Source organism: Cucurbita pepo, chromosome LG09 (genome assembly GCF_002806865.2).
Source record: "Cucurbita pepo subsp. pepo cultivar mu-cu-16 chromosome LG09, ASM280686v2, whole genome shotgun sequence".
Taxonomy (NCBI): Eukaryota; Viridiplantae; Streptophyta; class Magnoliopsida; order Cucurbitales; family Cucurbitaceae; genus Cucurbita; species Cucurbita pepo.
Window position 1 is genome coordinate 7,510,051 of NC_036646.1, and position 60,812 is coordinate 7,570,862.

General features: G+C 37.0%; 10 protein-coding genes across 11 annotated transcripts; 5 read left to right on the forward strand and 5 right to left on the reverse strand.

Annotated features, from left to right (window-relative positions):
* Nucleotides 1-1,374: 1,374 nt before the first annotated feature.
* On the reverse strand, nt 1,375-10,558 carry LOC111801937. Of its 2 annotated transcripts, XM_023686178.1 has the most exons (11): nt 10,196-10,558; nt 9,007-9,154; nt 8,643-8,710; nt 7,035-7,105; nt 6,682-6,918; nt 3,153-3,316; nt 2,983-3,038; nt 2,829-2,881; nt 2,073-2,241; nt 1,874-1,971; nt 1,375-1,789 (listed from the first exon to the last, which is right to left on the reverse strand). In XM_023686178.1, the coding sequence occupies exons 1-11, from the start codon at nt 10,335-10,337 to the stop codon at nt 1,679-1,681; spliced, it is 1,317 nt and encodes a 438-aa protein (XP_023541946.1). In that variant the 5' UTR covers nt 10,338-10,558; the 3' UTR covers nt 1,375-1,678. The 2 variants fall into 2 exon arrangements, with proteins under 2 accessions (XP_023541946.1, XP_023541947.1); XM_023686179.1 differs by lacking the exons at nt 8,643-8,710; nt 9,007-9,154; nt 10,196-10,558 and adding an exon at nt 7,698-8,540.
* Nucleotides 10,559-11,262: 704 nt separating this feature from the next.
* On the reverse strand, nt 11,263-14,093 carry LOC111802674 (plant-specific TFIIB-related protein PTF2). Its single transcript, XM_023687121.1, has 2 exons — nt 12,098-14,093; nt 11,263-12,016 (listed from the first exon to the last, which is right to left on the reverse strand). Exon 1 carries the CDS (start codon nt 13,911-13,913, stop codon nt 12,336-12,338), a length of 1,578 nt encoding a protein of 525 aa, XP_023542889.1. The 5' UTR covers nt 13,914-14,093; the 3' UTR covers nt 11,263-12,016; nt 12,098-12,335.
* A 1,066-nt stretch (nt 14,094-15,159) lies between these two features.
* Nucleotides 15,160-17,891, reverse strand: LOC111802073 (probable inactive dual specificity protein phosphatase-like At4g18593). Its single transcript, XM_023686318.1, has 3 exons — nt 17,638-17,891; nt 15,604-15,865; nt 15,160-15,507 (listed from the first exon to the last, which is right to left on the reverse strand). The coding sequence occupies exons 2-3, from the start codon at nt 15,833-15,835 to the stop codon at nt 15,353-15,355; spliced, it is 387 nt and encodes a 128-aa protein (XP_023542086.1). The 5' UTR covers nt 15,836-15,865; nt 17,638-17,891; the 3' UTR covers nt 15,160-15,352.
* A 4,662-nt stretch (nt 17,892-22,553) lies between these two features.
* Nucleotides 22,554-25,451, forward strand: LOC111802724 (putative transcription factor bHLH107). Its single transcript, XM_023687193.1, has 2 exons — nt 22,554-23,369; nt 24,767-25,451. The coding sequence occupies exons 1-2, from the start codon at nt 23,082-23,084 to the stop codon at nt 25,247-25,249; spliced, it is 771 nt and encodes a 256-aa protein (XP_023542961.1). The 5' UTR covers nt 22,554-23,081; the 3' UTR covers nt 25,250-25,451.
* Nucleotides 25,452-27,522: 2,071 nt separating this feature from the next.
* LOC111802170 (U-box domain-containing protein 7-like) lies at nt 27,523-29,654 on the forward strand. Its single transcript, XM_023686435.1, has 2 exons — nt 27,523-28,027; nt 28,637-29,654. The coding sequence occupies exons 1-2, from the start codon at nt 27,636-27,638 to the stop codon at nt 29,511-29,513; spliced, it is 1,269 nt and encodes a 422-aa protein (XP_023542203.1). The 5' UTR covers nt 27,523-27,635; the 3' UTR covers nt 29,514-29,654.
* Nucleotides 29,655-31,991: 2,337 nt separating this feature from the next.
* LOC111802256 (U-box domain-containing protein 7-like) lies at nt 31,992-33,249 on the forward strand. Its single transcript, XM_023686556.1, has one exon. The coding sequence runs from the start codon at nt 32,200-32,202 to the stop codon at nt 33,106-33,108; it is 909 nt and encodes a 302-aa protein (XP_023542324.1). The 5' UTR covers nt 31,992-32,199; the 3' UTR covers nt 33,109-33,249.
* Nucleotides 33,250-39,274: 6,025 nt separating this feature from the next.
* Nucleotides 39,275-43,322, forward strand: LOC111802682 (protein trichome birefringence-like 37). Its single transcript, XM_023687139.1, has 5 exons — nt 39,275-39,843; nt 40,089-40,260; nt 42,224-42,399; nt 42,485-42,643; nt 42,719-43,322. Exons 1-5 carry the CDS (start codon nt 39,551-39,553, stop codon nt 43,011-43,013), a joined length of 1,095 nt encoding a protein of 364 aa, XP_023542907.1. The 5' UTR covers nt 39,275-39,550; the 3' UTR covers nt 43,014-43,322.
* A 1,330-nt stretch (nt 43,323-44,652) lies between these two features.
* LOC111801456 lies at nt 44,653-45,779 on the reverse strand. Its single transcript, XM_023685459.1, has 3 exons — nt 45,760-45,779; nt 45,520-45,677; nt 44,653-45,384 (listed from the first exon to the last, which is right to left on the reverse strand). The coding sequence occupies exons 2-3, from the start codon at nt 45,636-45,638 to the stop codon at nt 45,261-45,263; spliced, it is 243 nt and encodes an 80-aa protein (XP_023541227.1). The 5' UTR covers nt 45,639-45,677; nt 45,760-45,779; the 3' UTR covers nt 44,653-45,260.
* On the reverse strand, nt 45,690-48,243 carry LOC111801455 (pentatricopeptide repeat-containing protein At1g28690, mitochondrial). Its single transcript, XM_023685457.1, has one exon. It carries the CDS (start codon nt 48,137-48,139, stop codon nt 46,571-46,573), a length of 1,569 nt encoding a protein of 522 aa, XP_023541225.1. The 5' UTR covers nt 48,140-48,243; the 3' UTR covers nt 45,690-46,570.
* Nucleotides 48,244-57,759: 9,516 nt separating this feature from the next.
* LOC111802229 (formin-like protein 6) lies at nt 57,760-59,669 on the forward strand. The gene is made up of 5 exons (XM_023686522.1): nt 57,760-58,379; nt 58,456-58,605; nt 58,682-58,836; nt 58,934-59,024; nt 59,108-59,669. The coding sequence occupies exons 1-5, from the start codon at nt 57,999-58,001 to the stop codon at nt 59,309-59,311; spliced, it is 981 nt and encodes a 326-aa protein (XP_023542290.1). The 5' UTR covers nt 57,760-57,998; the 3' UTR covers nt 59,312-59,669.
* Nucleotides 59,670-60,812: the final 1,143 nt, after the last annotated feature.

Sequence of the window (60,812 nt, forward strand, 5' to 3'; positions counted from 1 at the left end):
AAGTAACGTTAAAAAGGGTTTCAACATGAAATGAAATGTAATTATATGTATGTATAATTGTATAAATATCCGTGAAATGTTTGCTCATCAACACGAACATTTTAAAAAAAAAAAAAAATATATATATATATATATATATACATTTTTTGTTTCTTAGGATTTAATATATCTTTTTACCTGCATGTGATATATATTGGAACAATATTTTCAATGTCTTTTCCCAAGTCCGAGGTTTTATTTACACAAACACTAAGAGTTGAATGTATCAGAATTTATAGGATCTGAGGAACATTTATCATGTTTGGTGCATGTTTGTTTTTGTAAGTTTGCCCTTTCATTGTTGCCTTTGAATTCTCATGCCATAAACTAATTTCAACCTTTTTTTTTTCTTCCTTGATTGAGATTCGTATGGTTTTTTTAGACATGATGTAACGCGTTTTATAGAATAATCATATTTTTCAAACATTTTCGACCATTTGCGCAATAATATAAGGGTGTCCTCTAAAAAAAAATTCTTTACTTTTATCTAAATCGAGAACACATTTATATGAGAGTGATTCTTAAGATATAATGGTTACTACGTATATAAATTCGGTGTAACTTCCTTTTCGGTGACTCAACCGTAAAAACTTCAATATTAAACATGTTTTGCTTCGAGCAATTCTATATTGAGTGATATCGTATATTGGGTGATATCGTAGGATTTTTTCTAAAAAGTCTACGAAAAACATGCAAAAAAGACCTGCTACAAAAGATGCAATCTAAGACAGTAGATAATACAATCATGTCACAAGGAATGTAGTAGAACGTAAAGATCATCAAAAACCAAATCTAAATTCCAAATCCTGTACTTAATGTATTTCAAGCATCCGTGTTATCTTACTTTGCTAAAAAACAACTTAAGTCTTCCGCAAGTAGTTATTGTTGTTTTGGTCCATTATGTATTGTCGTCAACCTCACGGTTTTAAAACGTGTTTGTTAGAGAAAAAACGTGTTTGTTAGAGAAAAAACGTGTTTGTCAAAGAGAAGTTTCCACACCCTAATAAAAAATGTTTCATTCTCTTTCCAACCAATGGTCCATTATATATTGTCGTCAACCTCACGGTTTTGGTTTTAAAATGTGTTTTTTAGAGAAAAAACGTGTTTGTCAAAGAGAAGTTTCCACACCCTTATAAGAAATGTTTCATTCTCTTTTCCAACCAACAGCTTTTCTACGGATGCATGAAGACCCAAACGACTCAAACCAAGTCGACTGACAGTGCAAGAATCGAGATAGCTACCCAACTCCATTAGAACAAATATCAATAATTGGAACAAGTCAAAGCGACATGGAAGAAGAAATGGACTTCACAAGAATAAATAGAGTGATCATCAACAAAGATGGCCATAACAGCTCCTAAGTAAAAGCTTCTAATTATCAAATTGGTTTAAGATACCAGTATATCAATGTTGTTTCTTCTTCAACATCATTACTGTAGAAACAGATGTAGAACTACCCTTAATTTCTCAGTAGTAAGCTTTTACATGGGCAGAGAAACTCATACAAAGCTACTTACATCCAAGCTACACTATACTAAACTGTGACAATGCAAATAATCTGTGGTATTCTCTCATCCTTATAACCTGCTGATTCTTCAGCATGATTGAACACTACTACACAGGCAGATATTACTCACCGCTATGAGCTACCTGTGGGGGCTGCCAACCAAAATGATTCTTGTTGCTTGAGGGTGTCTGCGACATGAGCTACCACACCAGCACCAGCATTGTAAAGCCATTCATTTTTCACCTGAATCCATGATACATAAGTATTAGCAACCGAGAAGAAATGGCTTGAAACGGGGAAAAGAAGAGAGAGCGATCGGAAATGAACATGGATGTTGTTATGCGCGAAGAATGGCCAGAATGAGGAGTGAAAGCTGACATCAACTTTTTTCCATGCCACCTGTTGCAAGCCTCGGATCATCTCCTCTGGAAAGAAAATGAGGGGCCATCATTACACCAATGATATCGAGCGAGGAAACAATCACCTAATAATCACGTTTAACTTCCTGCTGGAGTTGGCTTTGTACCTTCCATGATTTCATAATAATCCACCGTGTCGTGCGCAATGGGTGATTCTTGTGCCGCCTCCTTTCTTTGAGCTGCTTCTGGGGGAAAATTGGCACCCGCAGAGGGAACAGGAGGATAATAGTCTGCGTCTACAACATGCATGTAACCATCCAAACATCGGCGAGGGGGCTTCCAAGAGTTATAGAAGATGTCAGAATGATAATGTATACTACTCACATACTTGCAACATTCGTATACTCCTACACCTTCCGAACAACAATTTTGTTTATGAATATGGCTTCCTTAGGAATAAAGACACTATTGTGAAGAGATTGGGAGAAAACAAGCACAATTTTCAAAAACTAAATCAAATCGCTATGGGTACTCCTAGTGGTCAAGAAGAGTCATATAAGTAATAAAGGGCCTAGAGGGAGTGAGTTCAAGCCATGGAGACCGCTATTTTAATATCCTAGAGTCATTTTGGCAACCAAATATAGTAGGTTAATTGTTCCATGAGAATAGTGGCATGCAAGCTAGCCCATTTACTCATGGATGATCAATAAAGAATCAAATAAAAAGAGGCTAAACCAAACTTTCCTCTTAACTCTATCTCGGTTTCAACATTTAGTCAACTAAAAGGTATAGACCTTGTAATTACCTAGCGTCAACAATATCTATTCCCGACCCAATATCCTTCGAGATTATCATCCCACTATGTTCATATTAGAATTTCTTACCATCATGATAAAATGGAAACATATGAAATAAATCATTACCTGCATAACTTCGTTTTCTCTCCTTATAGATGATGTGCGCCAACCAACCATATCTGTTCGAAGTTCAAAACGAAAATACGATTAATGAGGCAAATAAAAAAGGATCAACAAAATAACAGAAAAAAGAAAAGGGTACAAGGCATTCAGTGGATACGGTCATAAGCTACATTGGCATAAAGGATGCACGATTGAAAAGCACAAAGGGCAGATCTGCAAGGAAAAAAAAAAAAAAAAAAGACATCATAGCGACCATTGTGTGACAGCATCCACAACAAACAGGGGCTGAGGGGCCTTTCCAAAAACTGAACAAAGATTCAAACTTACATGAATTTCCCTTCTTCACAGTCAGATGCCATTCTTAAGAGAAGTGGCGGTTTATCGGGTTTTGCATCTGTAAGGAACAGCTGACTACCCGTTAGACCCACGACAATAGGGGCTATTGGTAGAGCCAGTTTCTCTAGGAATGGAAGTCCCAGAAGAAAAGGAAGCTGAGAAAAGAAAATGTTAACTAGTTTAGGGACCATTCCAAGTATCAGAATATAAATCCAATTACTATTATTAAAATGTCTGCCATGACAATTTATTTCCCCTATTGCGTGCATGAACAAGAGAAAGCATATTGTAAGCCAAAAATTTGATTTTACAGCTAAAACATTACATTTAGAAATAAGTTTATGGTTTGGGTATTACCAACGGAGGTAGAGATGTTACACACAGGGTAGCGTTTCATTCTATGGTGGAATTACATAACCACAGGATCCATCAATGAAAAGAAAATTCCATTACTAACATGAAGCGTGCACATTATAAATCAGACTGTGGTTTTATTACTGGATAGTTAAGTCATTGGAAGTCTAGTAATCCTATCATCAACCCAACATTAGAATAACTCTCTCATTCCCCTTTTCACTAAACTCAACAGGTATTATGCTTTCACTTTGTAATCATGATGGTATAGTTGCCATTGTTCATGTCACATACACCATTCAAATAATTTACATTTGCAATAGAAACATATCCGATTTCATCTAGTGTATGAGGATCCATAAACAAATAACTTGAAATTGGAATTGTAGTGCCAATAGTGATAAAATTTATTTCAAACAGTACCGTTCTAGTGTACATTGTTTTAAAGAAGCATGGACAATATTTTCGACGACATTGGAGTGAACTAAAATAAGAGCCCATCAACCAAAAAAAAAAAAAAATCATATTTGTTGAATATTTGCAGTTTCTTTAGGCTAAGATATTTCTGAGTTTTGTATGTTTAATTGGTTGGTCCACGAACAATTTTCTATTTCATTTTAAGAAAGTGTTACGAAAAGAAATAATTAATTTCACAACTTACTCAAGTTTGTAAGGTGGTCGGATGAAATTAAAATTCTAAGATTTTGACTTGTGTGTTAAGTGTCACAATTGCACTTTTCTTGGCAGCAGTTTTGTGATTGTGCTGCACTCACTTCCAACATCAAATGAGTCAAGCCAATTTGGATTCACGTCGCCTACGCCCGGGCAATGTATGCTCAAACCTCTGACCCTGTTTCGAGAAGAATATTTTAGAAAACGGGGGCAGAGAGATTTTCGAAAGCGAGTTTGAAAGTGAAAGAATGAAAGGAGATTTGAGAGCAACGTTATATAACTATAAGCAAAAGGCAACACAACAGCTTAAATAGCCTATAACTTTCCGGGTAGGGAGAATTTGACAACTAGTCGCATCCCCCTATAGTACATTTTGAGGTGATTCAAGTTTGGCAAGCCTAGACATGATTTCGCCGAACGGTCATACAAAAGTAGGGGGAGGAGTTGACAACTAGTCACACCCCCTATAGTACATTCGAGGCGATTCAGGGCTGGCAAACCTAGACATGATTTCACCGAGTAGTCATACAAACAGAAAATACAATAGCAAGGCAATACAACATGAAATTAAATAAAAGGTTCGACGTGGCATGGGCATGCGGTCACGAACAACACGCCCTGGACGAGCATGACCGTGACATCCTCTCCCACCTAATTGGTTAACATTCCTGTCAACCAACTATTTTTGAACTCAGTGATGTGGATTGCAGCGGAGTCCAGATCTTCGATGCGTTCCCAACTTGTTTCTTCTGTAGGGAGGTTCTTCCATCTGATCAAGAATTCTCCGTACGGGTCTTCCCACTTTCCAACTCTATAGGCTAGGATTGCTTCTATTTCTTTGGTGTCCTTCTGTTTTAGATCGATACCAGATCTGGTGATGACATTTCGTTGACCGTCACTTGAATCGAGGTGGTAAGGTTTTAAGGTTACTCACATGAATTACTGGGTGAATTTTCATCCATGGGTAACACGATACTGTAAGATGTAGCCACAATCTTTTTGAGAACTTCGACTAGTCCTCCGTATTTCCGCACAATTCTTTGGTCTTTCCGACTTAGGCCTGAACAAATTAGATTTCGCAGTCGAAAAAACCAAAGACTTGCGCGGAAATACGAAGGACCAGTCGAAGTTCTCAAAAAGATTGAGCCTACATCTAATTCATATGAGTAACCTAAAACCTTACCACCTCCATCCAAGTGACAATTAGCGAAATATCACACTAGACCAAACATCAATCTAAACTAGAAGAACACCAAAGAAATAGAAGCAATCCTAGCCGACAGAGTTAGGAAAGTGTGAAGACTCGAGGGAGGATTCGAGAGTTCCTGGTCAAATGGAAGAACCTCCCTATGGAAGAAACAAGTTGGGAACGCACACGCCGAAAATCCGGACTCCGCCGCAATCCATATCACCTAGTTCAGAAATAATCGGTTGACAAGAACGTCAACCAATTAGGTGGGGGAGGATGTCACGATTATGCTCGTCCAGGGCGTGTTGCCTGTGGCCGCATGCCCATGCCACATCGAACCCTTTATTTAATTTCATGTTGTATTGCCTTACTACTATATCTTTTGTTTGTAGGACACGCGAGACCTAAATCACCTCAAAATGTACTATATGTACTATAGGGAGGAGTTGACAATGATTTTGTAGGACCGTTCGAAATCACATCTAGGCCTGCGAAATCTGAATCGCCTCAAATGTACTATAAGGGATGCAACTAGTTGTCAAATTCTCCCTACCCGAAAAGTTATATGTTATTTAAGCTGTTGTGTTGCCTTTTGCTTATAATTATACAACATTGCTTTCAAATCTCCTTTCATTCTTATTTCTAAACTTGCTTTCGAAAATCTCTCTGCCTAAGACCTTCTTCTCAAAATGAGGCCAAAGGCTTGAGCATACGTTGCCTGGCAGTAGGTGACATGAATCCAAATTGGCTTGACTCACTCGATGTTCGGAGTGAGTGTCACACAATCGCAAAATCTGCTACCAAGAAAAGTGCAATTGTTACACTTTAGCTCACAAGACAAAATCTTAAAATTGTAATTTCATCCATTCAAGTTCTGAAATTAATTTCTCTTTTTAACAATTTCTTATAATGAAATAGAAAATTGTTCATGGACCAACCAATATAGAGCATACAAAACTCCTAAATATCTTAGCCTAAAGAAACTGTTCCTTTTTTATAAACTTAGGTGTCTGAATTCATTTTTGCATACTTGATCAATCCCGAGAAATAATTGGCCAACTCTATAACATTTTGACATAAGGAAACTCCAAGAATATTTAATATCCTAGATAGAATAGGTGGTCAACATAATTTAAACCCAGGCCAATAGTAAGTTTAACAAAGTCTATATAGTTATCCAACAAGTTTAAAACTCGCAAGCCTAACCATAGCAAGAACATGAAGTCTTCAGGTAGAATTTACATTAAGAATTACCAAATTTTTCATTCAGTGAGATGTAGAGAAGTAAGACTGTCAAAGACAAACCTGCTTGTTACCTCTCACTCCCAAATGAGGCGTTGCCAAGGTAATGAAACTGATTGGCTCTAGTCCTGCAACCACACCTCTTTTTGAAGAATTGCAAGGACCATTTAGTGTGCTACTTAAGGTATTTGAGTTATTGTAAAGAACAGCAATAGCATATCTCGCTATCAAACCACCAAGTGAATGAGCCAAAAATGAAATCCTTTTTAAGCTCTCTGTTTTCTTTACAACTTGCACGACCTGCTTGTCGTACAGATCATGAAATTACATGTACCTTTCAATGAGCTAGAATACATATAATCCAAATCCGAAAAACTGTCTTAAGAAATATAGTATCTTAATGGATCAAGACTTACCTCATCAGCTAATCTCTTTCCCGCTCCATCAATTCCAGTGAAAGATTTAGTAAAAGCATTTGAGGAACTTGCTACAAATATAAGAAGATGACTAAAATATAAGATGAGTATCATACTAAGGAGAAATGTAGAAGATAGATAGAAAATATAGAAGTTCCATCTTGAAAATGGTCATGTCATGAGTCATTAAGAATCTATATCTATCTCTATATATCTTATATATTTATTTTTCTGGTGGGGGGGGTATAGGAGGAGTGATGATGGCTGTGAATGTATTTTTTTTTTTTTTTGGTTCCAAGTGGAGATAACTGTTGTCTAACTGGTTACTTGATGATGGGCATACTTAAAAGCCTAATTCGTTGTACATACGTCAGACTTGGTAATGATAAAATTTTACAGAAAAACAGTAGCATTAGTAAGAGAGGAGCAACCATTGATATGTGGCTTACACTTAGCAAATTGGTAGCTAGGGACCTTCCTACTAGCATTTAAAGAACAAAATGCAGTCAACTCAAGCTCCTCCAAACCATATTTTCAAGCTGTTATTTTGCAACAGAGAACCAAGTTCCTAGAGGACCTCACACTTACAGAGACGGATCATGTTTTTTACTCCTAGGATTACCAAAACAGAGACCTTGGAAACAAAAGGTAATGAAAACTGACTCGCAATGCACGAGGTAGCACCATCCATCATAGCCAACACCTTCACAGTGGAAGGAACGCATGCATGCACTTTCTCAAGCCTACAAACACATTTAACTAAGATATTGATAAGAGACAAGTAATATGTATGAACATTGGGAAGAACCTGCCACAGAATTAATCTCTTTCCCTCAGAATTAAGAGCCTGTTACATTTTAGTGGTTCCCAAATCAATTCGGTAATTTCCAAAATTGAGCAAAGAGGGACCACCATGGGAAATCCAAGGTAGAGAAGCAAAAATCTTTCAGCACACCTATATCTAGTCAAGCACCTCAGATTTAATATTTAAGCCCACCAACAATGCTTTAGACATGTTGACTTTAAGCCCCAGGAGTCTCAAAAACGAAAGGACTCGAGGAAGATTGAAGCAATTATGGAGCTAAGAAAGTGATTCTTATCTACCCTCATAAATCCTTCAAAGAGCTTCAACTCTAGACTTTTATCAATCAAACAAACACCAGACACTACATTGGCTCAAGAAATGCAGCCACATATCCATTTTCTGCACGGCACATCAGCGTGCTTTGAACTCAAAAATTCCAATTGACCATAAGGTGGCCTTTCTCCAAATTACTTATAGAGGTTGTTTGGTTGGAGTTTTTGTTTGAGATGCATGAGAATACAATGTTTAGGAATAGAAGGTAACAAAAGGAGAATAGTTTAAAAAGAACTTAAAGCCAGAGCTCCACATGGAAGTAACAGAACCAATATTATACAAATCTCAAGAACAACCTCAGAGATTCACCTTTTTACTTTCAAACAATAATGCAAAAGTCGTAAATATTACACTCATGTTGATGCTTCCTGCATTTTAGAAATATTGTAACATGAACACGCTTATATTGCAATGTTTGATATTCCATTAAGCATGGATGGTGACATATTCTCACATGAAGAAGAACATACCATATATTACAAAGTTTCTTCCAAGACGCCTTTTTAACTCTGCTTCAAAGTAAGTCCAATCACTTGGGCTACATAATAAATGCAGTAATCAAAAGAGAGAGGGGGGAAGGCGGGCTGGGAGAGAAAGAGAGATTTTCTGATAGCTATCTAAATATGTTTGAATTGGCTAAACAAAAACTTTATGTGAGAATCAGTTTATAGATCTACTACTACATTTGAACTCTAATAATCCCCAAAAACCACAGATATTCAGCCAAATATATGCATGTTTCATAAGAAGTAAGAAATATGATTCCCTTTTAATCTTGTTTTACTTATTATGTAATCTGGTAACAAGCAATCATAATGTATAATCAAAGGATACCTAGCCATGATGCCATGAACAAGGACAAGAAGGTGATCTGGCTCGTTTCGTACATTTCCAAAGCTGCTTGATGATAAGAATGTTCCCTGGGTTGAATTACTCATACCTTGAGGTCCAAGACCAAATACTCTCCAACTGAGATTCAAGTCTGCAATGCATAAATTTTGCTGATGTCCATCAATGGCATGTAAAAGAGAAAACTTGTAACCAGCTTAAATAAAATAAATCAATAAATAAATAACGGAAGAAAAAAAATCTAGAATCCAAAACAAATAATTAAGCACGGATAAATTTCAGGAAAAAAAAAAAAATCAAACTGATGTATGTTACAAACAAAGTTCATTGGAGTCAGGAGAAAGTATTGAAATCGGTTCTAAAAGCAAATACATCCAAAACAAGAAAAAGATATATGAACACGTATTCATGATTAAGCATGGCCTTTCTAAAGAAGTTGTAGTGTGGTGTAGCATTGGATTGAAATGTGCTCCCACAATGATAAAATAGGGAAAAGGAACCATTAGCAAGAGGAAATAAGCCTATATGAGAATGAAAGTCACAGCAGTGCATTCATATTACCTGCTAAAGAGTTTTTTATAGAAATATCACNAAAAAAAAAAAAAAAAAAAAAAAAAAAACCCATGAGTTTAACCATTAGGAAGGTTACATTTGAGCTATAATCCATCGATTGCATGGCTAATTTCATAGCTCATAGTACGAACACTTGCGTTCCCGTGGAAGGATGGAGGCATTTATCCTCATCCACCAACGGTAGGTTTGCATTACATCTCCATGCCATCGAAAACCCCATTTTACACTACCTTAGTACAGTACAGTTTTGTAACAAAAATCCACAATTACATACAGGAGACTGAAAATCTCAAGCGAAGAATTTGCGTATTTAAAACGATACGTGATATTCGGATGATTTGTTCATCCAGCTATAGAAAAACGAGATAACCCACTCCGATCGTCGTCATCTTCACGTTTAGATCAATGCGGTAAGGAAAACAAAAAAAACAAAATAAAACCCAATTCCCTCATTCACTTTCAATTCAACAACAAGAACTCAAATTCTTCATTTAAATTGTAATTGATAAACAACAACAACAACAACAACAACAACAACAACAACAACAACAACATTAGCGCAAATAAGAAACGTAGCCAAGAAGGAGAGGGCGAGAAGTACCAGACGAAGAACAGGAGGGAGAGGAGGAAGAGGAAGAAGAAAACGACGAGGTCCCTAAAGGTTCATGAGAAGAACCGGTTCTTGGACGGCCAAAAATGTGGTTGTAGCAGGAGCGGGCGTGAATAAAAGGCGCCAATGCCATATATTTATAGAGAGGAGTGAAATCGTTGTCCAAGTGGAGTCAAGAAGAAGCCACAACGTTCGTTATCCTCTTCTTCGATGATTCAGGCGAAAGCTGATGCCCTCCAACCCAAAAAGGAGCGGCGGAGAGAAAGAGAGAGAGAGAGAGAAGGCCCTAAAATCGCCGCCGAATCAGTCGCCTGTTCTGGGGAGAACCGCCATTGATTATGGTGTCAATAATGGAAACAAAATGCTGAGTTAATAAAAATGACTAATTTTTTGTAATAAAAATATTTATCAAATTTCAAAACATTTAATAATATTCATAAATTTTAAAAAATTTAAAAATATATTATCTTTAAATTTTGTTTGTGTAAGAGGACACCCTCAAAAAAAAAAAAAAAACTAATAAACTTTTTAAAAAAATCTTTTTAAAGAATATAGTCAATGTTTTATTATATTTAAAAAAAATATTTAAAAATGGCATTAATTACCTTAAACTTAAAAAAAATAAAAAATGACTCCTTATAAATCATATTTATTCTTTCTTTAATTTTTTTTTTAACGACGTCTCATTTATCATAATTTTAAATAATAATGACTTACTTATAATAATTTTTAAATAATGATGACTATGATTCATTCTCAATTCAAGATAACTTAAATAGAAAGTGGATAAAAAGATATTCTTGAAGCAATGGAAAAATATATATATGAGACGAAAAATTGTTAGTCATAGGTTATTTGCAAGAGATCGATTCTTTAATATATAGTTTATTCATATACCTCTCATTTACTCGGATGTCACATAAATGATGAACCATGAGCTTAACTGATCAATTTAGTCTATATGATTTTCTCTTTAATAGTAGGTTCAATTATAGTTCTGTACGTGACGACCAAGTCACCTTATTATATTAAATAAAATAAGGCTAAAAGTTGAACGCTACTGTCAAGAGCATCGTCTAAACATTTTAAATACCGTAAAGTTAGACTAGGGACGTAATCATTGTAATCATGTACTTTCTCATATTTTTCAACCAATCAAATTGAATTTCCAAAATGAAGAATCATCCTCTTATTCAGTAGCCACTGCCTCCCTCATGAACACTTGGCAACCCATCTTTCATGGAGTACTCGATGTTCTATTATTCCATGTTCTTCTCGAAAGCATGTCAATCCCTATGTTGTACTCGATGTTCTATTATTCCATGTTCTTCTCCCGAGCATGTCGAGCATGTCAATCCCTATGTTGTGTCGAGCTCTGAACTCCCTACGGTCTTTATATCTCCCCAAGCACTTTCCTCGCCGAGCATATGATTGCCCCGCCCACTTTGCCACTAGGAATTGATGACGAATCGCAAACATAATAATTTCTGGTTGACCATGTTCTCAGAAAAAAGAGCGTAAAGTAGTGATCTCTTCTCTCAACCGTCTGTCCATCTTCTTAGTTTAGTTTTTCTGTTGCATGTCTAGCTATCTATCACATTATCTTATTGTGTTCCGCGAGCCTACTTGCTTCCTTAAGCCACCATTCAGGAGTTGAGGTTGAGTTGTCGGAGATCCATTGAGGTGGAGACTATTTTCGAGAAAGGACGAGACGGTTCCTTTTCCCTCAAATCAATGAAGAAGGGAGAAGTGTATTCTTCTGAATCCCCGAAAGCGAAGCGCTACTCGTCGTACGTCATTGTAATGTAGTTCCTGCAAATTTTTTAGAAAGAGTGAGCCCCAGGGAGTGGCAAGAGAACAAACATTTAGAAACAAATAGGAGTGGCTTTCTACCCGAAAACATCATCTGTATTGCCAACCAGAATTCCAAGCAATGGCTACATAGTTTGCATTCATAGATATATACCTCAAAACTTTACCAATCAACAAATCAAACGAGAAACAACTCCTCCTCTTGCTGTTAATGGACAAAGTATTAGAATACGACTCGTGCTGGATACTGTACACTTCAATTCCGTCTCCTCTCTATACATTCTTATACATTTTTAACATTGTCTACATGCCGAAAGCTCTAAGACCTCCAAGAACCGAATACGTGCAAGTCCAGCAATGCATTGTAATGACCCTTCTCAATTTCCTCCTCTTTCACATCATGAAGAAGAAGGGTTTCAATTATTATATCTTCCCATTCGATACCGATAGCTCTCTTACGCTTTCTTTCCTTCTCAGCATTTACATCACCGATCGCAGCGTTTGAAGGAAGCATGATCCTCTGGATTCGATTCTTAGCAGCATTTATTTTCTCCTTCCTCCTTTTGTATGCATTGCAACTAGTTACAAATGAAGGCGGCATACCATTCAATCCTACATCAGTCTCCAATAATTGATGCAATAGAAGCTTTTTGCTTAATTGTGATTTTCCCTCCCACCACTCTGTACTTGACTGAAAACCAGCTTTTCTTCCCAGCTTTCTTCCATAGATTTCATTAATCCCGCCCGATGACCTGAGATGAGCCATTTCATCCAAAAACTTAGTATAAATCAAGGATAAACATTCATGGGAAATGTTGAGTTTGTTGCGATCATCACAACTCGATTCATCACGCCAACTATTGCCTATTAACTCAAAATACTGTGAATCATCTTCTAAATTATTAACCTCACTTTCATACTGTAGCTCTTTTCTTAAACACTCACTCACTGCAGCCTGCAAATCGATCCCTACATCCTCGAAATTCTTCCCCCGACCACAGGTATTTGACATTGATTTCAACTCCATATATTGGATCACGAAAGGAGCATTCTTCACAATATTCCTTTTTGTGATATCTTTTCCCCAAGGCAACTTCTTGCCAACTTCCACAAGTGCCCCCAAAAGTTCTCTGTACCTCTTCTTACATGTAGAAACCTTGGCATGAACCTCCATGGCTACATCATCAATACTAACATTAACCTCATTCAATCCTGACACCAGAACCAAGACGGCAGCCACCATGGGTAGAGGTTGCCGCCCAGTCGTCAGAAACCATTTCATAGCACACTGTAACAAAAAGATTCCTTGCTTAACTATTATGTCCAGTGTATCCGCTTCTACCTTTGAGAACGACGGTGAATTCCTTGCCGCCCGCTCCAATGACCCCACAATATCAAAACCCGGAAACGCAGGCCCTTTCAAATCCAAAAAATCGACAACTCTGAGAACCATTCGGCCAAGTTCATGTAGATCACACTCAATTGTCGATGCAACCTCCGACATTGGCAATGGACGATTATCCTTGCGCATAGAAACGTAAGAACAGGCACCAACGAGAATTGAGAACCAATCGCCTTGTCCATACTCACCCTCTGTAATCGTCGATACTAAAATCCTAACATCGTTGGATTTTGAAGCAGAAAACCCTAACCTAAACGTAATATCTTCAATAATTTTTTGAGCCTCATAGATTTTCTTATCCTTATAATTCAAAACACTGCCCGAACCTGAGGTTCCAACGCGGACGAATGTGCCCTGCGGACCATTGAGACCGCCAAGCTGGGCATCATAGTTGTCAAATTCCTGAACAATACCGCAGGAGGAGCAAATCAGATTGCCGGAAACATCGTCGCGGAAGAGCGACCTGCCGCTGCAATTCTTGCAGGAGCCCGACATCGGAGAGACAAGGTTGGAGGCAATAAATTCAATGCATCAGCTTGAGCGTTTCCTGAAGATGAAAATTATAAACCGCTGCGGTGATTTCGCCGAAGAACGATACGGTGGTGAAGAAAATTTCAGCGATTTGAGCGAAGTGCGAACCCTAAGAAACATCCCTCTTCCAGCGGCATTACGGAGTTGGGGAGTGTCGTGTGACTATGCGGAAGATCAGCGGGAAAGAGCTGCATTTCGAAAATGGGCCGCATGTCTCAACTGAACTGCACGTGGGCCCAAACAAAGCCATATTGGGCCTTCTAGTGACTTTATTGGGCTTGTTGAATATAAAAGGCCGCCGATGACTGCCACGTAGGCTAAACTAATAAAAATATTTTTGAAATTTCAACTTTAAATAATATTCTTTAAATTTTTAAAGAAATTTATAAAACACATACTATTTTTGGATGGAAATCTATTATGTTTAAAAAATAATCTTAAAATTTTAAAGTATTTCAAAATAATAATATATTGCAAATTCTTAAAAAATTTAAAAAAGGCATTTACCGTTCAAAATAATATATATATATATACTCACAAAATTTTAAAAGTTCAAAATTTTTTTTACCGTCAATATATGGACGAAAACCGTCTATCTATACCTTATAAATTATTTACAAACTACCTTATAAATTATTTACAAATGTTTTAATGTTATTTTGGAAAGTTTACAAATACTTTTTAATTCTTAATTAAAAAAAAAAGTTTAAAGGGTGTTTTTGGTATTTTAAAAATAAAAGTTTGAAGGGTGTTTTTGGTATTAATGAAACTTTTGAAAATTAAATAGAAAATGTATTTTCCAACCATTTTGGAAGTTCAAAGTATTTTTGAAACCGTTTTGATCGTTTTGAAAGATTCTGTTTCCATCCTGATAATACTTTTAAACTCTTTAGAACGCAAAGTTTAGAGGTATTTTTATTAATTTAGCCAATATATTATACCATTTCTCGACCTTCCCCCCTAATCGAATTGCTCGACCTTCCCCCTAATCGAATTGCTCGACCTTCCCCCTAATCGAATTGCTCGACCTTCCCCCTAATCGAATTGCTCGCCAAATTCATGAATTCAAAAGGGTTGTATCCCCTCAACATTTTCTTCAAAACCAATGATATGAAACTTTAAGTTAAGGTATAGAGATAGTATGACGATCATCAACAAGAGATAGAAAAAAGGAATGTACAGAAAAAGTAGACGACAATGGAGGTAGTAATTGTTCAGAACATAGAACTCTATATTGTATTCAAAATTTCCTTTCCCATAATCAGTATTCAAAGATTGAAGTTTCCAATACTCTGCTAAACCAATAACTCAAGTTTGCTAGATTTCTAGTTCTATGAAAAGAAAACCTATTGCCATGCTTCATAAACTGATAGAAACTGACCTTTAGTTTCTTGCTAATATATTCACATCAGGCATTCGTCTAATCTGCTTTTGTGAAGTTGAAAAGCAGGATTAACCCAAGCTCCGCAGCTGCACTGCATGCCAGCCCAGTTGAAGGAACCCAAGCGAGCTTTGCAGCCAATACACACGAGTTTCTCTTCCACGTGGCCGTCTTGTACTGTTCGATCAAGAACAAAAACGAAAAAGTTAGTCGATTTTGCATACGAGTGAGTCGAAACAGAGGGAGAATGGGGTTTGTTTTGCTTAATCTTACAGGTTTCCATCCATTTCATTGGTTCAACAAATATAGAGGTGCAATCAGCTGGTTTGTTCTCCAGTCCGAGTTGATTACTACTTCTCTTACTCCACTTGAAGCTTAGTTCACCTTTTCCTCTTTCATGGGTCACTATACTCTCTTGTGTAGCAACAATTCTACGACACTTCTTACAACGATATACAACTTGAGAATTGAAGGACTCTGAACTTGAGTTATTTGCTTCAGCCATTTATGTATCTTTACAACGTTGCCTGATACACTGGGAAATAATTGGATTTTGTTAAATGAACAGACAAAAAAAAGGAAAATAAGGCAACATAGGGGAAGAAACTTCAGCAACTTGGCCAGACAACAGATTAAAGAGCACTCCAACAAGAAAGATTGAAACTGGGACAGTATTAAGTTGTCTGTCCCTCTTTCTTCTTTTCTGTTTTTCTATAAGAAGCGGATTGAACGAAAAGAGAGAACAAAGCAGTCTAGAGGCTGGGGAGAGACATCCCCCCAAATGACTGCAAAAGTAATGTCATCCAATCATTTAGAATCGTTAGAATCGTAAGTGTAACAGCTCAAGTCCACCGCTAGCTTATATTGTCCTCTTTGGACTTTTCATTTTGGGTTTCCCTCAAGGTTTTTGAAACGCGTTTGCTAGGGAGAGGTTTCCACACCCTTCTAAAGAATGTTTCGTTCTCCTCCCCAACCGATGTGGCATCTCACAATCCACCCCCCTTCAGGGCCCAAGTCCTTCTGGCACTTGTTCCCATCTCCAATCGATGTGGGATCTCACAATCCACCCCTTTCGAGGGCCAGCGTCTTCGCTGGCACACCGCCCAGTGTCTGGCTCTGATTCAGCAAATATTGTCCTATTTGGGCTTTCCCTTTCGGGCTTCCCTTCAAGGTTTTTAAAACCCGTTTGCTAGGGAGAGGTTTCCGCACCCTTATAAAGAATGTTTCGTTTTCCTCCCCAATCGATATGGGACCTCACAATAACGTCGTAATTGCAAAACATTCTCATAATCATGGACCATATAAAAGATTGTCCTCCACCCTCAAAACATTCATGGAGCACAAGATGTGAAAACATGAATTCAAGCTTGTTGAAACTTTTGACGATGAAATTGAGGTTGGAAAATGAAGTAAATTTTCGAAAGTTGATAGCTAATTTTTATTCATTTTATCATCTACAAGTGCTGCTACCCTTCAAAAATCTAAATACCTATCAGTATTAAGCACCCACAGCAAATACAACTTCAAAGAAAACCAGACATGCCCACGTCCCCTTGTCCCAAAAAACAGGTAAGAATTATCAATATAATAAAATTCAAGTTTTGGCAGAAGGAAGTAATCTTCAAACAAATGCCCCATATCAAGAAATGCTAAGAACAAATTGGCATGATACAAGATTTGGTCTGTACTGCTTCCTTTAGACAGAGTAACGCTCCATTTTGATTCATGAATCTTAATCGTTATGCTCATTCAATTGTGCAATCCGCCAATCCCAATCCATCAAATCCAGGAAAAGAATGATTTTATACAGTTAGATTCCTTTCTCATAGGCTTAATTCCTACATAAAACCATTTGATCTACTCCTCCCCATTTTCGATTCTTCGGTGAATTTCGAGAACCACAACCACAAAAGACCCAAACAATTCCTCCTCCAATTCTACCACAATGCAGATTAAATAAGCTCCTAATGATAAAGAACAGCCACAGTATATTCCTCTTCCAGGTTGAAATATTATAGGTTAAAAGAGAGTCTCGGCTTCCTAATTCCTACATTAAATCATTTGAACTACTCCTCCCCTTATACGATTCTTCAATGAATTTCTAGAATCACAACCACAAAACACCCAAACAATGTCAACATTCACTACGCTACATTCAAATTCACAAATGACGGGACGGAGAAAAATATTTCCGGGCCGAAATTCGAACCATCCATTCGTTTTAAGTAGTGGGATTGAAACAACTCCGGTTACGATAAAACACGAGAATGAAATTACATGTTAGCTAGCTTTAGAAACTTGACACACCTGAGAAAAGTTTGCTGCGTCCCCGTTACAATCAAATCTTCACCCTACTGCCGGCAACGAGGAGGAGAAGAAGAAGGAAAATGTCGAAACAAGAAAACAAATCGGTATGGAAGGCGGAGACTGTGTGTTATAAACTTTGCGGAGTTATCGGAAATCGGAGACCGAACTGAAGCGGATCTCTGGTCCGATGAATAGCCGACCACTGCACGGCGAAGCGCCCAAGCGACTACGGTGCCCTGCCTATTGCTTGCCCTTTCTAGATAGGGAAATTGCCTAATTAATTTGAAAAAGAAAAAGAACTCTAAAAAATTATTTGATTTTTAAAAAAGGAAATTATAAAACAATCTAACGTTTTAGGGTTTGGGGTTTTTCTAACATTTTTCTAACGTTTTTGTGACAGTTCAAGCTCAGTGCTAACATATATTATCCGCTTTGGCCTGTTAGGTATCGTCATAGCCTCACGACTTTAAAACGTCTCAACCGATGTGGGACCTCACAATTCACCCCCTTGGAGTCCAACGTCCTCGCTGGCACATTACTCGATGTCTGACTCTAATATCATTTGTAACAGCTCAAGCCCACTACTAATAGATATTGTCCGTTTCCACATTGTTATAATGAATTCTTCGTTCCTCTCTCTAACCCATCTGGGCACTCAAAATTTTAGCAATAGTTTCTCATCTCACCATTTTCGATATTCTTCATTCTTGAAATCGCATTTTTTTTTATAACCGCAATAAAGTAGTTGAATGTTCGATTAAACGGTTGCGTTCTTGTTTGTATTTGCGACTTCTCTAAACTATCTTGTGTGCTTAAAATTTGACTCGATCGCATTTATGCTATTACCCTAAGGTATCATCGTGCAATAGTACAGTAAGCTTTAGTATCACAAACCTTATGGAATGATGCTATAGTAGTGACTATCGCATGATCACATATAACAATGGTTAATAGGATTGCAAACCGATATCTTCGTATTGACCATCTTATTATCATATACTATAATGATTATTTAGATCGCAAATGTTAAGAGTTTATGTGATCGTAATGAGCATCGTATTTTACGATGGTTGTAAAAAATATTGTATTGTTAGGACTTACACCCTAAAGTCTCGTAATTAATAATTTATGTTTAAACATTGAGAGTTATTTTTATTATTTTATTGAAATATATCATTGTCTATTGTATGAAAAACTCAAGATTATTAATGTAATCGTGAATCATGTATAGTTTAGATATGAAATGGTCACGTTCAAGAATTGTTATCGTTTTGTTAAGGAGAAGATAGACCAAATAAGCATTGTAGCAGTTTAGAGCCGAAGGTACGAAGTTGGATGAATCCTTATTCCTTCTGACTCTATTACCTGCCATGCTATCTGTTAAGGATATCATATTTGATATTTTATTATAAGACAAATATATGTTACGAAACCGTGTCATTTTATTCCCAATCAACCCTTCATCCTTCACAGAAACCCTAATCTTAGGATCCTCATCAGCGTTCTCTTTGGAAATATATGGAATCTCGATAAGCCCATCGACCTTCTGCAGAGATTTCCCTTTGGGATATGGGCGCCGCACTAGTCTCTTCGTCAACCAAGTCACCGCCGCCCTTCTCGCCAAAATTGGCTCTTTCGCCCACTGTGGCGACTCTTCCAACTTCAACATTGTCTTTGTCTCTTGCTTTAGGTTTCCCCTTCTACTTCTTGGGTTAGACATATTCTCGCTGGAGCCAAGGCAACATCGTCGCTAAACGAAGATCCCTCGTCATGGGTTAGACATATTCTCGCCAAAGCCAAGGTAGCATTCCTGCTGAGTGACGATCCCTCTACAGTTTTCGATGGCAAAAAAGTGTTTCTCTACGCACTCTGAACCAAGTTGTTGACATCTTCACGAAAAGTGTTTCTCGACCTCTCTTTGAATTTTCAGATTCAAGCTTTACGTTCGTTCAAATCCGACGCTTAGCTTGCGGGGGGTGTTAAAGATATTTAGTCCTAAATTATAGTTTATCATATATATCATATTTGATATTTTATTATAAAGCAAATATCTAGATATTTGCCTTCTTACCCTATGTATCTTTCCATTTATCGTTATTTTCATTTATTACTCTTCCCACATCCTTATAATTTATTTGATTATAAATAGATAACTTTCACACCATTTACGTATAGTGGATTAAGGAAACATTTTCACTATCCTTGTAATTAGGTGAAAGAACGAAGCCACTCAACCGATAGGGAGAGGAGCAAAGTAGCTCGACTGTAAAGAAGATGAAGGTGCAAAGGTAGATCCTTAACACGATTTCGGAGTTATCTTGTAAAGATGCTTCAAATAGCTTTACCTTGTTCAATCAGATAATCAGAAATCTCGAATTCGAGACTAATTGAATAGAAGCAAATCTTTGCGAGAAAGGGACTAGAGAGAAACCGAGTTCAAGAAGTCCAATAAAGAAAAAGGAAAGAACCAAACAAACACTACTATTAAATTAAAGTTTGAATAAATAAAAAAAAAAAAAAAACATGTTTTGTCTTATTTAAAATTTCTCCAAAAATAAGTTTTTAATTATTCAAAATTAATTTTTATTATATAGAAATCATAGTTTGAAATATAAAATCAAGCATTAAGTTACTTTTTTAATTAAAAAAAAATATATATATATATATATATAGATATATATATATATATATTATATATATTTGAATCAATTTTAAACATTACAAAAATAATTTTAATCATTTTATTTTGTGCTTTTAAATTCCCCTTTCTTGGTGTCGAAAACCAAAAAGATTTATTTTTTTAATGTATTTAATTCCACCTGTCTTTTCCACAAATAATAAAATAAATAAATAAAAACTCTACATTGTTGACGTGTCAGATAAACCAAATGAAATTAATTAAAAAATATTCCCAATTATTTATAATTTCCTATTTGCACATTTAATAATATCAAGGGCTATATATTATAAATTTGTAACATCACCCAATTTAGTAACTTATTCGAAGACTTTATATTAAAAAATATTATTTATGTGGTTCAGAGTAAATTTGAATTCTCGACCATTATTTATGTAAATTTATTTTAAAAATANAAAAAAAAAAAAATATATATATATATATATATATATTTTCATTATGACAGTAGAGTCGTTACCAAATTAATTAATTATAAAAATGTTGTACACGTGGCTCACAACCTATCTGTATTTTTTTGCAAAATTTAATAAAGGGTCATGCTTGATAACCGTTTGAAAATTATATATTGAAATTAAAAATATAACAACTCAAGTTCACCGTCGATAGAAAATGTGTTTTTTAGGGAAAAATTTAGCATCCTCGTTGGCACAACGCTCCGTGTTTGTCTCTAATACCATTTGTAACAACCTAAGTCTATATTTTAGATATTGTCTGTTTTGGTCGGTTACATATCGTCAGCCTCATGATTTTAAAACGCATCTATAATGGACTAAAAATCACATCAGAACTTTTATATTATTATTATTATTAATTAAAATTTAAGAAGAAGAACAAATCAAACACGGAAACTATAACTAATTACACTTTATTTAAAATAAAATAAAAAAACATTTGTTAAATATGAATGAGAAATGTAACAATAATAATTTAAACAAAAAGTATACCAAAAAATGCTTTAGTAATTTTTTAAACAATATATCTAAATAATTGAGTTAAATAACAGATAAAATTTATATTTCTTTTTTAATTAAAAAAACATAACAAATAAAAAGGTATGAATAACCACACAAACATTTAAATATAATAATTTCAACTCTGACGCTATCAAATAAATTTTATTTCTACATACTTAAATTAATTGAGTTAGGTCGTATTGCGAGTTAACATTTTTTTGTCGAGTTAACCTGACTAATTCAATTGTACCCTACTTTTACGATTAGTAATGAAGATTAAGAATATTTAACATTTATAATCAATAGTTATAATATGTTGTGACGTGTGAATGCTTGATAATTTAACTTTATAAGATTTTAGTTATTTAACGTTACATGTATTATAGATAAATATGATTTTTTAAATAAAAAAAAAAAAAAAAAAACCGACAACCGAACCTAACATGAAAATAAAGAACGTAGCCACGTGCACAACTACCGAATTGTCTTATTATTATAATAAATAAAATTAGCTTAGTCACTCTTTTAAATTAAATTTTCATTTTTCAAATGAAGTCCTCCACGTCATATCATATATATATATATATATTATCATAAGGTTATTGTCAAAAAATATTTCTTTTAGTGGTAACGTAGTATAATATATTATCTATGGCTTTAAATAATTAATTTTTCTTTGTTATTTTTAGAAAAATTGTGTCTTAAAATATATTAATTTGATTAAAAAAAATTCAATTATTTTGTTGTATATCACATTTTCAACGATAAGATTAGTTGAAAGTTGTTAAAGTTTCAATGAATTTGGACTATTATCATAAAGTCAAATTTAATAAATTCTTATTTTCAATAATTTTAATGAATTAAAAATGGGCAAATTTAAAATAATTTGATTTTATTATTATTTTTTAATATGCATTTTGTAGACAACTTTAATATATATATATATATAATTTCATAAATTATTTATTAGTAATTCTTTAAAATAGATTATAACTATAATATATATTAAAAATAAGTCGAAAATTTTAATAAATGTTTAAAAATAAATAAATATATATTTTACTAACTAAAATTTTTCTGTTATTAAAAAATTAAAATAACCCTAGAAGCAATCTATCGAGTTGAGTTGGATATCTATTTAAATTTATAATTATTAACTAAAATTTAATAAAATATCCAATAAATTTAAGGGCTAATTTAGTATTTTCAGTCATATGATTATGAAATCCTTCTTAAAATGGACTTCCACTAAGCTATATTACGAAGCTTCAGTCAACAAACTGGAATCGCCTCTCTGCAATTCTCTCATTTTCAGCGGCACTCTGCTCGATTCTATACCTCCAAATCAATCGTTGTTCAGTTTCATCCGTGAATTGATCGGAAAATCCACCTGAGTTCATTGTATTCTCGAATTCTTTCCGATTTCCAAGCATCAAATTCTTAGAAATACAGTCTTGATTTCACTTCCAGACTTGGAAATGCTCAAATTCAAGACGATCAAGAAGAAGATGTGGATTTTCTCTCTGTGATTCTCCCCGATTAACCATCTATTTGCAGAAATCGTTATGGAAGGGAGGAAGAAACGATCAATCAAAGTCACGATCATCGCGAGAAGAGTTACCAGCAAGATTTTCAGCAACAGAGTCTGTGTACAACAAAGCTTCCCTCTCCATAAACTCTCCTTTTGGTTTGCCCCAACGAATCGCCCTCCTGGACTATTGTCTTCGACTTTCGGTTCGTAAGTGATTTCCTAGTAACGATTTCTCTATTGGGGTTTTTGGATTTTGCAATCTATGGCGTATTCATACGATGCGACTGCTTCAATCGACTCGTTTTTACATAGTTTAGAGAATTTTAATTGTGGATTTGTACGTGGTGGATCAATATTATCTCAGTCTTTAGTGTTGAATGGTGAGAAGGGAGGGGTTGCAAAAGCCCCAATTCTGCCGGCGAAGAAAAGGGGGTCGGAAGAGAAAGTACTTGCAGCGTTGAAGAATCATAGCGAGGCGGAGAGGCGGAGGAGAGAGAGAATCAATTCTCATCTCTCGACCCTGCGTGGCCTTGTTCCTTGCCCTGCAAAGGTTAGTTTCATGTTAATTTGTTTGAATTGATACTCAGTTTTGATACGTGATTGGATGAGTTTTCTGAGAGAATTGAAAGTATTTGGTTGAATGATTATCCAACAGTATAATTTGTTTAATATCATGGATTATCTATCTAGTTTTATGTGATGGAAACTGAAGATTTTCATTATGGGATTGAGCAGCTGATGGTGTGTTCTTATTGTTGTTCTGTGTTATGTTGAAGACAACTATTGAATCATGTCTCCTTTCTTTTTCCTTGTGGTATTAGAATTTTGAAACAGCTGGTGGCTTTTGTCTGTCTTGACAATCTAGAAAAATTTAGAGCTTTCTTTTGATGGTTTATCATGACTAGAAATGTAACAGGCTCCGCTAACAAATATTGTCTGTTTTCGCGTCAGCCTCACGGTTTTAGAACACGTCTGTTAGGGAGAGGTTTCCACACCCTTATAAAGAATGATTCGTTCCCTCTCCACCAAGGTGGGATCTCACAATCCACTCTCCTTGGGGTCCAGTGTCCTTGCTGGCACACCACCCGGTGTCTGGCTCTGATACCATTTGTAATAACCCAAGTCTACCATTCACACACACCGTTCACGGATTTAAAACGTGTCTGTTAGGGAGAGGTTTTCACACCCTTGTAAAGAATGTTTCGTTCCCCTCTCCGCCCTCCTTGGTGGTCGAGCGTTCTCGCTAGCACACCGTCCGGTATTCGACTCTGATACCATTTGTAATACCCAAGCCTATTGCTAATAGATATTGTCCGTTTTGGCCCGTTATGTATCGCCGTTAGTCTCATGGTTTTAAAATGCGTCTGGTAGGAAGAAGTTTCCACACACGTATATAAAGAATGTTTCATTCCCCTCTCCAACTAACGTGGGATCTCACAATTCACCCTCCTTGGGGGCCAGCATCCTCGCTAGCACACCACCCGATGTCACTCTAATACCGTTTGTAACAGCCCAAGCCCATTGCTAACAAATATTGTCCACTTTGGCCCGTTACATATTTCCATCAGCCTCACGATTTTAAAACGTGTTAGAGAAAGGTTTCCACACCCTTACGAAGAATACTTTGTTCCCCTCTCCAAACACCCTTATAAAGAACACTTCGTTCCCCTCTCCAACCAACGTGGGATCTCACAAGAAACATAATTTACTCTTAAAAGATTTTGAAATCTATAAGTTGTTTGTTAATTCTCGATCTCGTGCAGAAACATGCGTCATAACGTTCCGAAATCCACTGGTTTGGATTCATGGATAATGAGCTTGGTTCTAAGTTGATATATCACTAATCGTTCACTTTTCTTGGTAGTCTAGTGGCGATTGTTTGACGTTCCTGAAGAACTTTTATTGATCTTTTCCTGTAATAACATTGTGATGAATTACTGTAACCAGAGGGACAAAGCCACACTGCTAGCTGAAGTTGTTAGCCAAGTGAAAGAATTGAAGAAGAAGGCTGCAGAAGCCATCAATGGTGTTTTTGTTCCAATGGATACCGACGAAGTCAAAGTCGAACCTTGTGGAATCGAAGCAAATGCCGCATACATGACCTTCAAGGCAACCCTTTGTTGCGAATACCGACCCGAGCTTCTATCTGATCTTAAACAAGCTCTTGATGCCCTTCACCTGAAGTTGGCAAAGGCAGAAATATCAACTTTGGGAAACCGGGTGAAGAACGTTTTCTTTTTCACCAGTTCCATTGCAGAGAACGGTGAGCATTCCAAGGCTTCCCAACGTCTCGTATCATCGGTTCATCAGGCAATAAGCTTTGTACTCGAGAAAGCTTCATCCCAAGAATATTCGCCTAGAACGACACTCCCAACGAAAAGGCAAAGGCTGTGTAGCTCCTATACATCAAGCTCCTCCTCTGGATCATAAATTCTGTTTGTGTCAACAGGTAATACCACTCATTTTCATCTCAAACTTGCAGTTGTGTGATATATTCAGCTGTGATAAGCATGTCTACTCTGTATGTTTGGCTCAATCAGCTTAAGAAGTTGGAATGCTTTTCGACTATGATTGGGCATATATTGTATTCTGTTTTTTTTTTAGTTATTGTATAATCAATTACTTTGTGGAACGAGTGTTAGCGAGAACGTTGGGCTCCGAAGGGGGTGAATTGTGAGATCTCTGTGGGAGAGGATAATGAAACATTCTTTATTAGGGTGTGAAAACCTCCTCCTAGCAGACGCTTTTTAAAAACCTTGACGGAAATCTCGAAAAGAAAAATCGAAAGAGGACAATATCTGCTAGCCGTATGTTTGGACTGTTACATACTCGTGTTTTCCTTTGCATAGCTACAGAGGGTCTACAGTTTTAAAAATATAGAAGTTTCAAATTTTTAGTGGTCATCAATATAAGAAGTTTCGTAAATCGATTAAAAACCGATTTTTTTAGTGTTGTGGGACGAGATAATAATTTATTTGCTAAATTATTATTATTATTATTATTATTTTGTTCTTTGCAATTTTATGTTAAAAATGTAATATATAATAAATATTTGAAACTAAATACAAACTATATATTATATTTATTTGTAGATATTTATTATGAATTTTAGCAATAAAAAATGAATAAAAGCGTTTTAAAAATATCTTCAAAATCGCTCTCATTCCGATGTGGTTTCGGTTTTTTCATATATATATATTTTTTTATTAGTGATGTAAATGTGGACTATGATGCAATTCAACTAACCCTCTTTTGTTTATTCAATTAAATTACACTATGTTTTTTGGGTGCTCATGCCACTTCATTTTGTAGTTGAAGATAATATCATGTTTTTTATTTTTTTATTTTTAAAATAATGTCGCCTATGCTTATATAGTGCTGTTGAAGAATTTAAAATTTTGTAAGGGCTAAAATTACCCTAATTCGCTTAATATATTATCGATTTATATTAAATCCATTCTCGTTATTAACTAAAAAAAATTAATAAATAACAAAAATTAATTTCTACTATTAAAATAATTAATAATTAATAATTAATAATTATATCAATTGAAAATAGGAGAAACTAATTTTAGACCAATTTATAACTTTTTTCCTTGATGTCAATTAAAAGAAATTCAAAGTCATCTAAATAAAATATTTTGCCCTAAAATTATTATTAATTATTTAAAAATAAACTGAGAAAATAGAGAAAGACCAGAAGATATGAGGAAAAAAAAAAAAACTAATATTAATGAAAAATTGCTACTGTCCAATTATTGTAATTTTAATTTGAATTTGATTTTTTTTATTGTAATTAGTAAAATAATACTAAATTGTTGTGACATTGTTTTTAAAATAATTATTCACAAATATTTGATAAAATATTGTTAAATTATTGTGATTACGTAGTCGACTTTAACATGTTGCGTATCGCCGTCAGCTTCACAATTTTAAACACTAATGTGGGATCTCATAATCCACCCTCTTAGGGGTACAAGTTAACTGTCCAAACACACGACTAATCCATATTGTCCCATTTGGTCCGTTACCTATGGCGGTCAGCCTCAACATGTCAAGACAACGTCCTGCCAAGAATATGATTAACCTCCCCGTGGGACTTCACGAATGTAATAATTCAAGCCCATCACTAGTAAATATTGTCCGTTCTAACCTATCGTTGTTAGCCTAACAATTTTAAAACATCGATGTGAGATCTCATAATCCACCTCTTCGGCGACACAACTTCCTTATTGGAACACCACTTAGTGTCTGCCTCTTATACTATTTCTAACCGTCCAAGTCCACAACTAATCGATATTGTCCCTTTTGGTTCGTTACCTATGCCAGTCAGCCTCAAAATGTCAAGACAACATTCCGCTAAGAATATGACTAACCTCCACGTGAGACTTCAATAATATACTAATTCAAGTCTACCGCTAGAAAATATTGTCTGTTTTAGCTCATTACGTATTGCTACTAGTCGTAAGATCTCATAATTCACCTCCTTGGCGGCACAACTTCTTTGTTGGCACACCACTTAATATCAAGTTCTGATACGATTTTTAACTGTTTAAGTCTACAGCAAATCGATATTGTCTCTTTTAGTTTATTATCTACGACGGTTAGGTTCAACATGTCAAGACAACGTCCGGCCAAGAATATGATTAACCTCCACGGCTCGTGTGTCGTGAAGCTAATGAAATTAAAGTGACAGCTCTTCTCTGCTATTCACTCTCGTGTCAACATTCATGCTCCGTACTCCCACGGAAAGCACACACCGGTGTTTGCTCCTGCTCTCGTTTTCATTCATTTCCGCTCAATCCATCATCCAGACATGCCTCTTTCTCTCCCGCTTTATTCGTACGTGAAGGTACGGTTCGTCCGTCGCGTTCGGCGATTCCTGCGCTCAAAATCATCGCGAAAGCGATTCCGTACGTCGTCTGATCCATCGGATGTTTCGAGTCCCGGAGTTAGGCAAAGAGATGAGAGTTTTATCCGGGAGTATGATCGCGCCTCCGTGTTGCAGAGGACAGTGAAGAGTCTCCACTTCGGCGATGGAGAGGAGAAAGAGAGAGCAGCGAAGGAAATTGAGAGGTTGATTAAAGAGAGCGTGAAGATTAGAAAGCTGATGGTGGATCTTGGAGTCGTACCTGCTTTGGTGGCGATGGCGGATTCTGATCAGTTGGCGGTTAGAGCGTTGATTGAGCTTGCTAATGGTAGTTTCGTGTAAGTTTATTTGATCTCTCATCCGAACTTTTGGTTCTTCTAATTTGATTTTCTGCTCTACAAGGTTAACTTGCTATTCATTCATTCTCCTTTGCGCGCGACGAGTCTGAGTTTTTCGTCATTTAAATTAAATTTTAGAGAAGGAAAATTGTGTTTAGAACTGTAGAATCAAATAGTAAATCAATTTTGAATGATGAAAGACATGTTTCAAATAAATCAAATTTGTTCGTATAATAGTTGCTGTTTAAGATGATTATGAAAATTATGGAGGAAATTACCATCAATTATTGAATCGATACATTTGGTACCGATGAAATTCAATTTGAAATTTGAAATTGTCTGGTGAAGAGAGTTGAAAAGAGGTAGAAGACGAACCAGCAGCCTTCACTATTAAAGTGATATTATATTTGTGCTGAAAAATCAACTCCAATTATTGCTTGCAAGATTTAGAACAGTTGCTCCGATCTAACAACTCTGAATTATTAGCCAGGAAGTTGTTCACAAGTAGCTAACCAAGTCTTGGAATCTTGACTTTACTCACTCTGTTCCGTTTGACCAATTCTGTGATTGATTGGTTATGATTTTCTTTCTATCTCTGCATTTCTTCAGGCACAGGACACTAATGGTGGAGGAAGGGATCTTATCAAAGCTACCAAAGAACGCCAAATTTGCAGCAATGGACTCAACCAGCCATGAATTCGCAGAACTTTTATGTTCACTTTCTTCTCTGGCCAACACTCGGGTGTTCATTGCTTCAACAGAACCAGCTATTTTATATCTCTTAACCATACTCAATTCAGAATCCAACCCAAACACGAACCCCAGCCCCAAAACCAAAACATTTTGTTTGGCAGCTTTATTCAACATTTCCACCGTCCTAGAGAATGCAGAAACCTTAATCTCCAATGGTGTTATTCCAACGCTACTCAGATTCTCTTCTCTCAAAGAACATTCCGAGAAAGCCCTACCAACACTAGCAAACTTGGCAGTGAGCTCAAGAGGAAAGCAAGCTCTGGAAAGCAACTCAACGTTCCCAGAGATTTTGATAGAGGTCATGACATGGGAAGAGAAGCCCAAATGCCAAGAACTCTCAGCTTACATCATAATGATTCTTGCCCATCAAAGCTGGGCGTTAAGAGAGAGATTGGCCAAGTCCAGGATCGTCCCTGCACTGCTAGAATTAGCCCTTTTAGGGACCCCATTGGCTCAAAAGCGAGCTTTGAAATTGCTGCAATGGTTTAAAGACGAGAGACAGGCGAGAGTGGGGCCGCATTCAGGGCCTCAGACAGGAAGAGTTGCAGCAGGCTCAGCATTTAATAAAAAAGAGATTGAGAAAGGGAAGAGAATGATGAGAAGCCTGGTGAAGCAGAGTCTGGATAAGAATATGGAGATAATAACTCGACGAGCCAATGGAGGGGAATGTTCTAGTCCAACCATTAGAAGAACCTTGGTTTCCAGCAATAGTTCCAAGAGTTTGCCCTTTTGAAGAAATACATTTATGAAGTATTATCTGCCCGTCTGTAATTTATTGTCATCTTCTGCAGGTCACCAAATCCAGAAAATGGAAAAACTGAACCTCACAGTTGAAACTGCATTGAGGGCTTAAACCACTTTGTCCATTGCCGAAGTATTTTTTTTTGGCCCTGATGAACAGAGCTAAGAAATCAAGTAATGCTAAACTAAATAAAGCACGAGCTAGTGTGACACTAAGTAAAGGAGAGGTACATGAGACACTGAGTAAAGGAGAGTGAGTAAAGGAAAGGTACATGAATGAATTGATACCATTATCTGTATGAGAGTGATCTTGATGATAGGAAAGACTTCTAAAAGAAAATGAAAGTTACTATCTATACCAACAATGTCTTCTTCTTTTTCAGTAGTTCAATCGTAGGAACTCCATAGATAAACAGTGGCTCAATCGTAGGAACTCTATAGATAAACGTGCTTTGCTTTGGAGCAATTCTAAGTTGATTGACTATTTGGAAATTTTTCTAAAATGCATGTAAGTGAGGACAAAATAGGTTGGAAAGACTTGTGTTGGTTTGTGGAGATAATCGACTTGGGTTGGTTTGTGGAGATAATTGGAAGGATTCATGTTGGTTTGTGGAGATAATCTTCACCGAATTCGGGCACATCCTAGATATAGTTGGTATGGAACGTTGATATAGATTGTTACACATGCAATGCAATGTAATGTAAGATATATAAGACTCACATATCATAGAAAGGCTTCAATTGACTTCATACAGGATTCACTCACATGGGACCGAACAGCTACAATCAAGCCCTTATTGCTTCAGGTTTGAACTCGTATCTTTATTACAATTATCCAATGGCAATGGTAACGTTTTAGATTTTGATATATAACATTATTGGTTGCTGGAATTATCTTTAATTGTTAAGTAAAAGTTGAAGCCATGAACATGTGATCGTAATGATGCGAAAAGATGAAGATTAATATTGAGATGTTCTACTGTTTGAAGTGTTATTAGTAAAATGAAATCCCATGATCATAGCCTCCTTTAGTTGCTAACAGTTCTTATTACTATTTTTGCTCGTAGCCAGCCATTGATTTAAACCTAGAATCGTCCAAACAAAACCAAAGGGCCAGACTGGATAGGATGATTGAAGGGTGTTCTGACAGCTAACAGGGCCTTCCGGGAGCCTCAGAGCACTGAACCCCTTCATTGAAAAAGGGCTTTCCAGCAAGATCACAGTAATGCTTCTTCTCATTTCTCAGCAGAAGGACGAATCCACAGACGCACGTTTCAAACCTACTGATAATCTCTCCGACCAGCCACTAGTGGTCTCCATCGGGCTTGATTATGATAAAGCTCTATTGAGGATTGTTGGGAGGGAGTCCCATATTAAAAAGATGATCATGAGTTTATAGCCCGGAACACTATCTCTATTCATATGAGGCCTTATTCCTTTGGGCCTTAGGGAGGAACATTATCTCCTTTGAGCTGAGGCCCTATATGAGGTCGTAAAGCCATGAAAGCTTTATGCTCAAAGTAGAGCATATCATGCTATAGCGGAGAGTCGTGATTACTAACAAGGTCCTCTCTACGTAAAGGTATGAAAGCTTTATACTCAAAGTAGAGCATATCATACCATAGCAGGCTTTATACTCAAAGTAGAGTATATCATACCATAGCAGAGAGTCGTAATTCCTAACAAGTTTCTCTTCTCTATTTGAGTCTATTTGAGTCGGCTTCATTATCTTTACTACTCGCTGCTCTACCTCAACGTATGGGCATTACATCCAACTTGGAATGAAATGATCAAGAGGAAGAAGGTAAGAATCCTCTTGATAATGAAGCTGTATGGGAGAGGGTGAAAGGATTTGACGTTGATACAAGCAAGCTGAGTTCAAGATTTATACAGCTTAGTGGCATTCAGATTTTGGTGTTATTAGAAAAAAGAATCCCATGATAATAGGCCCTTTTAGTGGCCAATTCAGTCTCTGTCATCTTTGTTTGTTATGCAAAAGGCTTATTTAATAGCCACAGATTGTTCAGAAAAAATCTGAATGCCTGTTTCCCTCTTTAGTTTACTTCTTACCTTTTAAGAGCCTAAACTCACTGTCGTTTAGTTCGTAAAAGTTTAAACTCACCGTTAGAAAATATTGTCAAGCTCGTTACACTCTGACAGCCTAGATTATTTGCCGGTAAGAGTTCAAGCTCACCGTTAGAAAATATTGTCAAGCTCGTTACACTCTGACAGCCTAGATTATTTGCCGGTAAGAGTCCAAGCTCACCGTTAGAAAATATTGTCAAACTCGTTACACTGTAAGAGCCTAGATTATTCACTGGTAAGAGCCCAAGTCCGTTAGCAGATATTNATGATTATGAAAATTATGGAGGAAATTACCATCAATTATTGAATCGATACATTTGGTACCGATGAAATTCAATTTGAAATTTGAAATTGTCTGGTGAAGAGAGTTGAAAAGAGGTAGAAGACGAACCAGCAGCCTTCACTATTAAAGTGATATTATATTTGTGCTGAAAAATCAACTCCAATTATTGCTTGCAAGATTTAGAACAGTTGCTCCGATCTAACAACTCTGAATTATTAGCCAGGAAGTTGTTCACAAGTAGCTAACCAAGTCTTGGAATCTTGACTTTACTCACTCTGTTCCGTTTGACCAATTCTGTGATTGATTGGTTATGATTTTCTTTCTATCTCTGCATTTCTTCAGGCACAGGACACTAATGGTGGAGGAAGGGATCTTATCAAAGCTACCAAAGAACGCCAAATTTGCAGCAATGGACTCAACCAGCCATGAATTCGCAGAACTTTTATGTTCACTTTCTTCTCTGGCCAACACTCGGGTGTTCATTGCTTCAACAGAACCAGCTATTTTATATCTCTTAACCATACTCAATTCAGAATCCAACCCAAACACGAACCCCAGCCCCAAAACCAAAACATTTTGTTTGGCAGCTTTATTCAACATTTCCACCGTCCTAGAGAATGCAGAAACCTTAATCTCCAATGGTGTTATTCCAACGCTACTCAGATTCTCTTCTCTCAAAGAACATTCCGAGAAAGCCCTACCAACACTAGCAAACTTGGCAGTGAGCTCAAGAGGAAAGCAAGCTCTGGAAAGCAACTCAACGTTCCCAGAGATTTTGATAGAGGTCATGACATGGGAAGAGAAGCCCAAATGCCAAGAACTCTCAGCTTACATCATAATGATTCTTGCCCATCAAAGCTGGGCGTTAAGAGAGAGATTGGCCAAGTCCAGGATCGTCCCTGCACTGCTAGAATTAGCCCTTTTAGGGACCCCATTGGCTCAAAAGCGAGCTTTGAAATTGCTGCAATGGTTTAAAGACGAGAGACAGGCGAGAGTGGGGCCGCATTCAGGGCCTCAGACAGGAAGAGTTGCAGCAGGCTCAGCATTTAATAAAAAAGAGATTGAGAAAGGGAAGAGAATGATGAGAAGCCTGGTGAAGCAGAGTCTGGATAAGAATATGGAGATAATAACTCGACGAGCCAATGGAGGGGAATGTTCTAGTCCAACCATTAGAAGAACCTTGGTTTCCAGCAATAGTTCCAAGAGTTTGCCCTTTTGAAGAAATACATTTATGAAGTATTATCTGCCCGTCTGTAATTTATTGTCATCTTCTGCAGGTCACCAAATCCAGAAAATGGAAAAACTGAACCTCACAGTTGAAACTGCATTGAGGGCTTAAACCACTTTGTCCATTGCCGAAGTATTTTTTTTTGGCCCTGATGAACAGAGCTAAGAAATCAAGTAATGCTAAACTAAATAAAGCACGAGCTAGTGTGACACTAAGTAAAGGAGAGGTACATGAGACACTGAGTAAAGGAGAGTGAGTAAAGGAAAGGTACATGAATGAATTGATACCATTATCTGTATGAGAGTGATCTTGATGATAGGAAAGACTTCTAAAAGAAAATGAAAGTTACTATCTATACCAACAATGTCTTCTTCTTTTTCAGTAGTTCAATCGTAGGAACTCCATAGATAAACAGTGGCTCAATCGTAGGAACTCTATAGATAAACGTGCTTTGCTTTGGAGCAATTCTAAGTTGATTGACTATTTGGAAATTTTTCTAAAATGCATGTAAGTGAGGACAAAATAGGTTGGAAAGACTTGTGTTGGTTTGTGGAGATAATCGACTTGGGTTGGTTTGTGGAGATAATTGGAAGGATTCATGTTGGTTTGTGGAGATAATCTTCACCGAATTCGGGCACATCCTAGATATAGTTGGTATGGAACGTTGATATAGATTGTTACACATGCAATGCAATGTAATGTAAGATATATAAGACTCACATATCATAGAAAGGCTTCAATTGACTTCATACAGGATTCACTCACATGGGACCGAACAGCTACAATCAAGCCCTTATTGCTTCAGGTTTGAACTCGTATCTTTATTACAATTATCCAATGGCAATGGTAACGTTTTAGATTTTGATATATAACATTATTGGTTGCTGGAATTATCTTTAATTGTTAAGTAAAAGTTGAAGCCATGAACATGTGATCGTAATGATGCGAAAAGATGAAGATTAATATTGAGATGTTCTACTGTTTGAAGTGTTATTAGTAAAATGAAATCCCATGATCATAGCCTCCTTTAGTTGCTAACAGTTCTTATTACTATTTTTGCTCGTAGCCAGCCATTGATTTAAACCTAGAATCGTCCAAACAAAACCAAAGGGCCAGACTGGATAGGATGATTGAAGGGTGTTCTGACAGCTAACAGGGCCTTCCGGGAGCCTCAGAGCACTGAACCCCTTCATTGAAAAAGGGCTTTCCAGCAAGATCACAGTAATGCTTCTTCTCATTTCTCAGCAGAAGGACGAATCCACAGACGCACGTTTCAAACCTACTGATAATCTCTCCGACCAGCCACTAGTGGTCTCCATCGGGCTTGATTATGATAAAGCTCTATTGAGGATTGTTGGGAGGGAGTCCCATATTAAAAAGATGATCATGAGTTTATAGCCCGGAACACTATCTCTATTCATATGAGGCCTTATTCCTTTGGGCCTTAGGGAGGAACATTATCTCCTTTGAGCTGAGGCCCTATATGAGGTCGTAAAGCCATGAAAGCTTTATGCTCAAAGTAGAGCATATCATGCTATAGCGGAGAGTCGTGATTACTAACAAGGTCCTCTCTACGTAAAGGTATGAAAGCTTTATACTCAAAGTAGAGCATATCATACCATAGCAGGCTTTATACTCAAAGTAGAGTATATCATACCATAGCAGAGAGTCGTAATTCCTAACAAGTTTCTCTTCTCTATTTGAGTCTATTTGAGTCGGCTTCATTATCTTTACTACTCGCTGCTCTACCTCAACGTATGGGCATTACATCCAACTTGGAATGAAATGATCAAGAGGAAGAAGGTAAGAATCCTCTTGATAATGAAGCTGTATGGGAGAGGGTGAAAGGATTTGACGTTGATACAAGCAAGCTGAGTTCAAGATTTATACAGCTTAGTGGCATTCAGATTTTGGTGTTATTAGAAAAAAGAATCCCATGATAATAGGCCCTTTTAGTGGCCAATTCAGTCTCTGTCATCTTTGTTTGTTATGCAAAAGGCTTATTTAATAGCCACAGATTGTTCAGAAAAAATCTGAATGCCTGTTTCCCTCTTTAGTTTACTTCTTACCTTTTAAGAGCCTAAACTCACTGTCGTTTAGTTCGTAAAAGTTTAAGCTCACCGTTAGAAAATATTGTCAAGCTCGTTACACTCTGACAGCCTAGATTATTTGCCGGTAAGAGTTCAAGCTCACCGTTAGAAAATATTGTCAAGCTCGTTACACTCTGACAGCCTAGATTATTTGCCGGTAAGAGTTCAAGCTCACCGTTAGAAAATATTGTCAAGCTCGTTACACTCTGACAGCCTAGATTATTTGCCGGTAAGAGTTCAAGCTCACCGTTAGAAAATATTGTCAAGCTCGTTACACTCTGACAGCCTAGATTATTTGCCGGTAAGAGTTCAAGCTCACCGTTAGAAAATATTGTCAAGCTCGTTACACTCTGACAGCCTAGATTATTTGCCGGTAAGAGTTCAAGCTCACCGTTAGAAAATATTGTCAAGCTCGTTACACTCTGACAGCCTAGATTATTTGCCGGTAAGAGTCCAAGCTCACCGTTAGAAAATATTGTCAAACTCGTTACACTGTAAGAGCCTAGATTATTCACTGGTAAGAGCCCAAGTCCGTTAGCAGATATTGTCAGGCCTCCTGTTACGTGTAAGAGCTCAAGCCCCAGGCCCATTATGTTATAAGAGCACCCCAGGCCCATTATGTTATAAGAGCACAAGCCCACTACTAGTAGATATTTTGAAACCCATTATGCTATAAGAGCCCAAGCGCACTGCTAACAGATATTGTTAGGCCTGTTACACTGTAAGAGCCCAAGCCCACTACTAACAGATATTGTTAGGCCCGTTACGCTGTAAGAGCTCAAACCCACTACTAACAGATATTGTCAGGCCCGTTATACTGTAAGAGCCCAAGCCAACTACTAGTAGATATTGTCAGGTCCATTACATTGTACGAGTGCAAGCCAACTGTTAGCAAATATTGTCAGGCCCGTTACGTTGTAAGAACCCAAACCCACCGCTAGCAAATATTGTCAGACCTGTTACGCCTTCAGCCTCTAGGGAGAATAGAAGTTTCTACACCCTTATAAAGCTTCACCCATTACGTATAGTAGTCAGCCTCACTCTTTTTAAACGCCTCTAAAGAGATTTCTACACCCTTGTAACATAAAATATCACATATTTCCTCCGATAACCCAAATTTAACTCATCCGAAAAACCTAAAGAATCAATTTCTTGAATAAGAAACGAGTACAATGTGAATATCTGTTGATGTTCATACCCACAATCTGATAATCCAAACAAAAACCAATGAATCTGTTCACCAATTTGCTCCCAAACAAAAAGAAAAAGCTAGCACTGAAAATGAAGGGGTCTCCTAATAAGGCGACCCACATGAGAAGCCAAATTTGAAGGGAAGAATCCAAATGATGATAAAAACAACATTAAAAAGTGGTCCATGTTTGGTTAGTGAGCCTCCACCATTTCTAACCCTAGTGCTCCTTGTTGGGAAGGTTGACATTTCTTCAATACTCCACTTTCTTTATGCTTTTTCAAAATGGTATGTATGATGGTGTATAGGACTATTATATATTTGTAATGCTATGTGACATCTTAGCCATAACCTAAGAGTAGGTATTGATTGTGACCCGTTCTTACATTTGTATGGTGGATGTATAGTACTCCTCTACATACGACAACACGCACACACGCGCATAAACCCACCTGACAGGTGTATATGTACCCCTGAACCTATCTTTCAGCTATCGCACGTTCATGCTGTTGAAACTACATAGGGAAAGGAACCCACGTAATATCATGATAAAACATAGATATCGTAATGTATGCATTTGCACTCATTGTAACGGGGAACTATTTTGATGTATATGACATACAATATGCATAAGGTTCCATAGTATCAATTCATGACATATATGTATTATGCAAGTCATACCTCTATTATTTTTATGACGTAGTGTCTTATGAGACATGCATACTTCTTCCGTAATTAAAGTTCATGGCTTTCTAATGTCTCATAGGAATGAGTGAACGTATTATATAGCTTGCATGTCATGACTGTATGATCGATAACATAACATAATCATTTCATGGCATACTTGATAACATAACATAACTTGTATTACATTATATTTGACATCATAGCATTACATATGTCGAACCATCATAAAATCACGACATGTACAGGGGCCATTGGGCAAGATATAGTAATCAAGTCACTTAGTTGGCCTAAGTCACTTATCTAGTTGGCCTAAGCAAAAGCCACTATGCTCCCTCTAGCTTAAGACCTCCTTGAAATCTAATTCTACCTAAGGAGTCCACTCATCTAATTGCATGAAGTAATCTAAACTTAGCTCCAAATAATTTCAATTAGTTAAAATGTAGCCATACTAACCTTAAACGCCCATGAAAATGTAAAAGAAAAAAAACCCGTCTCTTGAAGAGTAAAAAATGGTAGGAAATTATCCAAATATCAGACTCGAGTCAGATCAACCGACCTCAAAAGGGTTCTAAATATCAAACTCGAATCAGTTCAGCCGGCCTCGAAAGGGTTCATAAATATCAAATCCAAGTCGGATCAGCCGAAAAGCCGAGCGTAAACAATAAAAAAGTGTATTCTCTGATTGGCTCCTATCAACCCAAGTGAGATGAAATGGAGCAATTGTTCTAATTTAGTAAGCCAAAAAGACCTCCTTTTTATACGAGTCTAACTCAATGTGGGACTAACTTTTTATTTATTTAATTTTCTAATATTTTGGTGGCTACATGGCTACAAACCATGTGTAAATAAGATTATAGATAAATTTTAGATTGATGGTAGAAAAAGTGACAAACGAACCAAAAACTTAAGATCTTGTGATAGAATCAATACTAGTCGAGACATAGTTACAAAGGGTTGTCCTAAAAGGTATATTCGTTATGTACGGGTCGATGACTAATTTTAGTAACAGCTCGAGCTCAAGCTCGAGCACACCAGAAGAATTTAATTTAGATATATTAAATTCCAAAGTAAACATCCCTTTCCACTTTGTTTCAGCCATTCATAACAACATCGAACAAATAATAGTATAATCATTCAAAAAGGTTCAATGTTTAGCCAAATTGGGTCCCTTTTCTACACAATTTGCAACCTAAATCATTATTACATGAATTATTTTCTTTAACAAACCCCAAAAGCTATACTTTCCCTTTCTTTCCAATTATTTTTAGAGAAATGATGGGAATTGAAACTTGAAAGAAAAGAAAAGAAAAGAAAAATGGAAACAAACAGCTCATGTGTTTGGTGAATGAAAGACGTTTTTGAAGGCAAACTCAAACCCCACCTTGACATGATCACCGCTAGCAAATATTGTCTTCTTTGGATTTTCCTTTTTCAGGTTCCCTCAAGGTTTTAAAACGTGTTTTCTAGGGAGAGATTTCCACACCTTTATAAAGAATGTTTCGTTCTCCTTCTCAACTGATGTGAGATCTCACAATCCACCCCCTTCAGGGCCTAGCGTCCTCAGAGAGGTTTCCATTCCACACCCTTATAAAAGAAAACGTTTCGTTCTCCTCCCCAACCAATGTGGGATCTCACAATCCACCCCCTTCAGGGCCTAGCGTCCTCAGAGAGTTTTCCATTCCACACCCTTATAAAAAAACGTTTCATTCTCCTCCCCAACCAATGTGGGATCTCACAATCCACCCCTTCGCCGCCCAGCATCCTCGTTGCATTTGTTCCTTTCTCCAATCGATGTGGACTCCCACACCACCCCTTTTTGCGGCCAGCATCCTTACTAGCATACCGCCTCATGTCCACCACTCTTTGGGGTTCAGCCTCCTCGCTGGCACATCATCCAATGTCTGGCTCTGATACCATTTGTAACAACTCAAACCCACCGCTAACAGATATTATCATCTTTGAGCTTCCCCTCATAATTTTAAAACACGTATCTTAAGGAAAGGCTTCAACACCCATATAAAAAGAATGTTTGGTTCTCTTCCTAATCAATATGGGATTTCACACTAATCGAGACTATTGTGTTGCCCACTCCTGTATGCTAGAATGTTTTCCAATGAAGAGGGCCCCAATCACTCACTCCAATGGCTCACACCCAGCCGCTCTTCTCTGCTTCTTCTGACCATTCCTTTCACACTATTCCTCTCCTTTTTGTTTACTTCCCTTGCGCCATCTTCAAAACCATGTGTCCACTTGCATTGGTGAGCAGGGCAATACACCCCGTGACATGCACCCTATTTTTACACACTGTTTTATAACCTTCAATCACTTTTGTCCCAACCCACCTTACCAAATCATGTGACTTTTTTTCCCACTTCCGTATATAAACTCACCAGGGGATGCAAGAATCTTCACATTCATAGCTCAATCAAACTCATTGTTTAGTATTTAGGGGCCCAAGAAATCCAAAATGGGTTATCAAGTCAGAGTGGTTCTAGCCCTTCTTCTTCAAGCATCTTGGCTGCTGTTCCTGCAACAAGCAAACGCAGCAGGAACCAACAAAAAAGGGGCATTGAAAGGAAGAAAGCAAGCCAATGGGTGCAATTTGTTCCAGGGAAAATGGGTTATTGACCCTTCTTTCCCTCTCTACAATTCTTCTGGTTGTCCTTTCATAGACGCCGAGTTCGATTGCCAAAAATATGGCAGACCCGACTCTGTTTACCTCAAATACTCTTGGCATCCCGACTCATGTAGCCTTTTAAGGTATTGGAATATATTTTATATAGGCGTAAAGGAACATGAATTAAAACTAGACTTTCAATATCACTTCTGTTTCTAATTCTTAACATGGTACCAGAGCTTCGTTCTTAACACCTCTTTGTCTATCTTTTTAACGAGGAGCTGCAGGCCTCCTTCGGGCAATGCTCTGCAGCTCGCTCGCTCATGATTCTCTCCATAACTTTCTTGGTGTTCTTCAAAGTTGATGAATTTGGTAATGGGGATTTCAGATTTGATGGGGTGGATCTTCTGAAGAGATGGAGTGGGAAGAAGATAATGTTTGTGGGCGACTCACTGAGTTTGAACATGTGGGAATCGTTGTCTTGTATGCTACATGCGTCGGTGCCGAATGTCAAAACTACCTTCACCAGGAGGGACTCTATCTCCTCTGTCGTCTTCCAGGTTTTGCTTCTACTTTTCTCTCTCTCTCTCAAACATTTTTTTTAACTTAAAATGTAACGGCTCGAGCTTGAGCTCAAGCTCAAGCACACCGTTAGCAGATAATGTCCGCTCTGACCCCTAATGTATCGTTGTCAGCCTCACAATTTTAAAATGTGTCTTCTATAAAGAATGGTTCGCTCCCCTTGTAACTAAGGATCTCACACAAAAATATTTTAAAATATTTTTAAAAATTTAAAAATACACTGAATGAAATTATCAGTACCACATCTCAAAACTACCCATATACTTGTCTGAATAATAATAATACTTTTAAAACTTTTAGATTTTTTTTTTATAATCGAATAGAAATATGGTTTATGAAAGGTAAATAAATGATTTCCATTTATATAATTGAAAAATTTTAGAATTTTTTTATAAATATTAAAAACTATGGGAATTTTCTAATTTAATAAAGAAAAAAAAAAACAAAGTATAAAATTTATTAAGAGTATATGACAGAAAAAAAAAAAAAAAGTCTAAAGAAGAGTGATAAAATATTATTAAATTCTTCAAATGTATTATATGATAATAAAAAATAAAAAAATTAAAGTTCTTTGTATAACCATTTAAAAAAAAAAAAAATTGGGTTTTTATTATCAAAAGTAATGATTTTCTTTATTTTGAACTTACTTTCTAAAAAGCTCTCAAAGGTTTGGGCATTTTTCTTTTGTCTTAATTAAGAAATAACACAAATAAAGTAAAAAAGAAAAACTATCCTTTATAGCCTTATTTTTTAAAATTCATAAATTGTAGCTAAAAATAGTAATAAAAATAGAAATAATTAGAAATATAATAGTTTTGTAAATAAGAAATAGAATGATAATAAATTTCACTATCCAAGATACTAAATTTTCTGGTAGATAAGATTTGGTGAGATACGGAATCTGTTTCCAATCATAAAAAAGTACTTAAGAATTAAAATCTGAAACTTTTTCTTCTTACCCATCAAAATTATTTGACTCCTCGGGCTCCGGTGGGTTTGAATTATTACAATGGTAGCAGGGGCGGTGTGCCAGTGAGGGGATCCCCAAAGGGGGTGGATTGTGAGATCCTATCTCGGTTGGAGAGGGGAACAAAACATTCCTTACGAGGGTGTGGATACCTCTTCCTAATAGACGCGTTTTAAAACCATGAGGTTGATGACTATACGCAACGGGCCAAAATGGACAATATCTGTTAGTAGTGGGTTTGAGTTGTTACAATGGTAACAAAGCCAGACACCGGGCGACGTGCCACGAGGACGTTGGGATCCAAGGAGAGTGGATTGTGATATCCTATATTGATTGGGGAGGGTAAAAGAAGCATTCCTTATGAGCGTGTGGAAACCTTTTCCTAATAAACGCGTTTTAAAACAATGACGTTGACGGTCATATGTAACATGCCAAAGCAGACAGTATCTACTAGCGGTGAGTTTGTGTTGTTACAATGATAGTAGAGCCAGACATCGGGCAGTGTGCTAGCGAGGACGCTGGCCCCTAAGAGGGTGGATTGTGAGATCCCACATCGGTTGGAGAGGAGAACGAATCATTCCTTATAAGGGCGTGGAAACCTCTCCCCAACAGATGCGTTTTAAAACCGTGAGGCCAACGACAATACGTAATGGGCCAAAACAAACAATATCTACTAGTGGTGGGCTTGAGCTCTTACAAATGGCATCAAAGCTAGAGACTAGGCAGTGTGCCAGCGAGGACGTTGGCTTCCAAGGGCGTGGATTGTGAGACCCACATCGGTTGGAAAGGGGAACGAAATATTCCTTATGAGATTTTCTGCTAGCACACCACCCTAGTAGACAATATCTGGTAGCGGACAATTGAATGGAAATTTTCTTACTTCCCTTACTTACTCTAATGCTCCAAACAACATCATTATTAAGAATTTTGTGAAGAAAGTGATATCAGGACACTAAGAGTTCATATGTGGACAGGATTATGGAGTAACATTACTTCTATATCGGACGCCGTACCTAGTGGACATAGTGCGAGAGGATGTTGGGCGAGTGCTAAAACTAGATTCCATCGAGGCTGGAAAAGCATGGCTAGGAATGGACGTCTTGATTTTCAACTCCTGGCATTGGTGGGTCCACACAGGAAAATCTCAGCCGTAAGTTCAAACATCAAACATTCTTAGGGACCTTGATGGTTTCTTTGAGCTTGGAGGAATGAACAAGAGTGTGTGTAATATGCAGGTGGGATTTCATACAGAATGGCACGACACGGTTGAAAGACATGGACCGGTTGACAGCATTTTTCACAGGATTGACGACATGGGCCACATGGGTCGACCACAATGTCGACCCTACAAAAACAAAAGTGTTCTTCCAGGGAATTTCGCCTACCCACTATTTGTAAGTGTTAAACTTAACAACCTTTCAAACAATTTCAGGGAATTTAACACTAAGAATTGAACTGCAATGAACCAGGGGGAAGGAATGGAATCAGCCCAAAAAGAACTGCGTTGGACAGAGTGAACCATTAACCGGATCAACGTATCCGGCCGGCGCACCACCGGCTGCAGATGTTGTAAATAGAGTGTTGAGTAAGATAAAAGTACCTGTTTACTTGCTGGACATCACAACGCTCTCTCAGCTGAGGAAAGATGCCCATCCGGCTGGTTATAGTGGTGAGCATGCAGGCACAGACTGCAGCCATTGGTGCCTTCCTGGATTGCCAGATACATGGAACCAGCTCATGTATGCTGCTATCCTAACCATGTGAAGATCAATAAGGTTAATATTATGAGATCTCCGCCAAGAATTTGGAGACAACTCTAATAAGGAACAGGTAACAAAAGTATAGTATTCATAAGACAGGTAAAGAGAATAGGAGCAGAATGGATAAGATACTGTAAAAGGGGATGAAATCTTACAGGACTAGGAATGAACTTCTGGTTTGTTCAGTTTATCTTGTATTCTTGTACCATTGAGCTTTACACCTGAGTTTTCTAATCTTTTCACAGTGATGAAACTTGTCAATGTAATGGTTTTCTTAAATTTATCACAGAAATCAGCTGTCTCGTTTGGATTATTTTGTTGTAGTCTTCCACGTTGACTTGCATTTACTTGGATTCACAAGATATATGAAACAGGTCAGGCCCACCGCTAGTAGATATTGTTGGCTTTGGTCCGTCATGTATTGCCGTCTGCCTCACGATTTCAAAACGCGTCTACTGGGGAGAGGTTTCCACACCCTTATAAGGAAATAATCGTTCCTCTCTCTAACCGATGTGGGATCTCACGATCCACCTCCCCTTGAGGGCCTAACGTCCTCGTTGGCACACCGCTTAGTGTCTAGCTCTGATACCATTTGTAATAGCATAAGCCCACCGCTAGCAGATATTGTCTGTTTTGACATGTTATATTGTCATCAGCATCACGGTTTTAAAACGCATCAACTGGGGAGAGGTTTCCACACCCTTATAAGAAATGTTTTGTTCCCCTCTCCAACCGATGTGAGTTCTCCCAACCCACCACCCTTGGGAACTCAACATCCTCGCTGGCACACCACCCGGTGTCTATCTCTAATACCATTTGTAACAGTTCAAGCCTACCGCTAGCAGATATTGTTTGCTTTGGCCTGTTATGTATTGCCGTCAACCTCACAGTTTTAAAACACGTCTGCTGGGAAGAGGTTTCCACACCTTTATAAGAATGCTTCGTTCCCCTCTCCAAACGATGTGGGATCTTACAATATATTCCTAAACTTAAGAGCCTTTCTAACTCCATTTTTCATAGAAGTCCTCGTGACTTTTATTTTAGTTTCTCCCAAAGGTCTCATATAGATGGGGCAATAATTGTCTTCATTCTATATCCGTGATCGGTTTCTTCCCTAGCCAATGTGGAATTTTGTTTCCACTCCTAACAACAAATACATATGGTGAGTTGGGGACAGTAATGAAGAAGAAAGAAAGGTACAATGATACCAGGTAAGATAGCTCATCATCCAGCCATATAACAGAAGTCGCAGCATCCTCAGTAAATTCTGCATGCCCAACTTCTTTGATCAGATGCTTTATGTAATCTCCTTTGGTTTCTGCGTCCATTTTTATCTGCAAGTTCTATCACCATATTAATCTCTGAACACAGAGTTTGCATAGATGATCTTCAACATACAATTTGATGTTCTCAATTCATCAAGAGCAGAAAAATCAGAATATGGATAGACTAGAGAGAATCATCTTAACCCATCTGTACTATTATATCTTACTGGATTTGACCACTAGAAGACACACCACAATGACAGATTAATTATAACTAAACTAAATGGTAACTAATCGTTTAAATAAAACATGAATGGAGCAAACAAATGTTTCAATCTACCTGATCGTGTCACGATCATGGCGGAGCTGCAGTCTTACCGGGAGTCTCTCCGGCTCAAAGAGTGGTAGAATTCCGCCAACTCTCGGCCAGATCAACCTCTTTTCTTTGGATGGCAGCGGTGGCAGAACTGACTTAGACAGCAGAGGAGGAGGAAGCTGCAATACAGGCTTCAGCTGAACTTCTGGCAGTGGAGCAGGGGACGATTGGAGTTTAGAAGTGATCAACCAAGTGAAATGTTGTATTTTCAGGGATTTCGGATTCATAGAACGGTCGTATAGTAGATTGCACACCGAGTAATCCGGTCCTTAAGTTCTTGATCTTTTTCGTTCTTGACAATATTTATGCACTCGTCTTTCTCCTTCAAATGACTGATTAGATTTGATCTCAAATGTCGATAGTTTAATCTCCCAAATCTAGAATAGTTGAACTTAGAAAAGGAAAAATCAACCAATTATCCAGAACTAGATATGTTTCTATTATTGTTTCTTAGATTTGAAGCATTGCAATATGAGAACTAAAACATATCAACCAACAAAGAAGGCTAGTAATACCTTGATTGACTGAACATGCTAGTTGGCCAATCAAGTTATTAATATCTGATACAGATTTGATAAATATTTCTTGTATAATCTTCAAGCAAGGCATCCTAACATGGGATTTTGGAGGTGAACCATTTCATGACAAGAATTGGAACATTGATCAAAGCCAATGCAAATTCAACTGCCACAGTCACACACAAGCAGCAAGGACATATGCAACTGAGCACCGATCTGCAAAACCAAATTAAAACAGGCTTGAGAAAGGACTATTCTTAGAAGATTTGGCAAAAGCTTTTAAGACTAGAAACAAAACAGTTATAAAACGAGAGAAAGAGATGCTCGATGAACATATTATATGCCACGAACCCAAAGATCCAAATAATAATACCGACAAATCCAACAAAGAGGGCGAGGAAGGCGAATGGCAGGCCGAGAAGAAAGCCGAGAGGCCTGCAGTTACAGTCCTCACAACAGCAGCAGCACATGGTTATGTTCTAATTTGTTACTCTTCTTTCAGACTGTACCTGGGAGGTTGACAAAGAAGAATTCAGATGCAGCCTGCAGATTGCGATGCCTAATGTTATTACCTGTTACTTATAACTATACCATAGCTAGCTATTCTAATGCTTTTCATTGGAATGAACGCCATTATAGACAGCTATAAACATGATCCCACATTGTTTCCTCAATGAATCTGTGCCGGCCCTTTTGCATTGAAAGAGTTGAATCCTTTTTGTTCAGGTCAATTGGATCATTAAAAGACAGTACAAAATTCAACAATATAATACTATGACATTCGATCATTTTGAAAACTTCTAGAGATCTAAACTAAGAATGACAAGTTCAAACATGAATGGATAGATATTGGCATTGTCAAATCTTGCTGGCCATAGCTGAAAGAAGTCCATGAAGCAAAGATTAGTTAACTTGTGGCATTTCTGTCCCTCTGATGAATAATTCATCCAAATTTTAGTTCCGATCACTCGAATGATATGCAATCGCAGAAAATTTAACTGCAAACGCTGGAGTTACAACGAGCGATCCATAAATTACAGCAGCCGCAGCAGTCTGCAAATTTCACTATGTTTACTTCCGTGATGCAGTGCCTACTATGTCTTTGATGAGCATCAGCATTAGAAATGTTCATGGACAGTGTTCTCAGCAAGCCCTTATGTTGTTTTGGTGATATATATAAGAGCTCTGTGATTACAAAATCCCAAACTGTAAAATGATAACATCAACTTAGAAGCACCAAAACCGCCCTCTTGGTAACTGTTGGAGCGATATGGAGTGCAACAGAAACACAAAAAGTTATTTTTGAAGAGCATTCCAACATCAAGATTCAGCAATTTATATTAGGCATAAACACTTCTCTGACCGAACAAGCAATTCCGCGTTATCGGTTGAATGTCAACACTTATAAGCTGCCATCAGCCCCCACCCAACTGCTGCCTTTGCATTTAACTCTTCTCATCTTCATAACCTCTCTCAGTTCACTAACATTGTCCCATTTCCCAGCTTCTGCAAAGGTATTAGACAAGGCAACATAAGCTCCTGGCCGACTGTCAGCATTCAGCTTAAATAGTTCATTAGCAGCTATGCAGGCCATTTCAATGTTGCCATGAAGCTTAGCTGAGCTCAGTAGAGCTGCCCATACATCAGAATTGGGAGGCTCAGGCATTTGCATAATGAATTCCCATGCTTGATGCAAACTTCCTGCACGTCCCAGTAGATCAACCATACATGCATAATGCTCCAATTTTGGTTTCAATGAGTAGTCTCTCTCCATGCTTTCAAAAATATCCTGCCCCTTCTCTACTAGCCCTCCGTGTGCACAAGCCGAGAGAGCGCTCAGAAAGGTAACGAAGTTCGGCTGAATCTGGTGTTTCTCTTGCATAATGCAAAAAAGCTCTAGTGCTTCATTTGGATATCCATTTTTTCCATATCCATCTATCATAGACGTCCATGAGAAGACATTTCTCTCCGGCATTTGGTCGAAAACTCGACGAGCGTCCTCCGTTCTTCCACATTTGGAGTGCATGTCTATAAGAGCACTTCCCATTCTGATATCTGTGAAGAATTTAGTCTTCATAAGTTGACATTGAATTTGTTGGCCTGCTTCAAATGCTGCCAACACCGAACAAGCACCGATCACACTCGAAAACGTCGAAATATTCGGTGAAAAACACAAACGTTGCATGTCAATGTAAACCTCGAGCGATTTCTTGGCATGTTCAAGCGTTTTACTATAACCTTCAATCATTGCATTGAATACAACTATATCCTTTTCAACAGTCTTCATAAAAATCTCTTCAGCATCTTGAACCAACCCCTGATTCATATATCCCGAAATCATCGATGTCGAACATATCACATTATTTTGCAACATCATATCAAACACAATCCTAGCAAAATAAACGTCGCCATTTTTAACGTACGAGTCAATAAGCGCAGTGTAAAGCACATCATCTGGTGATACATCCGACTTCAATATCTGGGCATGAACCACCCTTCCTAAACAACGCAGAACAGAGTCATTACGTGCACAAGTAGACGCTTTTAAAATCATTGAAAATGTATACCCATCGAGCCTTTCACCGGAAATTATGAGCTCACGAACCAAAGAAAACGATTCAGCAACTTTTCCCACCTTTATATACCCACTTATCATATAATTGTATGCGGAAAGTGTCTTTTGAGGCAATTCGTCGAACACCTGGCGTGCATACTTCAATGAGTTACATTTCAGGTGGAGTATGAGTAGTTTAATGGAGATACTTGTATTGGGTATGAACCCGGATTTGAGAATATGGGAATGGAGCTTCTGACCGGGAGAAGGGTCGTCGGAATTGATGTAATGTTGCAGGGCTGATGCTAAAATGGTGGATGTTTGGTTCGAAGTTTGGGTTGCGGCGGCGGAGGGAAGAGAATCGCTGAGTGATGAGAAAATCCGGCGCGTAATAGGTTGAAATCTGCCATTTTTCATCTTCTCATGGCAGCCGATTGAATTATTTGGTTATGGTCTTGGATTTGCCGAGGAAATTCGGGATGGCTAATCTAAGAGGAACTCGGTTTATATGATATGTTATAATAAAAAGGATAAAAGGCTAAATTATCACTAAAAAAAAACCCTAACCTTTTAATACTTTCAAAATTATAATATAATTTAACACTTCATAATATGTGTAAGGTAAGTGTCGGAGCCTAGGGCCACTGTAACGTTTCTATACCCTGTAAATAAGGTTTGTCTGCTAGGGAGAGGTTTCTATATATTTATAAAACATGTTTTGTAGCATAACAACGACTTTGCTATGAGCTTCCCCAAAAGGGCTCACTTATAAACCCATAATCATTCCTAAATCAGCCGATGTGGGACTTTCATCATCCAACATCTCCCCTCGAACAAAGTACGTCTCCCCTTAATCGAGACTCGACTTTTTTTTCTTTTTGGAGTCTTAGTCATTTTTTACTATGCCTTAGAGGAGACTCGACTCTTTTTCTTCTAGAGTTCTTTGTTCGACATTTGAGAATTTACCAATCTATTGGCATGACTAAGTTTAGCGCATGACTCTAATACCATGTTAGACGAAGACGACTCTCCACAATAGAAAATATTGGAGAAAGGTTTATATTAATAACTTCAAATAGGTACACCAACAACATACAAAGAAACTACTGAGTTTTCACTAATAGTATATATATGGTTTAGTTTATCTTTAATATAACCATCTACTATATATAACTATCTATTACATATGTCTACCAGCTTCTTACCCTAAATAGGCAGTAGTCTATTCTCCAACTGATGTGAAAGATGACACACAACTGGATATTCCGCTTTGATACCATTTGTGACCGTTTAAGCTCACCGCTAGCAAATATTATCTGTTTTAGCTCGTTACTTATCGTCGTCAGTCTCACAATTTTAAAATGACTTTGTTATAAAATAATGTTTATTTATCTCTTCGAGATCTCACAAAATATATATGTATATATGTATACAATTGGAACGAGTGGGGTGGGGATGCGTCCCCATTTAGTTAACACGAAATAATATTTTTCCGCTTTCTTCCCATTCTTAATTGAAACGGGAATTTTAAGCTCGAATCAAAATAGATTACAATGGACCACGTTTTTACTCGTCAAATTAGGCTCAACATATTAGATGACATCTCTAGTAATAAGCATAGCATCATATGCACATAAATATACCATTGGTATACATATAACTAAGGATGCCTTATTGAAACTATATGAGTGGGACGTTTGTAAAGGACAGTGGATAGCAAAGCTTCCAACAACAACCCACATCCTAATGGTGCCGCGGGTCAGGTCCTCCGGGGCTAAGCCGGGCGGGCTTGTAAGCAAAGTTCTTAGCGTATTCATTCGCTAGTCGAGCTATTTCGATCACAATTCGGGTCATTTCTGGGTTTAGCTTCGTCGGGGTTGAAGAAAATGAAACAAGTACGAGGATAATCACCACATAGAACCAAAGATTAGCCATGTGTTTTCTGTTGTCTGCAAATTTTGGTTTGGAAATGGTGAAAGTTTTGGGCTTTGTCTTATGGGTTTGGATTCGTTGTATATATATACTTAAAAGCAACTCGCTTTTTGTAAGATCGTACGTCGGTTAGAAAGGGAAACGAAACATTGTTTACAATGGTTCGGAAACCTCTACCTAGCAAATGCGTTTTAAAAACTTTGAAGGTAAGCACGAAAGAGAAAACTCAAAAACAACAATATCTACAGGCGTTGGGCTTAGGTTGTTACAAATGGTATCAAAGCCGGACACCGAGATGTGTCAACGAGGATGCTGGGCCTTGAAGGAGTAGACAATATTTGCAAGAGGTGGGTTTGAGTTGCTACACTTTTAATAGACAAGGAATGATTATATTTTATATAAAATATAACCAAGCCGGGTGTAAGATGCATTTTAAAAATATTGAGGGGAAGTTCGAGAGGTAAAGCCCAAACACGACAATATCTAGTCGTGGTGGGCTTGAGTTGTTACAAATTGTATTAGAGTCACACATCGGGTGTTGTACTAGGGAGGACGTTGGTCCCAAAAGAGGTAAGAGAAAGCCCAAAGAAGACAATATCTACTGGCGGTGAGCATGAGCAGTTACAAATTGCATCAAAGCCAGACACCAGGTGTTGTGCTAGCGAAGATTCTAGGTCCCGAAGGGGGTAAGGGAAAGGTGAGAGAGGACAATATCTGCTAATGGTGGGCTTGAGTTGTTACAAATTGTATTAGATCCAAACACCGAGCGTTGTGCCAGCTAAGATGATGGGTTCCGAAGGGGGTAAAGGAAAGCCTAAATATGACAATATCGGCTAGCGGTAGGCTTGGGTTTGAGTTGTTACAAATTGTACCAGAGACAGACACCGAACGTTTTGCCAACAAGGACGCTAGATTTCGAAGGGGTGAACAATATTCGATAGCGGTGGACTTGAACAATTACACTGTTAATTGTATGTCTTAATTTAATGGACAAGAAAAGAAAAACATGAATAGATTAAGATTAGATAAAATATTAAAGGTTGAATTAAGAGTAAAGCACGTTTTAGTTTGGTAGTAAAGTTGGAAAGAATTGTACTTTAGTTTCAAGTGTAAATTTGAGTCATGATAAGATGTTGCCTTTTTGTGAAGATAAATGTGAGATAAATGAATATCGTGGCGGCGGCGGCGGCGGCTGTCCTTTGTGAAGGCGGCGGAATGTCCTTGGGAAAGTGCTGAATTGCATGAATGGTGGTTTAGTTGGCTCATTAAACTTAGAACTTGAAATAGCTAATGCACTATCCGAACTTGGAACGAGCAAAACTCGAACTCGAACTTGAAGCAAACAAAATTCAACGAAACATTCTTTATAAGTGTGTGGAAACCTCTCCCCAATAGAGGTATGTTAGACGAACACGACTCTCCACAATGGTATAATATTGTCGCATAAACTCTCATGGGTTTGCTTAGGCTTCTTCAAAAGATCTCATACCAATGGAGAGAGTATTCATTGATTATAAACCCATGATCATTTCCTAAATTAGCCGATGTGGGACTTTCATCATCCAACACCTCCCCTCGAACAAAGTGCACCTCCCCTTAATCGAGGCTCGATTTATTTGGAGTCTTAGTCATTTTTTACTGCCTTCGAGGAGGCTTGACTCATTTTCTTTTGGAGTCCTTTGTTCGATATTTGAGGATTTACCAATCTATTGGCACGACTAAGTTTAGGGCATGACTCTTATACAAAGTTAGACGAACACGACTCTCCACAATGGTATGATATTGTCCACTTTGAGCATAACCTCTCATGACTTTTTTAGGTTTCCCAAAAGGCCTCATAACAATGGAGAGAGTATTCTTTGTTTATAAACTCAGGATCATTCTCTAAATTAGTCGATGTGAGACTTCCATCATCCAACACCTTTTTAAGACCGTAAGACCGATAGTGGTGAGTTTATGTTGTTACAAATGATATCAAAGTCAGACACTAGAAGATGTGCAAGCAAGGATGCTAGCCCCCTTGTGAGATCTCACATCGAGATCACAAGGGTGTGGAAACATCTCCCGAGTAGATGCATTTTAAAACCATGAGACTAACGGTGATACGTAACGGGTCAAAACGGATAGTAGAAAATATATGAACAAATCAAAATTACGTCGAATGAGAATAATCGATGAATATTATAGTTAAAAAATGTTGTTTTTAATTTTTTATTGAATCTAATAATAATGAATAATGAAGGTGAGAAGCAGGCCAATAATGGAGGTCATTTGTTTGTGTTCTGATTAATGCAGAGACTGTTGGACACTGATAGTTAATACCATCTTTATTCAATTCAACTCCAACAAAAAAAAACCCCAAATCTTCATTACAATTGCCATTTTTGGAACAATCCGCTAAGCCACAGAGATTCAGAATGGGTTCTCAAAACCCTTCCCCTTAATGATGTCGATCATGAGATTTCGTCTGAGCTTGACCGGAGACACCGTTCAAGCTCCAACCATCGAGCAGCTTGGCTGTGAGCGACCCACTAAAGTGATTGTGATGTCCCATGTAGGTTGGGAAGGAGAACAAAACACTTTTTGTAAGGGTGTGGAAACCTTCCTCTAGCACACTCGTTCGTTTTAAAGCCCTGAGAGGAAGCTCAACAGGGAAAGCCCAAAGATGACAATAACTGCTATGGTGGATCGGGGTCGTTACACCCATATTGGGTTATAAATTTATTTGGATCGAGTTGAATTCCAATAAATAACGAATTTCTAATTTAAGGAATGATTCAATAGAATCCTCAAATGTCCGAACAAACAAATTCCTAACATGGTATCATAGTCATGCGTAAGTCACCTTCCCTAATTTAGGGAATGAACAAACACATTTCTAACATGGTATCAGAGTCATGCCCTAATCTGTAAAATAGACTGGGTTCATTATTTAATAAGAGTCATAATTGGTGAATTTTTATTTTAAATTATTTTAATTCACCAAAAAATAATATAAAAATTTTCAAAAAGTTTATTAATTTGATGAAAATAAAAACAAACATTTATTGAAAAAAAAATGTGCTATAAAATAAAAATTACAAGTCACTTTCTAAAGCTTTTTATTTATATATAATTTTTAAAAAAATAAAGTTTGAGTAATAGCAAATAATGGAATATATTTCCATATTTAGATATAATTATACCAATTGCTGTGAAGAACAGGGAAAAAATAGGTAGAAAATAATAAGAAAATAATTTTCCAATATAATTTCTTTTATAAGGCTAATGACTAATAATGAAGTTTTTAATTGAATTAAAAAGGCATGTCTATATTTTGTTAATTCTAAATATATTAATTTTCCCATTTAAAAATAAACTTTTAAAAAATAAGAGACAAATTCCATAAAATATAGTAAAAAAAATCACGACGTTTAAGCTATTAATATTTTTTTTTTCGGTCTCCATAATTTTAATGAGTTGACTAATGAAGGGTATTCATTAGGTCGAGTCAGATATCTTCTATATCCTACTAAATTGGTCGAGTCAGGTATTCACTCACTCAACTATAAAATATTGGATCAGCCCAACCCGTAGGTTTTTATTTACTTGAACCCAACCTATCGTAAATAAATTGATAACCCAACCCAAATTGTACGTGTTAGGCTAGGTTGGTCGAGTTATTCAAGTTATCGGGTGTAATCAAACTTGTCACGGCCCAGTTGTATTAAATCTCTGAATCTAATAAAATCTTTTAATTTGCAGTAAATTTAAGAAATTCGGTTGAGAATTAATATAGAATTTTGATTTTCTATGATTCTCTATAACAAAAAAAAAAAAACCATAAAATAATCCAAATTTAGACTGCAAACAGCTGTGGTTTCATAACATGAATTTAATTTTGTTATGAAAACTCAAAGATTATGATTTAATCAAACTTTTTTAAGTAAAATATTAAAATCTTGTCTTTATTGAAATTGTATCATATCATTAAAAATTAATTTTAATTTTAGTGTCCGTCTAAGCTTAAAAGTTTTAAAACGTTTTAAAACGTGTCTACTAAGGACAAGTTTTTACACGAATGTAACACTTGTAACAGCTCAAGCTCACGGCCCGTGGATATTGTCTTCTTTGGACTTTCCCCTTAAGATTTTAAAACTCGTCGATTGAGGAAACTTGTTAACTAGTAAGTTGGATTCTCTCCTTTAACGGGATAGGACTATGTTGCAGGTCTTGACGTTGGTGGATTAAAAAAGACATCCTTTGTGAGATCTTATATCGATTGGAGAGGGGAATGAGACATTCCTTATAAGGGTGTAGAAACCTCTCCCCAATAGACGCATTTGAAAATTGTGAGATTGATGACGATATGTAACGGGTCAAAACAGGCAATATCTACTACCGATTGGCTTGGGCTATTACATATAGTATCAGAGCAAGGGACTGGTGTCAGCAATAACGTTGGGCCTCCAAGGGAGGGGAGGTGGATTGTGAGATCTCACATCAGTTGAAGAGAGGCGAAACATTCCTTACAAGGGTGTAGAATTGGTACGCTAGGAAGAACGTTGGGCCTCTAAAAGAGGTAGATTGTGAGAACTCACGTTGGTTGGAGGGGGCGAATAATTTCTTATAAGAATGTGAAAACATCTCCCTAGTAGACGCTCGTTGGGCGCCTCCAAGGGGGTGGATTGTGAGATCCCACATCAGTTGGAGAAGGGCGAACACTACTTATAAGGGTGTGGAAACCTCTCCTTAGTAGACGCTCGTTGGGCCTCTAATGAGGTGGATTGTGAGATCTCACATCAGTTTGAGAAGGGCGAAACATTCCTTATAAGGTTATAGAAACCTCTCCTCAGTAAACGCGTTTTAAAATCATGAGACTAATGACAATACATAACGAATCAAAGCAGACCATATCTACTAGTAGTGGACTTGAACTGTTACATTCTCGTTGCTACATAACCCGTCTTTATAAACGTTCAAAAAACACAATCTTAAAACTTTCGAGACGAAGATTTGAATCGGGTCAACAAAAAAAAAGAACATAGGTTTGGTTTTGGTTGAGTTTGTGATTGCGTTGATGATTAGATAAGATTGCATGAGTTGTGGGAAGGCCATGTGAAGGCATTTTGTTGCTAATTGGTAAGCCCCACCTACTCACACCTAAAGAATCTGACATTGATTTTTATAGAAAGATTTGGTGTTAGAGAAAGGGTATGAAGCTTTGAATTTCTTCCAATCTCTTTCTTCTTTGGAAGGATTTCAACTTGTAGATTGGTTGCCTTATGAAGTTTGCTTCCTTTACTCGTCCACCGCTAGTATATACTCACACCTTTAAAATGCGTCTATGATCGAGACCAATCACTAGTAGATATTGTTCGTTTTGACCCATTACGTATCGTCGTCAGTCTCACGATTTTAAAACACATTTGCTAAGGAGAAGTTTCCACACCCTTGTAAGAAATGTTTCGTTTCAGATCTCACGATATCTGACATGAGCACATCAAATATACAAATAGTCGATGACTCTTCATTACTTAGAATAAGAGATCTTATTTGATATAGAACCAGAACAAGGGTAGATTGAGTTGTTTGTCATTAAGATACCAATTAGAAGAGCATGTTTAGCTCTTATTAGGGGTCGAGAATTACCAACCCTAGAGGTACCACTATAACAACAATATTCCAACCTGAGACCGATCCATACCTCCCACAACTTTCCCAACTCAGAAATTTCATTTTTGACTCTCTCGTCACGTTCTATCCAATCAAGAAAGTTCTCGGGATGCACTCGATAATGAAATTTTGAACGTGAGGACGACTATAATCAATAAGTATGTCAGATCAACATCTGGATTAAAACCCGTTGCCAAAACAACAAAGTCTTGCATATTTGCTCGAGATTTACTAGACCAAATGCTTGAATCTATCCCACCGTCGAGTTAGAATTTTTTTAAAAAAATAAAAAATGGTAGAAATTTTGAGAATAAATTGAATTTTAATAGTTTTTGGTTATTATTATTATTATTATTATTAAAAAATATTATTTATATGAATTGTTTTATTTGTCAAATTGTGGATGGAACACAGACAAAATGTGTTAAAAATATGTATTTTTGTCGGTTATTTAAGAATGTTTTTGTTTGTTATTGTTTTTTAATTAATTAAATTATAATTTAAAGGAGAACTATATTTTAATTATTATAAAATTAATTTAATTTGTAATAATATGAATTTATGTTAAGAATATTTTATTTGTCTATATATGAAACAACCATTACTGACTCTCTCAATTTTTGAGCTGGCCAAGCTACCTGCTCATAACTTCCTTATACTTTTTCTCAAAAAAACAAAATACTTCCATATATAAAAACATTTTTTATTTTTCAAATTTAATATTTTATTGCAAAAATTATGAGTTTAAATATAATAATTAATTTGAAAAATCAGTTCTATCCATGCCGGAATGTGGGGATAGAGAATTCCCGCCTCTTATTTCAATTTTCATTCTTGCAAAATTCGAGAATTTTCTATAAAAATGTATTTATTTTAAAAAATTAACGGATAAATTTTGTATTCCATTATGGTAATATAATATTGAACATAATTTTTAAAAAATTTAGGGTATAGTTGGGGGTAGGTAGGGACGATGAATATTATCCACATCCCTAGCTCTATTGAGCTAAGAGCAAAAATATTTCCCAACACTTGCTCCATTTAGGGCTGGAGCACTCGAGTTAAATGGACATTTCGACTTTTGATGTTTTGAAAAAAAAAATCGACAGATTGAATAGAATTTCGATCATTTTAACCTATTGAACTATTGTGAAATCCCACGATGAAACGTTGCGTCGAAATATCTTCGTAGTAGACGCGTTTTAAAAATCTTGAGATGGAGCTTTAAAGGGGAAAACTCAAAGAGGACAATATTTGTTAGCTAAGCCTCGAAGGAGGTGGACATGAGGTGGTGTGCCAACAAGGATGTTGGCCCTAAAAGAGATGGATGGGTGGGTCCCACATAGATTGGAGAAAGGAACAAATGTCAGTGAGGATGCTGGGCGCTGAAGGGGTGGATTGTGAGATCTCACTTAGGAATGGATTGGTGGGCCCCACATAGATTGGAGAAGGGAACCAACGTCAGTGAGGACGTTAAGCCCCCAAATGGGTGAATTGTGAGTTCTCACCTCATGGATTGGTGGGTCCCACATAGATTGGAGAAGAGAACGAATGTCAGTAAGGACGCTGGGCCTGAAGCGGTGAATTGTGACACATCAATTAGGGATGGATTGGTGGGTCCCACATAGATTGGAGAAGGGAACAAATGTTAGTGAGGAGGTTGGGTCGTGAAGGAGTGAATTGTGACACATCAGTTAGGGATGAATTGGTGGGTCCCACATAAATTGGAGAGACGAACAAACGTCAGTGAGGACGTTGGGCCTGAAGGGGTGAATTGTGACAAATCAGTTAGGGATGGATTGGTGGGTCCCACGTAAATTGGAGAAGGGAACGAATGTTAGTGAGGATGCTGGGCCCGGAAGGAGGTGAATTGTGACACATTCGTTAGGGATAAATTGGTGGGTCCCACATAGATTGGAGAAGGGAATGAATGTCGGTGAGGACGCTTGGCCCTGAAGGGGTGAATTGTGAGACATCAGTTAGGGATAAATTGGTAGGTCCCACATAGATTGGAGAAGGGAAGACGGTGAGTCCTGAATGAGTGAATTGTGACACATTAGTAAGGGATGGATTAGTGGGTCCCACATAGATTGGGGAAGAGAACGAATGTCAATGAAGATACTAGGCCTTGAAGGGGGTGAATTGTGACACATTAGTTAGGGATGGATTGGTGGGTCCCACATAGATTGGAGAAGGGAACGAATGTCCGTGAGGACACTGGACCTGAAGGGAGTGAACGGTGAGATCTCGTATAAGTTGGGGAGGAAGACCGTGGGCCCTAAAAGGAAGGGATGAATTGTGAGATCTCGAGGAACAGAAGTAAGTCCAAAGAAGACAATATTTGTGAAATGAGTTAGTTGAAGGGGAAGAGCAATGAAAATAGTGTAATGGGCAGGTAATAGATGAACATATTTATATGGCAAAAGGGGACCAAGAGACCTATTCCTTGACTATTCCATGCAGAAAACAGGCATTGAAACAGTACAAAAAGCTGTCCATAATAAAAATGGCAAAGATTTTCTCAGATTCGAACCCCCTCACTCGCCAAGAAACTGATGCCTCCTCTTCCCCCTCCTCCTCCTCCGCCCCCTCCTCCGCCTCCTAATTCCCTTTCCTTTTAAACTTTTCTTTATATAAACCCCATACACCACTAAGTTCCCGACCACCAAAACATACAAACACCCCTGAGATGAAGAAAACTCCGGCCAAACGACAGCGTACTCCCCGGAGAGGACCAGGCGTGGCTGAGCTCGAGAAGATTCTCAAGGAGCAACAAGCCCAAGACTCCAACACCCAATTCCCACCCATGTCCCCGCCGCCACCGCCGCCGCCACCTCCCCCGCCGTCACATCAATTCCTATCTCCATCACCACCGCTACCCTTAACCCCAATTCCATTCCTACCACCCCGTGAGTTCCCTTCTCGGCCAAATCTCTCGCCGTTCACTACTCTCCGTCCCCGCCCTCCGCCACCAAAATCCGACACCCAAATGAATATTCCGCCGCAGTTTTTACCCAATTTCCAATTCTCACCTCCATCACTCAATCGCCAATTTTACAACAACCCAATGGTAAGACAATATTAAACTCCAAACCCTTTTAATTTTTTCTTCAAAAAATTAGTGTAAATATATTAAAATTTTTCAGGAAAATTTCACTCCTGCCTCCGCCTCATCCTCATCCTGTCCGCCGGCAACGCCACCGCCGCCCAATTGCTTTAATCAAATAGAGCAACCTTCAAGCCAAAAATCTCCTGATTTAAACCACCCATGGACGACGCCGGAGGAACAAGAACAGGCAATTTCTTCTCCGTTCATATATATATGTGCATGCAAAATTGAATAATAATATTAAAAATTCATAATCTTGACAGATTGTAAGTGGGAAAAGGACGAGACCCTTTCTTGATGAAGCCCATTGGGATCCAAATCTGTTCAATATTGCAAAGAAAAAGGGTTGTTCGTCGTCGTCATCGTCGTCGTCGTCCGAAATGAATCGCTCTGCAATGTTTTTGGATTCAAATTTGAGGTTCCATTAAATTTTTTTTTTTTTTTTTTTTTTTAATGTGTTCTTGTTGTTCATAATTTTTTAGTTTTTGAAATGTTTTAAATGAAATGAATTTCAGTGGAAGCTATCAATTGGGTGAAGATAGCAGCAGTTTATTGGCATTGAGAAGTTCATCAACTCCGAATCAATTTGCACCATTTCATTTCCAAGTAAGAATGATCCGACCATGTTCATGTTTTTTTGTTTAAGAAAAATGATAATGTTCATGTTTTTGTTCATGTTTTTTTTGAAGGAAACTATGGAGGCTTCAATGCATAGAGATGGAGGAAGTGCATCAAATTACAACAAAATTACATTTGACACCTCCAATGGATCGAAGATGAAGTCAAAGTCAAAGGGCAAAGAAGTAAATGTGATTGGTTCTCGAGCTGAGCCCAAACCTGAACCTGAAAATGAGGACGAAAGAGATGATATCGACCTGGATTTGAAGCTCTAGTCGTCACGTTTTTCGTGAAAAAAAAATATGCACACATAGCAAGTTGTTCTAGTAGTAACTGCGATTGGCTCCCAAGGTAAATCCAAAACCTGAACCCGAAAATGCGGACGAATGAGCTGACATCTACCTTGATTTGAAGCTCTACTCGTCACGTTTTTTGTAACGAAAAAGTATGCACACATAGAAAGTTGTTCTTGTAGTAATTGTGATTGGCTCCCAAGGTAAATCCAAAACCTGAACCCGAAATTGAGGATGCATGAGTTGACATCGGCCCTGATTTTAAGCTCTAGTTGTCAAGCTTTTTGTAACGAAGAATATGCACAGATAGAAAGTTGTTCAGTACTCAATTTCCGTTTTACTTTTAGCTTTGGAGAACTCCATTCAAAGAATTGTTCCGTATTACTTTAAGTAAGTAGGTAAGTCCGGATAATATTTTAAATTAAAATTACATTACCGACATTAAATTAAAAGATCCGTTACAATTTTTAAAGTCAATGGTTCAATCTTTTCTTTATAAATATATATATATATATATATATATATATATATATATATANTATATATATATATATATATATATATATATATATATATATATATATATATATATATATATATATAAATAAAGAGAAAAAGAAAATTCACATAAATTAAAATTTGAATTAAATTACTACTAATAATTCTACCAAAAATATAAATTTGAAACTATTTTAAAAATATTTATTTTTGTAAAAGTAATTTAAAAAAAAGATATTTACGAATATAATTTTTTTAAAAATCATTTATGATCCTCTTTAATAATTAATTTGCACAATCAACAATTCAATTCGATGTAATTATTCCAATATCTTTTATTTAATTATTTTTATTTTGTAATTATTGAATAACTAATTAAACTAAAATTATCTTACAATATAATATTATCCATTGATTTATGTTATAATTTTTACTATATATTTACATTTTTAACTAATAATTTTGTAAAATTTTATTAGGGTTAAAAATTAATTTTAATTCTCTAATTTTCTTGAAACTAACAAATTCTCTAATTTTAGCCTATCATGTACGGACAAATGAGGACAGTTTAAAAATTAATATATATATATATATATATATATATATATATATATATATATATATATATTTCACTCTATTAACAAAAATAAAAAATAAATTAGTTAATTTTGAGACTCTAATTAATATTTAAATTAGATTTATTTTTTAAACATTAAAAACTTATTCTAATATTAAAATTTGAATTTTTAATTTGAATTTATAAAATTATACGAGTAGACATTATATTTGCTTTTGAAATATATGGTTTTTTTTAGGACTTTTTACAATTATTTATTAAATATTATATTGAAAAATAAAAAATTTTAAAATATCTATTTTTTTTAAAATAATAAACATAGTAGGAAACTCCCCACAAATTCTTGGAGAAAAATCTCCACCTTAATTCCACAAAAATTTTGGGGAGATGGAGGATGCCACCTTAATG

What these genes read in the sequence shown, in the direction of transcription:
- LOC111801455 (XM_023685457.1), bottom strand. Translation starts at nt 48,139, where the DNA reads ATGAAAAATGGCAGATTTCAACCTATTACGCGCCGGATTTTCTCATCA.
- LOC111801456 (XM_023685459.1), bottom strand. Translation starts at nt 45,638, where the DNA reads ATGTGCTGCTGCTGTTGTGAGGACTGTAACTGCAGGCCTCTCGGCTTT. An exon ending in ATTATTATTTGGATCTTTGG is followed by an intron (nt 45,385 to 45,519) that starts GTTCGTGGCATA and finishes TTGGTTTTGCAG; the next exon opens with ATCGGTGCTCAGTTGCATAT.
- LOC111802674 (XM_023687121.1), bottom strand. Translation starts at nt 13,913, where the DNA reads ATGTCGGGCTCCTGCAAGAATTGCAGCGGCAGGTCGCTCTTCCGCGAC.
- LOC111802724 (XM_023687193.1), top strand. Translation starts at nt 23,082, where the DNA reads ATGGCGTATTCATACGATGCGACTGCTTCAATCGACTCGTTTTTACAT. An exon ending in TTGTTCCTTGCCCTGCAAAG is followed by an intron (nt 23,370 to 24,766) that starts GTTAGTTTCATG and finishes TACTGTAACCAG; the next exon opens with AGGGACAAAGCCACACTGCT.
- LOC111802256 (XM_023686556.1), top strand. Translation starts at nt 32,200, where the DNA reads ATGATTTTCTTTCTATCTCTGCATTTCTTCAGGCACAGGACACTAATG.
- LOC111802073 (XM_023686318.1), bottom strand. Translation starts at nt 15,835, where the DNA reads ATGGCTGAAGCAAATAACTCAAGTTCAGAGTCCTTCAATTCTCAAGTT. An exon ending in AATGAAATGGATGGAAACCT is followed by an intron (nt 15,508 to 15,603) that starts GTAAGATTAAGC and finishes TTGATCGAACAG; the next exon opens with TACAAGACGGCCACGTGGAA.
- LOC111801937 (XM_023686178.1), bottom strand. Translation starts at nt 10,337, where the DNA reads ATGGCATTGGCGCCTTTTATTCACGCCCGCTCCTGCTACAACCACATT. An exon ending in GTTCATGGCATCATGGCTAG is followed by an intron (nt 8,711 to 9,006) that starts GTATCCTTTGAT and finishes TTTATTATGTAG; the next exon opens with CCCAAGTGATTGGACTTACT. An exon ending in GAGTGAGAGGTAACAAGCAG is followed by an intron (nt 3,317 to 6,681) that starts GTTTGTCTTTGA and finishes TTCTTTTCTCAG; the next exon opens with CTTCCTTTTCTTCTGGGACT.
- LOC111802229 (XM_023686522.1), top strand. Translation starts at nt 57,999, where the DNA reads ATGAAGAAAACTCCGGCCAAACGACAGCGTACTCCCCGGAGAGGACCA. An exon ending in AATTTTACAACAACCCAATG is followed by an intron (nt 58,380 to 58,455) that starts GTAAGACAATAT and finishes AAAATTTTTCAG; the next exon opens with GAAAATTTCACTCCTGCCTC. An exon ending in TTTTTGGATTCAAATTTGAG is followed by an intron (nt 58,837 to 58,933) that starts GTTCCATTAAAT and finishes AATGAATTTCAG; the next exon opens with TGGAAGCTATCAATTGGGTG.
- LOC111802682 (XM_023687139.1), top strand. Translation starts at nt 39,551, where the DNA reads ATGGGTTATCAAGTCAGAGTGGTTCTAGCCCTTCTTCTTCAAGCATCT. An exon ending in GACTCATGTAGCCTTTTAAG is followed by an intron (nt 39,844 to 40,088) that starts GTATTGGAATAT and finishes TGGGGATTTCAG; the next exon opens with ATTTGATGGGGTGGATCTTC. An exon ending in ATTTCGCCTACCCACTATTT is followed by an intron (nt 42,644 to 42,718) that starts GTAAGTGTTAAA and finishes GCAATGAACCAG; the next exon opens with GGGGAAGGAATGGAATCAGC.
- LOC111802170 (XM_023686435.1), top strand. Translation starts at nt 27,636, where the DNA reads ATGCCTCTTTCTCTCCCGCTTTATTCGTACGTGAAGGTACGGTTCGTC. An exon ending in CTTGCTAATGGTAGTTTCGT is followed by an intron (nt 28,028 to 28,636) that starts GTAAGTTTATTT and finishes GCATTTCTTCAG; the next exon opens with GCACAGGACACTAATGGTGG.